The sequence below is a fragment of the Amblyomma americanum genome, chromosome 11, assembly GCF_052857255.1.
Source record: "Amblyomma americanum isolate KBUSLIRL-KWMA chromosome 11, ASM5285725v1, whole genome shotgun sequence".
Classification (NCBI taxonomy): Eukaryota; Metazoa; Arthropoda; class Arachnida; order Ixodida; family Ixodidae; genus Amblyomma; species Amblyomma americanum.
The window spans coordinates 17,315,467-17,387,136 of record NC_135507.1 but is presented as its reverse complement, the minus strand read 5'-3'; the positions used below and the strand labels follow the sequence as shown (position 1 = coordinate 17,387,136).

Here is a 71,670-nt window from a genome sequence, read left to right as displayed (position 1 = left end):
ACGCCTGCTGGACTGCGTTAAAGACCTCCGGCCTACTTCCCCACGTCCGTCCCGCCACCATACCATTTTAGTACACCCCTACCTGGCCACTTCGACCCACGTTTTTGTGCGCCGCGACGCTGTCCGAGCTCCACTCACACCGGCTTACGACGGACCTTTCCGCGTTCTCCGCCGCACCCAGGAAACCGCCACCATACTCCAAAACGGCCGCGAAGAGACCGTCAGTCTAGACCGCCTTAAACCGGCTTACATGGAGACCGCCCCGGAACGACTCCCAGCGCCGCCTGACCTAGTGCTCGAGTGCCATCGCCGGCCCTCCGTCCGTTTCGACTTCCAGTCAAGGCGGGGGGCCCTGTAGCACCCTCTCTTGGGCGGCGCCGACAACCCGGCTAGCGCGCGCCACCCTTCGAAGAGAATAAAGATGGCACCTGGTCGTGGCTCGTGCAGCCACGGCTGGCAGTTCTGTTCTGGTGTCGGCTCGTAGCTGTGGTCTCGTTTCCTTCGTTCCTGGGGCGTTAAGCCTACAAGCCTGTTAGCAAATGTGCTGCATATGTCTGACCGTGCGTACGCACATGCTTGCTTGCTTAATGCTGCAATGGGCCATCACGTGCTTGCTACAGTTCTATAGTTGGATACAACTTATGTCTGCACCGAGTCTCCGCCCACATTCAGGACTGCCACACACAATTCCTTCCTGACAAAAAAGTAGCTTATTGTCGAAACTTTACTTGTTACCTAAACAGGAAGCTAAACACAAGAAAAATAAGAGCTCTAGAATTTTGGTGCCTGGCTTGTTTAATAGGCAAACACTAAAAAGCTGACTTCGTTTAATGTTGCGATTCACCCCTAAAGCAATTCAGGACGCCATGGCGCATGAACCAGTGTTACAAATTGCTGTTGTTTTGAAGCTGTATCCATGGAGGAAGGAAAGTTTTCCTTCTTCTGTGCTTGTATCCTAATAAAGTGAAGTTTCCAGACTTACCTCTCAAAACCAGACATTAATTTAACTGCCACCTGGCATGGTGGGCAGTTTGCTTACAAACAGGTACAATCAGGTGTGCAGGCTATAATGACACCACAGGGTCATGTGACCTAGGTTGCTTCTCTGGCGTTTTTTCGTGGGTTTTTCGCTCATGGTCAAAGATGCCGTTAAATGCTTGTGACGCGGACCCCTGAACGACCACGCATTAATAACGATGACTTGGAGGTAAAACTCCACATTCTGTTGTATCAAGGCATGACATTAGAATACATTATCTGTCCGCAAAAATGTGACTGCAATCATAATCTGCAATGCAAGCAAAATCAAATTAGAGTATAGTTTAAAGCTGTGACAAAGCACACGCCATCCAAGAGGCTGTTAGAAAGGCGACAAAAGCAAGACAACCACGGCGATACCAAAAGAAATGAAACTGCTCTCGTTTTCAAAGGCAGCAATTTTATTTCGTCCTCCATAAGCTTTCCTTTTCCAGTTTCACTGTTTGTTGCTCATGTAAAGCAAAGCATTCGATGAAATCAACAACATTATATATATATATATATATATATATGCATATGCTTCAGGTTAGACAAATATCAGGCAACAACAAATGGTACATTTAAACAACACATTCATTCCAAAACAAAAAGGCAAGGCTAAACAAAACATGCTGAACAAGTGGCAATTTTTTTTAATTAAAAGGAGGTAATGAGCACGCAGCAACTTTTTTAATTCTGTTCTTGCGGCGATCTTCTTCCTTCTCTCTTTTCTCAAAAAGCAGTATATACAGTTCACGCGGGAAAATGCAAACTACGATGGCAGAAGTGGCAGCTGCCGCGGTAATCAGACCATATGCGATTGCGAGTCGTCTGCAACAGTAAATGGCAGACGAATAGCCAAGACTGAGAGCTAAGCATAAAGGGCACCGAGTCTCGTTAAAGAAATATCCTCTCTATGTACAGTGCTCAGTGAAAACACAGGACCAATATGACTGGTAGCAGGTGTCCGCCTCCAATGAGCCGACACAGAGAAGCACTTTCTGCATGGCTTGCCCACGTACCGCTGCTGAAAAAAAAAACTCGTTGCGGCGCGTGCGCGGCTGTTGCCGCTTGCCCCTCACCACAGTGTGCCACCTATCTTCCAGAGGTGTCCAGGGCACACAGGGTGGGGACAGGGCAACGCAGCGCAGTCTTAAGAATCGTAAGAACAAGACAATGAAACAAACACCAGAGTAGGTGCCACTGCAGCTTTCTGTCAATGAAAGTGTCTGCCAAAATTTGACCCTCTGCCCCTGCTTCAGTGAGAACAGGGGTTCAGGACACAGTTTGAGGAAAAGCAATGTGCTCCTAGGAGCTTAAAGTGTTTGGGGCGAGTCTAGCTGCTGCGTCGCCACAGGGCCACAAATTGGAGGGCGAGGACGCTCGCTGCGACGACGGTGACGGTCAGGGCCGAGATGTGGGCTGGAGCAAACATGGTGGGTGGGGAGGCTTGGTGCTGTTGCTGCTGCTGGTGCTGCTGCTGAGGGGGCAAGACCTCTTGGTTGCGGGCAGTCTCACTGGGGGCAGGCGGAGGCGGGGAGGAAGGTCTTCGAGGAGGCAAGAGAGGAGGAGGGTGAGAGGATGGTGGGGACAGGGCGGCAACGCACTCGCCAATCGGGCCAGCGACCAGCGCGGGTGCTGCGCTCAGCTGCGCACTGTCTTGTTCGTCGGGACTTGACGGCGGGGAGGCGGGAACAGGTGGCAGAGGACGGCCCGTCATCGCCGTCGCAGGCAAACGTCACAGAGGTATTTTCCTGCGAGCCAGGGGGAGCGTCCCGTCACAACCACCGGACAGGCTAGCAATGTCTCAGGAGAAGGCTGGGTGGAAGTTAGGGAAGTTGGCAATGGACACTGCAATCATGATCCCTTTATCCACTACAGTAGAATCTCAATGATACCAACTTCATGGTGTTGCAAAATATGTTTGTAGCATCCAAAGTGAATAAAATCCGTATGGAGAAGGCTCAAAGGTGTGCACCGTGTGTGGCACTTCCGTTGGTTTGGAGCTGGTAGTACGCCAACGGGGGAAAAGATTGCGACCAAATTTACATCTGTTGCTGCTCTTCCGCTAAACGTCGTCCTCCCGGTTCCCTTCTGTCCATTCTCTCTAACAGGTGGTCCGGGCAGGGTATTATCATTCCTCCTCCTTTTCTGGGCTCTCCTTATGCACATTCCTTTTCCCTGGTTCCCACTTACTGGCAATCACTAACACGTTCACTGTGGCAGCGATTTTCAGGCCCTAATCTCTGAGCATTATGACCCACCGGTGGGACACACTTAGATTTTCTTTGGTGCAGAGTGACCCACCAGTAAGCCTCATGAGAAGTCAACTTATTGGCACTGACAATAGATGGCAGTAGCAACCTAGCATGCGTGTTTTTCGCAGGCTGTTCGAGAAATTCGAGTTACTCCATGGCTTCACAGTGCCGCTTAGTATTCGTGCCACACAGCATTAATAAACAATGTGACCCACCGGTGACCCACGAAGCAGTGAACGTGTTAAAATGTACTCTCTGCCCATACACATATGGCACTGCGGGGACATCACGCTCGCAACTATGGAACAAAGGAATTGCACTCCTCCCAGGCACTACAACTGCGTTGGCCACTCACCGGACATGATCTGCCGCTTGACTAGGGACACCCGGTAGCCCTGGCCCACCAGCTCGAAGCTGGCTCCAGACAGGGTGGCGCCCTCACACAGGAAGCGTGCCTCCAGAGGGCGGGGAGTCGAGGGGCCCCGTGTCAGGGTAAAGCGCGCCAGCAGGGACCCGCTCTGCTGGCTGCCCGCGCAGCCGCCCAGCGGATCGCTCAGCCGCCGCAGGGCACGCTGGTTCTCCCCGCTCCACACGCATGGGGGCTTAGCCTGCAGTGGCCACACAAATGCCAACATTTAAATGTGCGCTTGACAAGGACTGCAACTGCTGGGCTCGTAGCCCCCATATCCGATAAGGAACCCAGCGATGCCATTAACAAACCCAGTAACAAATCCAACGTCCTGCAACCAGCTGGCTAGTCTTATGTTGCATTATTACGCAGCCAACAGATGTCAGGATGATTTAGCAACATGCGGTGAACACTTTCAAGAATGAACAGCACACGTGGAGCGTTCACTTCGCCAACTGGGAGCACTTGTGTGCCGCACAAAATGGCGGGCCTAAAAACCTTATATTGACGCTAGCAGTGCTATGAGCAAGTGAAGTGCGAAGGCCTAATGTCATCTGGCTGACATCTTCATGGGCCTCTATTTATTACTGCCATTTTTACAGGGTGTGGCCCTTACAAAGAAGCAGCATTGTTCAGTCCAATTATTTTACAGCAGAAACCCAATTATCCATTCAACATTTTATTCCACATCTCACATTTTACGCAGAATTAGCGTGGTCAGACTAGATCCTTCATGGAGCCAATGCATTCAAAGTCTCGATGATACAGTGCCAAGCCATACATGCCGCACATGGCCCATGGCAACTAGCATTTTTACACTTTTAAGCGAGGCTTGTCTACACTCCTTCTTCCTCCTTCCATATCCCCTCTTCCTTTCTCATTACGCCTAATGGTAAACATCTCGAATAAAAAAGAATTACCCGCAATAAAGCACTCACACGTTCACTGCGCGTTAGTGTTAGCTTGTTGGTTCATAGCTAACAAGGTACGATGGCAGTGGAACCAGAAAATGAATGAACACAATCGTTGGATAGTGTGTAATACAAACTGACGCATAGTGATGACTCGGGCTCATCAATGCCTGTGTTCATCCATTTTCTGGTTACGCTGCCATCGTTCCTTGAACCAAGTAGTCTGAATCGCGACTCTACATAAGTTTGCATCACATTATAGTCAAAGCTTTTGTTTGGCTACTTTCTGGTTGTCTTTGCCTAGAGCAATAAGGTGTTTGTCTGGGCTAGTCGGTACATGGTACTAAATGAAGGCACAGCGCACGAAAGGTGGGACTGAGAAAGAGACAAACACAGCGCTGGGTTTGTCTCTTTCTCAGTCCCGCCTTTCGTGCGCTGTGCCTTCATTTAGTACTTTGCCTAGAGTTGTTCCGAATTGGAATTAACATGACGTCATGCACATATGTACAATTTTACAAGTCAGCACCTGAGTTGTAATATTGTTGAGTAGTATGAGATACAAACTGATGCAGAGAGAGATCTCGCCCTACATTATGGGATTTCAGCCTTTAATGCGAGTCTAAGTGTCCATGTGATCGTCTTGTGAGACACCACTGTTTAACTTGTTGAAAAGCCGGATCATCGGTTGTCGTGCAGAACTGCCTTGTTCAACGAACCATATGTTGTAAGCGGACACTTTGGTGTGTGGTGGTTACATGGTGTGCAAGGTTCAATGTTCTCACTAGTTTCTTTTACTCAACGAATGTATGTGCCGCCCGGAACTTTCGTGTTCTTGCCTAGTGATGCAATATGAAGGTGTGTTAACGTACGATGGGACCGCTGAATGGGACCTTATTAAAACAAGGCATGCGTAGTGTCAGTGAGATTGATTTTCTTGTATGCAATAAAGATTTTTAAAAGCGGAGAGATGGGGAGGGGGGTTGGTTGCCTGAATTGCAAATGCAGAAAGATCGTAACGCTCTTTTTAAATCGTAATCTGGACGTGTCCCAAATGGGCAAAATTTCTAAAAGCTGGTCCCACCCGCCTAGAGCTCAACTTTTGTTGCTTTCCAAGTTGGAAAAGATGAAATCAGAGTGACTCATGATGTTTGTCATAGAAAGGCTGATTGTTGAGACAGGAGGAACGTGATCAAACAAGCTCTGCATTCTCATGAGGTTTCACTGTTGTTCAACGACGCAATTTCTGAAGTAAGAACTGCAACGAAGAGTACCAGTCTTATGTTGCGTTTTGAAAGGTTTCGCTGCTGTATGCACGGGGACAGAGGAAAACCTTGTGATGCATGGCGTCTTTCATGCTAAACTCTAAAATCATATTAAACACATACCAAGCATTTAGTGCTGTGGACAACCCTGCAAATAACTAGACACCTTTATGAGCATTTCTTGCAGCGAGAGAGCACTTTTTCTGTCATTTAGATTCGAAACAACGCTAATAATGCAGTGTATGACGTTATTCGTGATGATAATCATAAAATTCAGGAGGTATAATAACCGTCACCTAATCTCGCAAATCAAGAACATTTTGCTAGTGTGCGGGAGTGTGGCGCCTAGTTGTCAGAATTGAAAACCACTTTCACAGTCCGATGTATGACGTTTGTGACAATTTACAATGCATTGCAATTGCTATGAACAAAATGCGCTTGCAATTTGAGCGGCTCCTGGAGATGTGCAAGCTATGACGCACTGCGACTGCTTCTGCTCATGATGCTCTCCATAATTTCTGCTTGTGACCGAGCAGCTCTGTCATTAGAGCAGATGGCACAGAAGTCCCTCCGCCGTTTATCTTCGTCTATGGTGTCTTACTGCAGCAAGGATAATTTCACACTTCAATTTACAGAGCCGCCGCGGTGGCTAAGTGGTTATGGCGCTCGGCTGCTGGCCCGAAAGACGCGGGTTCGATTCCGGCCGCGCCGGTCGAATTTCGATGGAGGCGAAATTCTAGAGGCCCGTGTGCTGTGCGATGTCAATGCATGTTAAAGAACCCCAGGTGGTCGAAATTTCCGGAGCCCTTCACTGCGGCGTCTCTCATAGCCTGAGTCGCTTTGGGACGTTAAACCCCCATAAAGCATAAAGCAGCACTTCAATTTACAAAGAGTGAAGCAAAGTGTGCTATAAATGAAGTTGTCGCAAAGCTTGGACAAGGATCGAGAAGAAACACATAAGACGACTGCAAGCGCTGCTACCAACCGTTTAATGGCATGTGACACACGGAATACGAAGCAAAAATACGAGCATGCGCAAATACATTGGAGGCACACACGTCAAACAACCGCGGTTCCATTATGGCAAAAACAAATTGAGATAAACACATCCAGCGGTACAAATCTTTAAAGAAGCATAAACTCGCGCAGCGATCAGATAACCTTTTAATATGGAAGGCCTACAGCGCGAGCTGAGCTTTTACATTGGCGCTCCTGTCTAGAATCTTCGTGTTCTCAAATCTAGCTTTACTCGTTGCGACACAGGATCATCATGATCGACATGCTGAAACACCACGTTCAGCGAACTCTATATTTAGAGAACCGTTCAGCTTGGTGCTGTGGATATATTCTGCGCAAGGTCAACCTCTTGACTAGTTGAACTTACTTGACGCATGTGTTTCTCCATCGATTTTGGTGGTTAGATGGTGTGACTGCGTGATGATGCCATAAGAATGTATGACAGGTTCACAAAATGGGACTTGGTAGAATAAGATACGAAGAATATCAGTGAGGTTGCCCTGTTTCCAGGCAATAATTAGAAGAAAAAAAACAAAAAAAATCGAGTAGTCCAAGACATAGGGGAGCGAAGCTGAGATGCATTCCACCGCCGCTAGTTCAAATTCAGCTCAGGGTCAAGTTACAGTATATTTGTTCAGCTAGGCGCCACTCCGACAGAAACTCTCATTATTTTCAGGTAAATTCTCCTTCATGTTCGCCCTTGCGTTCGGGAGCATGTTCAGCTACACATTCGCAGAGGTTTTCCGACTATGTCCGTCCGGCTTAGTTTGCAAACCATGGCAGCTCGAATCATTTCATGCTTAAATGAGATGAGCATCTTGCGACCTTTCTTTGCGCGTCATACTTGACTCAGTCTGACGCTGTTTTAATTGCAGCGCTGATTTAATGTCAAACTCAGCATAATGCGATACAGCGCGAATAAAGACGGGGACGAAGCGAGACAAGACACCACAGCGCGTGTCTCGCTTCGTTCCCGTCTTTATTCGCGCTGTATCGCATTATGAAAAAATACCAACTAGCCCGATGTGCCACTCTTGCAAACTCAGCATGTCAAAACTCATATCTATGCCCTCGTTCTTGCATAAAAAATGTACTCGAAAAGGTTGTGCTGAATCTAAGTGCACGCAGACGTAGAAATATTTTATGTTAATGCAGCTGCAAGTGCCACGAATGATCTGAATTAGATCAGGACAGCAATTCACTTACAAAAGTTATGCTAAGCTAAAGCTTTAAACGTGGAAAACATGACTAGAATATCTATGGGATGTTGCTTCCATGATCTTGTATTTTGGCATTCTTGAAAAAATCAAATTATCCTAAAGAGTCTCAAAGTAAGAAGGAAGCTGCAAAATGGAACAGGAAAAAAGATAGAGCAAGAGAGCTTAAACTTTCATCGCTCTATGTATATGTCATGTTCTTATACCAATGTTTCAGAAAACTTTCCTAATTTCTTTTAATATATTGACTTTTCTTCAAAGAGATGGCACTTCATCGAAACGTTCCGTCATGATGCAAGAAAAAAGATGTTAAAACCCGACAAAGCTATTTAAAACATCCACAGAACAACCACTTTTTGGATATAAATTGCAAGGCCTTAGCCACGAACTGTTTATTGACAGACGCGTAGTGAGTTTCTGAGATTCAGATGAAGTGGAGAGTTGTGAGCCTGTGTGTTGTTCTAGCACTGATCGCAATTTCAAAGTAAGCATGAACTCTTTTGATTATATATTTAAAGTGCATTTCCATTCCAGAAACCAATAGACATTGAGTCGAGCAAAAAAATCGCCAAGCATTTTTTTTTTGTTAAATATACAGCTTAGCAATAGTCGCTCACTTGAATGCGTCATTTAGCCATTCTCTGCTACGAAGGCTGCAAACTGTAAAAAGAACTAATAATTAGTCATTCCCGATGATTCTCCAATTTTCCTCTACAAGTGAGCTATACTGGTATTGATGGAAAGCAAGTAGCTGCAGACTATCGCAAATGTTTGTGGTGTAAAAATTCCAGCACAATTTATAGAACAAGTTTAGCAAATTGATAGCATCCGATCACAAATGCCATCCCACCTGTCACGGTAGATCATTGGCTAAGACGCTCGTCTACTGAGCTGGACACCTGGGTTCGAACCAGACCGTGGCGGTCGCGTTTCGATGGAGGCGAAACGCAAAAGGCGCCCATATGCTGTGCGATGTCAGTGCACGTTAAAGATCCCCAGGTGGTAGAAATTATTCCGGAGCCCTCCAGTACGGCACCTCTTTCTTCCTTTCTTCTTTCACTCTCTCCTTTATCACTTCCCTTATGGCGCGGTCCGGGTGTCCACCGCGATATGTGAGACAGTTACTGCATCACTTCCTTTCATCAAAAGCCAATTTTCAATTAAAAAAATTTTGCATTCCCAAAGATAGATGAGTTCATACAAGTCTTCTGTATAGCAGTCATAACGGTCTATAGCTAGTGCACAACTCCTCTGCTCCGAGTAAGTAAAAACCAGTACACGAGATAGTTGACACTTTCAAGTTTGTAGGACGGACACATGGACGAGTTCTGCACAGCAGTGTGACAGACAGAGTGGAGACTTAGAGGGGGCGTGCTGAGGTAAACCTCCAAGTACCCTATCAAAAGGCTAAAAGGCAGGTCTGCCGCAAAGATATTGGGTAAGCTTCTTGAGCGTTCTTGTGTTCTGATAGCGATCATTTTATCCATCTTGGATCTGATGGCATGGCATCATATCCAGTCTTTAATACGAAAGCTTTATACAGGGTGTTTCATATAAGACTTTAAAAATGGGATTTTTAAAAACATGATTTTTGAGTTCGAAAATTTCTTTTTCGGCATAGCATTGTCAGCGGTGCAGTATATGAGAATATAGCTAAGCGGTACTAACAGGCTGGTTAGCTAATACTGAATAGTTAGCTTTTAACTGTAACTATTAGGCTCCTTAATTATCGAGAGGTGTGTTGCCCGCAGTAAGTCTTCTTCATATCAGGTTTTAGAATTTCGAAAGCTCAGTTGTCTTTGGTGCTGGTGAAAAAATACATTCTGTCTACATCGCGCCAAAATCGCTTTCTAGAAGCTTGCAAGCAAAAAATCTCTCCAGTGCAGGTAACTCGTCTAAATAGCTAAAATTTGTTGGGCCATTGCACAAAGAGCAACTGCGTTTTCGAAATTCTAGAAACTGGTATGTACATCAATTACGATGGGCTACACGACTCTCAATTAATAAGGAGCCTATTAGTAATAAATAAAAGTTAACTAATAAATATTAGTCAAACAGCCTGCTAGTTAGCAAGTCTTAGCTATGTTTTGATGAAAATGCTATGCCGAAAAAAAAGCCGATTTTTGAATATGTAAAGTATTAGGTGAAATACCCTGTATGTCCCATTAGCACATAAGACGGCGTCCGTCGCCATCCATGGCACAAAATTCCTCAGCGACGTCACCATAGTCTCGCATGACGTCAGAAGTAGACCATTAGATAGTGATGTCTACAACAAATAAGAAAATAAAATTTTTCTGTCCAGACTGCGAGGCGAGCATGGAACCCAATGGGACACAAAACCGTGTTATTTCTTGCGCAATAAAGGTGAACCTAGGGCATGCGTTTCCTTACGACTGCAATCTAATGAGTAGGTGTGTCATTAGAGAGGAAAGAATCTTTAATGAACCTGACAAAAGAGCTCAGGATGAGACAACTCTTTCGCATTCAAAGCACGTACGCAGTCCTAATTGGCCTCCGTAATTTTCTTTTGTCGTTTGAGATCCTCTGCTTTCTTCTCCTTATATTTGCTGTGCATAATTGTCATCACTTTCACATGTAAGTTCTGAACGGCAAGTCTGTGCCACTTCCTCTTGTGTGTCTGTTCTCCACTGCTTTGCTCATTAGCATATGAAAGGAGCGAGATATAGGAAAAAAATTGAATACTCTCTGGTCACAATGGATATCACAAACGTTCAGGGTCATTTACAAACCGGATAAATGAAAGCGGCAAATGCATCACTGATATGAACACCCTCAAGAATAGAGCATTTTTACACCGGGGAATAAGAAATTTAACAGCATGGAAAGCATAGCAGAAACGAAACAGCCCTACAAGTGTGTGTCTTAGGATTCATGGTAGCTCTTGCTGATCAGTTTCCATTGAGTCAATTTACTTTTTTTCTAATGCCAGTGACGGGAAGCCCATGCAGTAGTTTTCAGAAGCTTTTGAAATCGCAGAGTTTCCAAGAATCTCGGTTTCCTTTTTGCATTTAGAGGTAGCGGGAGTTTTTGTGCGCCATAAGTGGGCACCTACTGCACTTGGCGTAGTGAGCCCTTAGGTTTCTCAGATGCGCCACTTTATCACAGCCTCTTTACTGCTCCCGTGACCTTTGATTCAGGCACCGGCTTGTCTCTTCTGCCTACGGTCTTTTATAGTTGAGTGCAATGTCGTAAACGACGTTGTCCTCGCAATCTAATAGTTCATGTTCATGTATGACACCGCAGCCATTTTATGTTAATCTTTTGGAGCTCAGCCTGCTCGGTTACTGTTTTTCAGAACGCAACCAACTACATCGACGCCCAGACTAACATGGTAATGCATGCAACTTGCTTTAATATGTTTGACAGCTTGTGAATATAGTTTTATTTCATCTAATTGCTTCATTTTTCTCGCATCATTAGAGGGTTAAATTTTTCAGAGCATATTTTCGATTGCTGAAAGGAACTGTTCAGGTTGTGACTAGAAAATCTAACGGCGTCCGGACTTTCCCAGGGGCTTGTATATACCCTTGTTTTTTTTTTGGCGCTCTGTTTTAATTTGAGCAATTTCTGATGAAATTTGCCGTATGCACTCGGCTAAGGGCCGCAATTTTTTTTTTTCACAATATTCGCATGCTGCCTACCTTACACAAAAGCAGAATTTTCGAGTTCAGTTTTTTAGATATTTTATTTATATTTGATTTATCTATAGGGGGAACTACCTTATTCCAACACACAGTCTGCTGTTATATCCGGCATCTGGTTTCAGATACCTTTAAGATTTTTCGTCGATATCGCTATCACTGCTGGTCTGGCCCGGCCACTCCTCACCTTAAAAATGAGTTCATATTTGGTTCAATCAAAAGCAATCCAGATATTTGCAGTTTTATTAAATTTTATATCAATTTACGGGCGCGCCGCACGTCATGAATTCAAAATCCGCGAGCACAGGAATTTAATTCATGGTATACCTGGCTATTATGTCGGCGTCACATTGTGGGCAGCCGCTGCCCTTCACGCAAGCATATGATTTCTGTTTTAAAGAATGAATTGCACACAGCTGCCCTGTGGCGCACCCTGGAAGATCATAACAATGATATCATCAAGCAGCTGTCGAGATCTGACAGCTCCTCAGGAAGTGTGCCGCACCATTAAATGCATACAGATGTGAGCCGCCGCAAGTTGCTTTTCCCGGATTTATTTTCTTTTCTTTAATTATCGGATACGAAGTGATGGGCAGCTACCAATACGCACTCACGGCTCTTAGAGGCGTGTATACGGTACACTGTGCCCCCCCCCCCCCCCCCCCTGCTTTAAAAGCCTTCATACGCGTCAAATCTTGTGAAGTAAGCCACATATGCAATAGCGAAATTTCGTGCATTTTTTAATAACACATCTTGAAAATTTAACAAGGACAAGGCTTACTGGTAATGAGATGGCTGTGTGGCTGCTTCGTTTCGTAGCGTGTGCTTTCCGAAGAGGCAGGTTTCGCTCAAGACTTAAAGTAACAGGTTGAATGAGTTTGCATTTTGAAAGCACTCATAGAAATCATTGTTGTTGTTGTTTTTCAGGCACGATATTGCTTCCAGGAGATGGAATCCACAGCGGCACAAGCTTTTTTGTCGTCCCTGGGTATGACTCCTTTGTGACCACCTTCAAAACTTCAATGCCACGAAATCTGGACAAACGATTCTAGTTTGCACGGCTGCCATTGCGTGCAGCTTGGCGCTGAAATTCGAAATCAGCGCGGGAATTTAGAAATTTCGGTATATTCCACTTAACTTTTGTGGACTTCGGCAATAGTTGGAGTAAGGGCGGGAAGCATTTTAAAGGTGAGATTTTGCAGGGCGGAGGAATAGTCCGTCATAATAATCACCATGTGTGCACAGAACCTCTCGAGGCTTCCTATACTCCGTTTAATGCATCAGGTGCAACGCTGTCAAAGCTAGCGCTCTTGTTTGCGCTGCATACATCCGCGTTAAAGAAGTAATGCGTTCCTTGTGGTGAGCTAAAAATATTAAATGTGTTGTCTGCAGGCTTGTTACGTGACACTTTGGAATGAGCTTGATTAAACGCGCTGTTATTGCTGGCGGCACGATGTCGATTTCTCGTGCCTTTAGACTACTCGGCCACAGTACAGCGTGGAGTAACAATCCTTCCTTTTTTTTTTCATTCGGACAATTTCCGTAGCCTTCACAGCGTTGCAACTGATGTATGAAGAGGAGTGTAGTTTTCATAAATATAGCGGATTAAAAATTCTTTTTGAGTTACGCCGTCTTCGCTACTGACTGCCAATAAGTGACACCATTAGGTGATGTTCAGGAAAGCTGGGCATGTCAAGAGAATGGATAGACATTAAATTAATTCGACTTTGTTCTTGCCAGCCATATCTGGAAGCTGTGCACAAAAAATAACACGATTTTCAGTTAAGGCGGACGCTCGGCGAATACCCCGAGGTTGCATGAAATTCCAGGTCACAGTGAATTTCGTCATTGGTTCAGAACTAAATTCTTCGTCGGTCAATAGGACCTAGCGCTAGTGACTAAAACAACTCCACAACGATCAAAAAGTACAGCAGTAATGACGTTAATACACAATTTCTCGTTACGTCATTCCATTACCATTGCGTAGTGCCTGAAAGCAATCCGCTTGACTGCATGATAGCCAGTTACAACGTGGTGTTTTCCGAAAAGTTTATTGCCAGAAGAGGGCTTTTCTGGCGTGAAGGAACCAGAAATACACGTCCGGCCGCTGGCGCTTCTCGTACAAAGTACTTCTGGCATCAACGAGAGCAGCAGAGGGACACGAAGCAGTAAAACGGCAGCTGAGTACACATGGATGAAAGGTCTCCATCTAAGAGGCACACAGCAGGCATCTCCGAGACACAACGAGCCATAGCGTGTGGGAAACCAGTCTCATTTATTGCAGAAGTTTCAAATATGGGGGCCATGCTGCTATTGCCATTTTCCGCAGAAGTACTCCACACGACCAGAGATGTCTGACGAATGCCCGACTCACACCCTTACTTTCGTACTGAATGTGGACATCCACGGGAAGAACGAAATACGCCCTGAAACGGACGGCCGAATCTGGATGTCTGCGGGACTCTCAGAAGACTTCCCACCATAGACATTTTGAAATGCGGTTAAAAAGGCAGAATTCATTAAAAAATCAATTTTCCTGACGGCACTGACTCGGTAGATACTGTTCGATCGATTGGATGAGATCGTAAGGATCAGAGAGAGAGACAGGAGGAAAACCTTTTATGGAACCTGATGGTCTCAAAAGCAGCAGTAGAAGTATGCTTCTAGCGTCGTGTCCTATACCTTTTTTTCACTGTTCATACAACAATTACGTTCACAAACTTAAAATAATGTTTTATTTGAACCTCCTACATTGCGCCTCACGTAGCGTGCATACATGGCGAAAACATTTCATTAAAATCTTCACTTGCTAACCACCCACCACTTGCACATATTGGGCATACTTCACAATTTGGCATAGGAGGGTGAACCCATGGCTTCAAAGGTTAGATAATGGGTTGTGCGTTCTAGTTGTACTATGTTGTAATGCTCTATTGTCGCCCTTGTGCCTTAGTGTGATCTCGTCAAATTAATTAGAACTGTTAAAAATTAAAGGTACCTGGCTTTAAAATATTTGGGGCCTGCCTGCCTTCAGGACTGTATCACAGTTTTTGCGAAGGTACTATGCATGCTAAGTGTGCCTTGGGTGTTCAGATAATGCCAAGGAGTTATGAAACCTTATTTTCGTTTCAGTAGCTTGTACAGAATGGTTCAAGAAATGTTCGTTTCTGGGCGTCCGGTCGTCACAGGGTTAAAATCAGATTGACGAATGTGTGAACACCCGAACCATGGTGACTATCGTAACTCATTCGGACGTCAAATGCAATATGGGGCGCTCCATGGACGTCTCTGGGAAACACATAACCTAATTTTGGCATCCGAAAGACGTCGGAATGTCTGGCGTGCACTTACGTGGGAGGCTCACTATGGCGCTTTTTTTTTGCACAGAAAGGTCAATGTCCGCAGTTCTTAGTGAGAATCTAACTCGACGTCCAAAGGAAACCCGAAGATCTAGTAGCGGACGTATTTCGTGAATTAACTGGGCGCCTGTGGTTCATTGTGGCAGTGCTGGCTGCCGCGGCCAGCGCACAAAGCCATGGCAGTTCGGTATAGAGCACTTTATTTGAAAACTATATTTGACGGTTACGTATGCAGCCGTCAGTGACGTAGCACTGAAAGCTGCGCATCAAAATGTCAACAGTAATTGTCAACTGCTGCGCTTAGTAACGATTTCTTTTTCCTTTGTTTAGTGCATACTGAGACAAAAAGTTGGAAGCTCGTGCGGCCATGACTGTGCCTGCATTCAACCGCCACCCGGATTTCCTGAAAGGCCGCTTGCGTGCATATGGTCACCAGCACGCGGATAGCCTCGACAAAGACGCACTAAGTGGTCATCTCAGACGCCAATAAAGTTAGAGTTCTGACAAATGACATATTGTTGTGTAATTTTTTATGACCATGACCATCAAAACACACGTCAGAAATGAAAATAGAACCGTCAATCGTGCAGTAAAAAAAAACTGACGCTCAGTTGCCCAGTGTTGCACATTAATGCTCAGAACTCCTTTTTTAAACCCATTGGCGTATTCCTGCTTAGAGTACACCCACCAGAAACCCATGTTGTGCCAAAGGAAAAAATTACAGTGAAATGAAATTCAACCGCAATTGGAAGGCGATCAAAGTAACAGCGAAGTGTAGAACCTCCAAATTCTGTCGTGTAAAAATCTTGAAATCATCAAACGCTGATTTGTACACATCGTACACAGATTCGTCGCAGATTTCTAACGCATCATATCGCACGATGTGATGCAATGTGCTGCATCATATCGTATGATCGCCAGCCAGTTTATTTTTCTGCGGCACTAAAGAAGGCGCCAGGCGAGACATTGGTTCTCGAGATAAAGCTGTAGTATAGGAAGCATAATATATCTCCGAACCGGAAGAGGCTATAGTATGATGAGTATGTGGCATTATTGCTTCTCGTGTGACAGCATCCTATCTTATCAAGTGCGCGTGTACTTATGTAATGCTCGACGCATGCGCGACATGCTCAGTGTCTGTATATATACTGAGCATGTGGTACTAAAGGAGGCTTTTTCCGTTGGGAGTTTGCCTGGGCGGCCTACGCACAAGTCTACATCGAGGTGTCGTCCTGCGAACACCGCATGGTGTCAGAAGTCGGATGTCCAGGTTATACTGGATGTTATAGGCAGATGTAAGGCCGCTTCCTATTGTCGACCGCCAGCATCATCGTATACCATCCGGATAACACCAACGGAAAATGTCGCAAGAAACGAAAGTTTCGTGCCAGCCTTTTCTGGTGCAGCCGTCAACTTTGACCCGACGTACGAGTGGCCTTTGTGGATACAAGAATTCGATGACTACCGACTCACCTCGGGGCTTAATGAGCTAACTCAAGACGCTCAAGTGCGTACGTTCCTGTACACGATGGGGCGACTGGCACGAAACATTTTGAAAACTTACAGCGTGTCCGAAGAATACTCGAATAGACTCGACGATGTGAAGAAACGGTTCGATACCCATTTTGTCGCCCCACGGAACCTAGTCTACGAAAATGCACGTTTCCATTGCCCCCACCAAGAACCGGAAGAGTCTGTATATCAGTATGTTACTGATTTACATAAGCTGGCAGATAGATGCGACTACGGCGAGATCAGATCAAAGAGCGACTACGGGTCGATTCTCGACCGTTGTGTAGTTGTGTGTTGTGTAGGACTAAATAGTCCTCTCACCAAGGCACGCCTGAAGAAAGCTGTGCAGCGACAACATTAAGATCTTCGCAACATCGTTGACAGGAAGAGCATGATTCCCTGACGAGAGTTGAAGTCGGCACTGTTTCATTGAAGGACGCCAAATCAGAGACGTCCGGAGCGCCAGACGTGTGCCGCTTGCGGTAGGGGCTCTCATTCGAAGTCGGCGTGGCCTTTCAGAGGAGCACTTTGCTAAGGGTGCCAGCGCCGGGGACATGTCGCGGCTTTCTGCTCACGGACACACAGGACTGCGGAACCCGAAGCATGGCCTTCTGAGGTGGCCGTCAACAGTCCTCTGGGTGAGCAAGCGAACAGCAACTGTGAGACATTTTCTGTGGGAGATTTGGCTGGGATATCTGCAAAGGCTCGCTTTGTTGAGATTGCTAATAATGGTGCTGCTGTTTCGGCCAAAGGTGACACGGGAGCCGAGGTAAATGTTCCATGGTCTTTTCCAGCGCTGTCGAAGGTGCTACAGCCTACTAATATTATTCTGATGGGGACCAGGTGGTGAGAGGCTGGACTTAAATGGAAAGTTTACTGCCGACATTTTGTAAAAACTTGCTTGGGCTAGACAGGCTGTTTTCGTTGTCGATTCGGGGAGCAACACAATTATTGGCTTACCCGCAATAAAAGCTGTGGGAATAGTTTGTGGATGAGACGTCATTTCACCAGGTAGCACAAACTATTTAGTTCCTTGTTCCGAGATCTCGGGACCATGGAAGGCAAGTACTGTATTCGTCTTAAGCCAGACGCTGTGCCCTATGCCATTCACACTGTTCGTCGCATGCTCATCTCGCTGCGAGATCGCGTAAACAAGTGTCTACCGAGTTGTGTGCAGGTATAGTGTACGTGTTGAAGCCATCAGGACAAGTGCGAATATGCGTTGACCTAGCTCAATTTAACTAATCTGTGCAACGCGAACGGTTTGTGCTCCTCACTCTGGTTTCTACCAAGTGAGGTTAGCAAGAGAATGCCATCTGCTCACAACAATATTCATTACTGCGTTTGCCTGTTATTGCTTTGAGCGGATACCATTTGGCATAACTTCGGCTCCGGAGTATTTTCAAAAACAAATGTGCGAGGTTCTTGAGGGAATTTCCGGGGTTGCAAACTTAATAGACGATCTCCTTATCTTTGGCTCTACTCAAAAGGAACACGACGAGCGGTTGTTTCGCACCTTGAAACGCTTGGCCGAAAATGGTGTGACCTTAACACAGAAAAGTGCCCGTTCAGTGTAAAAGAGCTTTGTTTTCTAGGGTGCCGTGTGGGCCAAGATGGCATACCCCGAATCTAGAGAAAGTTCGCGCAATTGCAGATTTAAAGCCACCATCAAACTTTGCAGAAATACGCAGATTTTTAGGTCTTGCTAATCACTGTTCATGATTCATTAGAGTTGGCTGAACAAAGGACGCCTTTGCGTCAACTACTGCAAAAGAACATGCAGTGGTTCGGGGGGCAGCCCCTCAGCAGATAGCTTTTGATAGTGTGAAGAGTGCTATCTGCTCAGATAGGTGGACGGCTGTCCGATGCACAACGTCCAACGATTATTTCTGCAGATGCTTCGTCGCATGGCTTCGGAGCAATTTTACTTCAAGTACAACTTGTAAACAGGAAGGTGATCGGCAGCTGCAGCGGCAGGGTTGACACCCGCCGCAAGGTTATAGCGCCAACTGTTTTGGGCCGGGACCTGTCCTTGCCTGCTCCACCCGCCCTTCGCACAAGATCTTCGCCTACGAATCAATCCAGTTAAATCTTGATGGAGTTTGCGGAATTCCGTTCTGGAGCTGCGCACCATTACCCTCGCTACCACCAAGCCAAGGCCAGCCAGCCCGCCAGCTCTTCGTCACCATTTCTTACCGAATAAAGCCTGTTTCGGACCGAATAAAGAAAAGCGACCAGTTTTCTGTAGCAATAGCTACATTACGGTAGCATTTCGAGCTTCCAGCCTGGCAGCGCTGCCACTCTGTGGCTGCGCCGCCACGCTGTCACGTGGTGCGGAGCAGCTGGCGGTGGCGCCGTGGCTGATCACGTGGCTCGTCACGTGGTTGGTCACGTCACCAAGTTCCTCTGGGCCAAATGTAGCTATCGCGTCACTGCAGGTTTAACCAAAGCTAAACCACCACCAATTTTTTTTTGTCTCAAAGTCACTGACACCAAATGAGATGCGTTATGCGCAAATTGAAAAGAAGACTAGCTATAACATGGGCCGCAGGACGTCTCCAAGGCTATGTGCGTGGACTGCACATTGTAGAAACGGATCAAAAACCGTTGGTTGCTTCGCTAGGAAAGACGCCACTTGATCTGGTTTCACCTCACATTCAAAGGTTCAGAATGCGCCTAATGCGGTTAAATTTTGAGGTGCGATACGTCTAGACCAAAAATCTGCAAATAGCTTATGCACTCTCCAGAGTGCCAATGCCAGGAGAAATCAGGAGCTTTCCTTCGGTCGATGAAGTCAACTGTTGCGTTGCCGCCACGTTATCTGAGTTGAGCGAGTCTGAACACTTCGGGATAGTAGCCGAAAGACGAGACTTGTCGCACGCTGTACCGCTACGTCCGCAAGGCTTCCCCTAGTCTACCTTCATTATCGGCCGTTTTAAGGCCCCATTGTCAGGATCCTGCCTCTTTGAGCGTATGTAAAGGCGTCCTCATTCACAGCAATCGCCTTGTGGTGTCACACATCCTTGGAAGCAGAATAAAGCTGTTTCATTAGGGCCACCAGGGTGTTGTAAGGTGTAGAGCGGCATTCATTGCGAACTGCCGCACGTGATCACAATTTCGCGTCCAGCCGTACGAGCCGATGATCCCGATAGAGACTTCTTTTCGGCCATGGCAAAGGGTTCCGGCGGATATCTGGCACGTGAATAACTACTTGCTCATGGTGAATTACTTGCCTCTATTTCCAGAATTGTGTCCGCTGACCTCTTAACAGCAGTGAAGTCATTTATCATATCAAGGTGTTTTCTACATACCTCTCGTAACAGATCTGGTTATCTGGTAACAGTTAACTGTGCTCAACTTGCTAGCCAGGAGTTCAAACAGTTCCTGAACGATTATGGATTCAGAATTGTGACTTGTAGCCCTAGGTACCCTCAGACAAACGGGAAGGTAGAAATAATGGCGAAAACAGTGACAGAGCTATTACTAAAATCTGGTGACTTACATATGACTTTGTTAGCGTACAGGGACACGCCGGGACCCCAAGGAAAAACGCCTGCAGAGCTACTCATGGGGTGGCGGCTCCGTACTACCTTGCCTCACCACCCAAAGAAGTTGGCACCCAAGACGCCCAATCTCAAAGAAGCACGGGAGAATGACGCAGCTTTCAGAGAGAGTCAGCGGCAACTTTATGATCACCAGCATGCTGCTCTTCACATTTTTCCGTTGGTACCAGGTGATTCTGTTTTGGTGAAGGACTACAGACGAAAAGGTGTGTTTCAACGTGCAAAGCGGCCACGCTCGTATATTGTAGCTTTAGAGAACGGGGTCCAGATTTAATTAAACAGGCGAGTTCCAATCAAGCTAGCGCCACACAAATGCCCCGATTCCAGGAATGGGGAGTATGAATTTGTCTAGGCTGAACGGTCTCGATTAAAGCGGAAAATTCGTTTCTAAGGCACAAACTGCTCCAAATGATTCGTTCCAGCCGCCGTAAGAAACTTATTCGCCTGCGGCTCGGGAGGAATATGTAGCACGCTTTGATGAGCTGTAAGAAAGCCGGAAGGATACGATATTTCTGAACGACATTCATCGAGCCGCTTCCTTTGAACAGTTGTGCTTTGTTTTGTACATTGCTGCTTAAGCTCTCTCAACGGGAAAGGAATGATATGGCATTACCGCTCCTCGTGTGACCGCATCATCGTGTGACCGCGTGTGCACGTGTACTCTTCTGATGCTCGGCACATGCGTGACGTACTGAGTGTCGGAATATATATACTTCCGATCTGGCAATAAAGCGGGGGCTTTTTCTCTTTGGCGTGGTCCTGGGGGGCCAACACGCGAGCCTTCATTGTGGTGTCGTCCTGCGAACACCACAGAGCATTGAAGCATTAACGATATGGTGCGGCTACCAATGCCGCACTATAGAGAGCCTACGGGCCTAAACCAATTCGTACATTGACTCACGGGGAACTGCTCAAGGCCATCAGGAAACGACAGAATAGGAGTCAGTGCAGTAGCGCATTTTCCCTGTATCTGGCACAAACTGCGATAAGCTGAAATCCATGTCGACCCAGGTACTATACTAGACTCTCTTAATTTAGGCTCTCTTAATTACACCTGATTTATTCGTTTACTCGGCCAGTTTCGCATCGTCATCATTACGTACATGAATGCACCCCCTCCCCCAACCCCGTAAATTCAAACTAGATCCAATTTGAGCGAATTTTGGTGGCTAAAGGTTCATATTATCGAGAATATGAGGAATGGGACAAAAACACACTGGTTTCGGAATTCGCTCCACAGGACCCTACTATGAGACCCATCAGCTCAAGTAGATTTATCTCAGATAAAAACGCATGAAAGCACATCGCTTTATTGGTTCTATTAAAAATAGAACAAACAGGTCCACAGATGAGAGGGCGAAATTCAGCACATGGGCATTTTCGGTTATTATTATCGCAATGTTACATATTGCCAAATTTTCCCATTAAATGAACGTTTTCTACTTGCACGGACGCACCTAGTATGATTCGTACTAATCCCAATTACACGACTCGGTCCAACTCATGTCCCGAGTTGAAATCCCACGACACAAGCGGCAACCAGCAGTTTGCGTTCTTTGTAAACGTAAACTCTGTGAAAGAAAACTGGTTTTCAAAGTCCGTTCATAAAATACACGAAAAGCGGAAGTGGATCGAAACTTGAAAAACGCTGCTTTCATGGCTACGACGGCTCGGCAAGTTGAGCCTGGGCAGAAGGCGCAGCTTCAAGATTGGTCTCGACGTCGCTGGGTACCGCCACGGCCACAACGTTAGAGTTAGCGGTGGGAGCGGCTGCTCTGGCTCTGACCCTAGTGTCGAAGTTCATGCCTGCGAACAGCGCGAGTGCCGTGAAGGCACTGACGACCTCCAGGAGGAAGAAGACCGCCGGCCAGCCGTAATGTTCCGCCACCAGGCTGAGTGGAAGGCCGGACATCACTCCTCCCACTGCGTATGAAGTGGAGAGAGTTCTGGGGCCCTGTTCTGTGATTTCTTTTTGGTAGTTAACGGCACCAGTTGATAGCGGCATCGATTGAAGGAGGACCGTCGATCTGGCAGCGGCGTCGCCTTTGCCATCGCATCTAGTCCATCCGCGCAACAATGACCACCATCATGACTATCATCAGCCTAACGGCGCCCTTTGCAGAAAAAAAATACATTTCCCATATCTGTCTAATTAACCTTGTGGTGTGCAAGCCGCGGCCCCTTATCCCCGAAAACCTCGCCCTCCAATGTGGCCTTCTGCCGCACCCCCCCCCCCCCCCCCTCCGTCTACGCTTGCCTTCTCTTGGAACCCATTCTTTCACCGTAAACAACTTCGGCCATAATACCTTCGCATTACATGCGCTGTCCATGTCTATTTCTTCTATCATTCGACTAGGACGTCATTAACTGGGGTTTGTTAGCTGACTGCATCTGCTCACTCCCGGTCCCTTAACGATACACCTATCATTTTCCTTTCCATGGCTCGCTCCGCTGTGATCAGTTTAAGTTGACCCTTTTCGTTAGCTTCCGCGTTTCTGCTCCAAAGGTGATAATCGGTAAGATACAGGTGTTCTATAGTTTGCTTTTAAGGGATACTGACAAAATGCTATTGATGATATTTCTCTAATGCGCTCCATCCTATTCTTGTGTATTACTACAGTTATTTCAATTTTGTGACCCGCATCTGCACTCTCAACATGCCCCAAAGAGAACTATTTTCTTATCACTTCCAGCGCTTCGCTAACAGTCATTAGCTGCTGTTTGTGTTTGTACTTCATGCTTTATGCTAAATAAGTACACTTTCTTTCCTCCTTTCTTCCACTCCAAGGCCATTTAATATTAGTTTTGTTTTCAGTATATTGATTTTTAGATGCACCGTTGTACTTTGCTTGTCTGGGTAATTGATCGTGCTTTTCGATCAGTCCCTTGAATTACTTTATGCTATAAGCGAATAGCAAACTACAAAGGTATTCTATATCCAGATTTATTCCCAATTCTTTACAATCTAGACCTCGGAACACCCTCTGTAAAGAAGCGGTGAATATAATACTAGAGATCGTGTCTGCCTGACTAACACCCTTCTTTAATGATTTTTTTTTGTTCTCCCTGTTGTAGACTTGATTTGCTGTGCAGTCGCAGTACATTTGCATATGCCTCTGCACCAATCAGTCGCACAGTCACTGTGGACTTTCTGTCCCGAGACAGAAATATGTCAAAAAGCTCAGTTCAGGCATTTCAACCACGTCGTCGTGCTCCAATATTAGTCACCGTCGGCGCCGGTCCTTTAATGTCACGCCAAAACTAAATGTACTGTAGTATTTCTGACACTGTCCTGTCGTTTTCCTTTTTTTTACTGGGTGACGTCACAACAAGCGTGACATCCCCAATGGCCTGCGGCATCGAAAGGAGCAGCGACCAACAGCATGTTATGAAATCAAACCAAACGAAATGAATCGTTATAAAATATATATAAGTTCGCCAGTTTGAAGGTAAGCACCGCTTACAAACAGGCTTTTGTTTAGAGTGGCATTGTGAACAGGTTCAGTTCCCGCTTCACTCAGAAGAAGCAGCGATCTAGAAAGCACTGTAATGCTACGGGACCCCTACTCCTGATCTTGATCTACGCTGTTGTGTATATTTGTTTAGTGTAGACAAGAGTCCGCAAACTCAAACGAACGGGCGACACTGGACAGGTGGTGGCTGGCGCGAAGAACCGGCCCAGACCAAACAAGACGTTTGATGCAGGGCTGCCCTCCTTCAATTGTGAATACCCTTTGATGTATGAAAATTTGGGGTATAAGGCCTCTGTTCCATACCTCCTCAAAGAAAAAAATGTTAAAAGAGAACTAAATGCAGTAATGGCAGCGTTCGTGCTCATTTATCTTCTGCACTGTAATGTACGGACTAAAAACGTTTGGGGTCTTTCTGGGCGAAGAGTTGAAACGGTGAATTTTTGGGTTGGCGTCCACCATTCCTTGTCCCCTCTTGACGTACTGACTCTTGACGTGCTAACTCTGGCAGATAAAAACAAACCGAAGTTTTGAACTTCTGACACCCTAGTTAAAATATTTCGCATTGTACGCGTAACCAACCTGAAATCATTTTGTCTTCTTATTTCTACCCAAACTGACCGTAGAAGATCCGGTAACTGTTTGTTTCACATTGCCAGTTTAGGTACAACTGCAAACATTTATGACATGCGCTTAGCTGTAACGTGGCATGCACCCAACCGACGCACGAAATGCAACCTCACATAAAGTACACATTACCATCACTTTTAAATAGTGAATAATAGAATGGTCTTTTGTATTATCGACCATTCTATTATTCACTATTTAAAAGTGAAGGTAAATAGTGAATAATAGAATGGTCTTTTGTATTATCGACCGCCGATTGATACTGTTGTCAAATTAATGCGTTAACATTAGAAGGGTGTGTGCAAGCGGAAATAGTGAGTGCGGTCACGCTTGACCTTGTGACGTCATCACAACCTGCCCGCCGGATTGTGAGCAGCTACTTACCATGACAAGTGGCGGTTAAAGTAATGATTGCTCGCCAGAGGTTGCTCGAGAATAGTAACCTCGGTCCCAAAAACCTAACCGGTGGCTCTGAGCCACATTGCAGTGCAGTGGCTCCTCGCTTAAACGCTGAACCATTGTGCAAGGAGTGGTATGAACACTCCCACTGATCTATGAATGTAAAATAGAGAATGACCAATTCTGCACATATTGGCGTTAGCTATAACAAAACCAACCGCAATAGAAATTCTAACACATTCAAACGGTATCTACCGAGGATCGCCTAAGAGTTTTATTTTCCTTAAAGTCCTCAGCGTTTTTTTTTTTTTGCCTGCTCGTATTTCTTCTTTTGTGTACGTTGATGAGTGTTAGTCTCAAACCAACACCCCAACTGTACACAGCTTCTTTGTTTGCAACGCTATGACATGTTTTTCGAGTGAGAGGTATGCTCACGACACTAATTACTTGTGCGATATGACAATCGCAGCCCTTTCTGCTTGTTTATTTTAACGTGTATATCTGGTACGTTTTGCATAATGGACGCCCGCTGACGACTACCAATAGGGTGTTCAAACACTATCAAGCGGCGATTCGTGCAGCTTTGTGCTCAATTGTCACCTCGTTTCTTGTGAGGAAAGCAAATAAACTTCGACTTCGAATTGCGCTATCCTGGAATAAGAGCACCCTTGTTGGCAATGCCAACTTGTTACGTAACTAACTTATATCTAACGGTCCTTCGTAACGCAAGCCACATTCTAAGCTTGGCCGTCTCCAGAAAGCGGAAGGATCAGTATTCCATTCGGCGAACTGGAGTAGCTCTCCAAATCAGGGAAGGAGCAAAGCTCTAAGGACCCTACCACTGCGGTCCAATCAGAACTCAGTTCCTGAACCCGAATCGCCCACTGAAACGCGCTCATTCGTTTCGCACAGCGAAGTTGCTCCGGATCTCCGATTGCAATACGCTGTAAGGCGTAACTTATCTTAACCAACAATTTTTCTTTACGGCGAAAGCTGTTATAGCATTGGTCAAGCCCATATAGCCCTGAATTCTACCATGGAATCTAGAGTGTCATCTGCAAGAAATTTAATTATTAGTGAAATGATATAATCTAATTTAATTTATTATTCATCAGCGGCGAACCATGGCCACTGGAAAATTGGAAAGATGGAAATTTCTCCCTCCACGTTTAGGGGAAGGAGGGAGAGAGTAAACGTGGGAGGAAAAAGATAGAGGGTGGGGTACAGTGGCCTGGGAGGTTATGACATAGCGGAAGAATGCGCAGCCGGAATGCGGCTGTCATGGTAAGAACCCTGAGAGTGGCTACCGTGGAAGAAGGACGGTTATGACGAGGCGCAGGAATGCGCATCCTGAGGGCAGAATTCGAGATATATGGCTAAACCAAAGCTACAGTAGATTTCGCTGATTAATAATAATAATAATAATTGCTTCTTGGGGAAGGGGATTGGCGCAGTATCTAATATATTGTTGGATACCTGAACCGCGCCGTAAGGGAAGGGATAAAGGAGGGAGTGAAAGAAGAAAGGAAAAGAGAGGTGCCGTAGTGGAGGGTTCCGGAATAATTTCGACCACCTGGGGATCTTTAACGTGCACTGACATCGCACAGCATACGGGCGCCTTAGAGTTTTGCCTCCATAAAAACGCCGCCGACGCGGTCGGATTCTTGCACTAAGTGGGTAAGCTTAACTGAACAGACGTTTTTCTTTTCATTTCCCATAGCCTGCACTCACGGCTTCCGCCAAAGGCGACGATGGCGTGCGAGGTTCCCGACAGGTGCACGGGCACGCACTCCGAGGCCACCACTCCGAAGATGGCCATGGACCCGTACAGGCAGGCACCCAGGGCCAGACCGATGATGCTGATCAGCAGCTGCGCGCATTGCATATTACAATAAAGTTACGCAGGGATTAACTACGGTTATAGCTAAGGCCGAGAGATAGTATTTTGGCAATAGCCTGGGCCAAATTTGTCGTGTGGGTTACGCTCATTTACGGTTGGACATCGAGTTTGGTTGAAGTCGGCCAAGTCAGATTTCGGGGCAGGGCGAACAAATTTCTGGAAACTGCTCAGGTTAAATTTGGAGGTGGCCATCGTGTCGGGCATGGTTAAATATGGTTGGACATCGATTTTGTTTTAAATCGGTAAAGATTTATTCACCAGCTCAGAGAAATCTACTGCGCTTCTTTCATAAACAACAACATCCTCGAGGCTGGGGAAGCAGTTATCGCACCCGCCATCACCCGCCATGGCGAGGAGCCCCATCCACACACAATTACAGACTCGCAAGAGGCGTGCAGAAGGTGCGGCAGTGGACGCATAGCCACTGCGGTCATCCGCATACTCAAGGCGAGAACAATCCCCTTTACGACATGCTTCATCACGTGGACACCAGGCCGTGAGGCTGTCAAAGGGAACCAACGTGCGAACGCCAATGCCCCAGCATACGCCCACCGGGTGGCACACACGGAAGGAGAACTGTACGCAGTCACTAGGTAGTATGGAGCCATCTTAGAACACCAACGAGCCCTCAGGAGGACCTCCCCCTCCACAAAAATCCTTGGTAGAGAGCAGTCGGTTGCCTGGAGACAACTGCAGACGAATACATACCCCAATCTAAGTTTACTCAGTAAATTCTATCCTTCAACATGTGACAGCAAATACCCGCTCTGCGGGGAACACTCAAGGCTTTTTCACGTCAGATGGCCATGTCAAAAAACGCAGGCAGCGCCAATAAACAGCACACCAACACAGGAGCAGTGGGAAGCTGTGCTGTACTAGTCGAAGCCTGAAGAACAGCTCAAGCTGATCAACATGGCTGGCAAGATTGCAAAGGCCACTGGGGCCCTGGACTGTGGGACCCACCTACGCCGCGAGAATCCTCCCTAACAGTAAAGTTTTTCATTCATACAAGGTTAAACGAAGATAAAATCAGGCACGGAATGGCTAGCGACGTTTGCGTTGAGTACAACCACCACTCTAAAGGGTCGGTGGATAATTCTAGAGGCATCTCTGGGTTTCTAACATTCAACTATACAATGATTTACGTAAGGTAGACCAGAAGTCTCAAAGACGCTGGCCGCGGGCAACGCAAGAGCCTAGTGGCCTCGTCTTGTGGCCCGCTGGCCCCAAGGATTGCAGTAGTGGAGTTCTCCGCAATACTTTCGACCACCTGGGAATATTTGACGTGCACTGTCTTCGCACAGCACACGGGGAAATGAAAAATGAAATTGGCTTTTGAGGACAGAAAATGGCGCAGTAATTGTCTCACACATCTCGGTGGACACCCCAACCCCGCCATAACGGAAGGCAGAAAGGTGGGAGTGAGAGAACAAAGAGAGAAGGAGGTGCAGTAGTGGAGGGCTCCGGAATAATTTCGACCACCTTGGGATCTTTAACGTGCACTGGCATCGAACAGTACGCGGGAAAATGAAAAATGAATATTGGTTTACCCGCCGCGGTGGCTCATTGGTTAGTGCGCACGGCTACTGATCCGGTGTACCCGGTTTCGAACCCGACCGCGGCGGCCGTGTTTCGATGCAGCGGATGCAGCGGCTGCAGGGACGCAGCGTGACAAGACGGGGCAATGACCCCGCAGTGGAGAGCCCCGGACGAAAGCCTGCTGGAATCTACTCCTGTTAGCCCTGATGCAGCTAGCGAGCCGAGCGTGGAAGAACCACAGCCCTCTTCCCCCATTCCTTTACGAAGAAGCTTAATAGTCAGACGGCAACTAGAACGCTGGGGCTACAATATAAAAAAATGAAAAGAGTGTTCTACTCATATCAATATGAAGCTATTCCCTGCCGACAGCGTACCATTATGCCGTAATAAACAAGCAAAACCTGCGTAGCACTCGTACATCTGTCAAACGGTGCTTGGCATCAGCGTACAGTTTCGATAGCTTGCGGAAGGAAACAGAAGAGCGCACTGCGCGAGCACCTACCTCCGAAGAATGCTCCGTGATGCTGTAACCGAAGATGTGGAAGGCCACAGTTGCTCCTGAAACTAACACCACCGATACGGGAACACGCGGACTTGCTCCGCTGGTGTCGCCCTGCATTCATTCATTCATTTACTATCGACAGGTCTATAGAAGCAGGGTGGGGTGGCGAGGAGTGAACATTACAAACCCGCCTACAAAAATCGAGGCTGTGTCCTATGCAAGCTCCCACAAGCAGGAACACTGTCACACGTGTGGGTAAGCTTCGATTATCTGTAACTGCGAGACCAGTGATAGCGTCACTATCCGCTTTCCCCGGAATAAAACGTCTCTTGAAGTGAATCGCCCAGCGCAAGAGCGGAGCTCCACCGTTACCCTCTAAAAGCATCACCCAGCAGCCACCTAACCACCGCAGCTAACTTTGCAGATATGCAGTTTAGGCCTTTGCTCAGACGATCACTTTGAGATAGAAAACAATTTAATTTTATGTCGACTTCACTATAACAAAACCGACGATGTCTGTTTTATAGTGAAGCCCACTATACGTAAGGGACTTTAGGCGTTATTGGCTCCAGTAGCAATTGTCGCTGATTTTTGGGTTTTCTGTGATGATATCAGCTTGTATGCACAAAAATGTCAAAAAGAACAGCAATAACAGTGGTTTTAGCGCCGTTCTAAAACACCGATCTGCTCAATAATATAGTATTTCGACGAAGGCGAAATGCAAATACACCCACGTGCTGTGCGATGTCAGTCCCAGTTAAAAGACTAGAGGAGATTTAGCTTAATACCGAGCCCTTCATGAACTACAATGTTCCTCAAGTCTGTGTATAGCTTTGGGACAATTAGTATCCCAATTTTCAAGTTAGATATTTGTGAATGTTTTTCTTTTCCATTCCGGTAGGTGTAAAGCCTCACTTTTCAGTGGACACCTCAACCGCGCCAACAGGGAAGGGACGAAAGAGGTAAGCATTGAAAAAAGAGAAAAACTAAGAGAGGCCAGTGGAGGGTTCCAGATGAATTTCAACCCCTTCTTTAATGCACACTGACATCGCACAGCACACACGTAGTTTGCATCGCGAATAATTTGCCTAAAAGTACGTGTAAGACGCAAAAACTGAAAATGTTAGGAGTGGTCGCAGGGTGGCTACAGGGTAGGCGTGCCCAAGCCAGCAGCTTTGTACTTGTTCATATAGTTGTGTACATTTCTGCTGCTGATTGTAGCACAGGGACGGTAGAGACGACGCCAACGACAACGCAAAAACGGGAGAACTAGGCTTGTACAGCCAGTGCTACAAAAATTTTCATGACGTCACCAGAGATTGCTTGCGAAGCGGCCGATGATGACATCTCTGTTTTATATCTTATGCCTTTCCATCATATTGAAGCTTTGTTTTTAAGTGATATTTGCATTTTTATTACGGCACAGTAATGTGTCGATACAAACAACATTCAGTTTGTCTTCAGCAAGTGAACCTTAATCCGTATCAAAACTTGACCGCCACACTCCTAAGCGAGAAAACGACACCAGCCTTGTCATCAACGACTAGCATGGATTAACAACAATCGTTAAACCATGCTTCAACATTTTCGCACCGCTTTACTATGAGTATTTGACGTTATAATGGCAATGTCACTTTTTGACCAGTATTTGCGTTGAACACCATAAGACTTTATCTCCATGACACTATAAAAAGTCTTCGAAGATTCCCCTCTTTTTCAGTAATTCGGGAGTCAAAACGACCAACCTTTTTTGCGTACCAGACTATAAGCCAGTCAGTTATGTAGCCGGCTACGATGCCACCCAGGAATCCGCCACATTCGATGCAGCTCATGAAGGCACTGGCTGCGAGCATGAAAAAAAAATGTTTAATTACTTTTTATTTATTTCACAGTATTGAAGGCCAGGACTGAATCAAACAAAAGGGGCAAGAATGGAAAAATAAAAATACTGTATGCAAAACAAACAATAACACCGCACATGCTAAAAAAGAAAATAGACTGGTCTATGAAGACAGAGGAAAAAAAAAATATCACAGGGACGCCTCATTCCATTTTGTGTTGGGAGTGCGATACCATAAGATGCCTTTAGTGGTAGTGACGTCACTACGTGGCTGGTGACGTCACTCTCCTCCCAAGAGAGCGATTACAGGGGATAGTTGGTGGTTCATTCTGTGGGTACCGCGTTGGACTGAGACAAGAGATACTGCAAGGATGAGGACTGACGAAGAGCTTCGTCTGTCGTCGTCCTTGCAGTGTCTCATGTCTTAGTACAGCGCGATGTCCACACGACTCTTGTCCCGCCAATGGAAAGGATTCCATCTGGTGACATCACTTCCCTCCAGCCAACCAGCCAGTGGGAATGCTCTGGTCTGGTGGCGTCACTCGACTGCAGCCAATAAGAGAATTTATCTTCCGACGACACAATTTCTTCCAATACGTCTTTTAATCCTATCGCATTAATAAAGAATACTTAATGAAGATTACGCCCCTGTCAGTAATTAGGGCAAGAGAATGTTGCATATGACCACCGCCCTTTCAAATATTCCTAGTTTCCGTCTTCGATTCCCGATTGCGAAGACTACTGCGTATGAGTGCGTGAAACACGTTTATTTGTCCAAATTCTCGAGTGATCAGCGCTGTTGCGGAAGGGACAGGATGGTGAATCAGAGGCGAACGGGTGAGAAAGAGGGCAAACGTCTGTATCAGCTTTACTGTGAATGAAACTGCACGGCATTACTGCAGGCTGGACGGGAAATACATGCAGAGACTTAGTCGGATACAGCTCACGAAGAAAGCGCCAAATATCACTCTACGAAGACCTTCCAACCAACTGCATCGACCGGTTGTCATGACGTCGTGGTAAACAACTTTGCACCTGCTAGTGTGGCGTCGCAAGTGGCTAAGAGGCTCTTGACGGGAAAGGCACCGAAGATCACGCCACAACAAAAGGTGACACCACTCGTGCAGCTCGCTGGCAGGCGCAATTATTACTGATTGCGGTGTCATTCCAATAGCTCGAAAGTCCCTCCGACTCGTTGAAAGGCCTCCTTGGAGACGCAGCTATACTTTTCTCATTGAATTGCATCCGGCAACAACCTTTCCAACCTGGCTGGGAGTTGCTTCATTGCTAGCTGGACTGCAATCTAGTACGAATATGAAGAGTAAAGTCATGGATCGAGGACGAATTTCTTCAGCACTTGTGGTTATGCGTTACTAGCCGTGAGTTCAGTTGCAGGATGACGTGTGCCCACCCACAGAAGGTTTCAAGCAATCCACGTACCGGTAAACTGCGACTGCTTGAGGTCCTCGATGAGGTACAGCTGTCCCCAGTCAACGGCCCCCGCACGTGCGAAGAACACGGTCAGGTACGCGGCCGACAGGAGCCAGATGAACGGGCTGGCCAGCAGGTTCACGGTGTTCGCTCCTTCCTCCGTCGGCCCTTGGCCACAGCCTGGAGTCCCTAGGGGGGCCTCTGCCATAGGGAGCAGGTGGGGAAAATAAAAGGGAAGATTGGAACGCGACACAACTGCGCCTAGTCATTGTCGTTCACTGCCTCCTGCCGGCGCGGGCGCCCTAGCACTCCGTTGTAAGGAGACGGTGGCCAGGAAAAGAGGAAGATGGAACTGTGACCGCCGTCATCATCATTTAGTCACCTTCAAAGGTCCTTCGGTTGGGGCATTATATAAGAGGCGGAGGGAGGGAAGGAGGGAGGGAGATTGCCGACGGTTAATATGCATAAAATGAATTACAGGAATTGAGCAAACTCAAGCAATCAAGAGAAAAAAGAAATAATGTGGAATTGAAATTAAAGAGGCAATGGAAACCCAACATTTGTAAACGTGCAAAAGAATAAGAGGGTACCTAAAAAAAGAAACGAAAGTAGGAAAAATACGCTTGACAACACATAACGAATACCTGCGTTGAGCCCTTGTCGAGTCTTGACGACGCTTAGTCGCGGAAACTTCAGGGAACATTTCCGTGGTATATTGCTGGGGTCAGAAATACTGTTTCCTTTCAATATAAACATTGGTCAGATACAGAGCCCAAAATTACTTATGGCAATCACTGCGCTAACTGCGCTGTGCTCACGAAGGTTTGGCCGAAACGCTGTCATGCAACTACGCTCCAACGTATTCCCACGCATGCAGCATTTATATCATTTAGAGCTGGCAATCAAGAAACAATTTAAACAAACAACACTTAAGGTTGAATCCATTATCAAATGGCTATATCTTACAAAAATTGTGATGCATGAGTAAATTATACCTTTTTCTGGATGCGAGTCGGCGTCCCGATGACTCGGGCTGAGCTGCCTGTTTTCGCTCAAGACCAGGCCCACATCGGTCGGCTTGTTGACCATGGTGAACAAAGATATGCAGCCCATGAGCAAGCACAGTACCCCTGCAGGAACGGTAAACAATAGTACGGGGTAAGGCAAGCAGGGGGAAGTGAACAGTCTTCATTCCCGAGATGTAATTTGCGGCGAACCATTTGTGAATCATCCTTAGCACACTTCTTTTTTTAGTTCTTTATTTCTGCGTCAAATAGGTTTGAATCTTGCAACAGAAAGAGGGGAACTACAGAATTGGTGCAGGAGCAACGGCGTTTGCTAGTTCACTATTTTCGGAAAAACCCGAGGCCACAAACACAGAAGTCAGGCAAGAGAATACTAGCTGAAATAATTTCAGGTGTATACTGAGATGTTCGTGCTCCTTTTATCCTTAAAACTACATGTCAACATTAATGCCTAGTGGAACATGACGATACAATTCATGCCTGGCTTTAATGCAATGCCACAATTGTGACGTCACCTTAAATAACTTGTCACTGTAAAACAAAAGCGGGATCCACTGATACGAAAGTTCAAGATAGGAGAATCTATAAGGTATTCGGCAATTTTAAATCGAATTTTTATGGCTATGCCATTCCTATGATTTCACACACAAACAATTTTTTCAGTGTCAATAGCCCTAGGGAAGACGCAATGAGTTGATGTAAATGACCACTGCCAGTAATCAAGACAGTGTCCGTTCGGATGTCACAGAAAACGAAAGGAGAGTCTGTTATAATGAGTTGAGAGGTACAAAACAAAAAGATGGGCAGCGCTGTAAATGCATGCTGTTACCAGTGGCAATGACACTTGCTCTCCAGCTGTAGGTGAGCATCAGGTACGACGACAGGAATGGAGCTATGGTCAAGGCAATGTTGCATGAAGACGCCAGCACGCCGTACAGTGTCCCGAACTGGGCTTGTGAAAACCACTAGAATACGAAAAAGTATATAAAGTGGGTTCGATTACTGCATGCTATGCGACAATTAATACGTACGTGTCAGCGAAGCATATAATGAAATATTTTGACGTAAACGAGTTGCACGGAATGTTATATGGGCGCCAGGATTTTGGTCCACGCATAGCTCTTGTCGAGCTTTCCTGAACATCCGCAACTAGCGCCATCTGTTAGCCCCCAGTATCGAACACACCGTAACTGTTAGGTTATTTTAAAATTAATAATTTTGAGATAACTAGAGAGTCTCGAGAAATGCTAAGTGAACATGATGATTACTACGGTCGATTCTTCTTCACCGTTGCAAAATTTGATCTATGAATTTCTTCCTGCACTCGCACCAACTATTTCCGACAGCCATACAATCTCAGTGGTCTGTATCGAACATTAAAAATTCTCACGGTAATTTTGAATGTTCAGCGCCACTTGGTACGTGGTGGCAGCCGTGCGAGCTGTAAGCGTTTGTCCAGATTTCATGTGCTTGTTGAACAGTACAAGTCGGCGCCTGTTACGGTAAGCGCATTAGGCATAACAGCGTGTGGCGCCACTACAGCTTATCTGTAATTGAACGAACAGTTAATTCGAAAGAATACAGATGTGTAGGTTGAATGTCTTCTTTAGGATTTGTTTGGCGTATCGCTTTTCAGCAGCGGTCATGCATCCTTCAAGGTTTCGTTGTGCGAACGGCCTTGTTTGCATGCATTCATCAGTGTTGTGACGATTTGGAGCGCTTATCAAGGCGCGGTACGAGTGTGCTTGAAATCGGCTGCTACTTCGACGTCCGAGATTCAGTGTTGACGGCGAGATAGGATTTCATAGGCAGTGCTCAGAGTAACTCGGTGACGTGCTCGGCGGCGACGCAGAATTTTCAAGATCCGTCGGCATCTCTGACATCATTAGGTTTCCACATCATAATGTGTATTTTCAACAAATTCAGTTACACGGCAATACTCTGTATAGTTATCCACAAAATAGGCGTTCTAGAACTCTCCCATGCCGTTTTATAACCGGCTCAGGTAACTTTTTATCTCTGTAGTAACGGACTAACGTTTCTCCAAGTTCTGACGGAACTGCGCAATTTTCCAGGGTCAGGTATAAAGGCGCAAACGATAAGAGCTGGGAGCGTTACGGGACTCTTACATATTTAAAGAAAGAACAGAAGAAGCGTGATAAGAAGGTAGCCATTGAAAAGTGTGGCCAAATATAAAGGGCTCAGGTAATGTTTCAGCTGTGGCCAAAATCAATCATCCTGGTAGTTGGTCGAAGTCATTAAAGAAGTATGGGTGCCAAGTTAACAGGTGTTTTTGTTTTCAATAATAGTACTCTCGTCCTCAGGAAAACCGCAGTGAAATGGTCAAACTATGACCCAGTGTTCTTTAGGAAGTTAATTAAAGCATTGATTTCCGCCAGAAGTTTTAGTCTCGGTTCTGGCGGGCTTTGGTGGGCGAAAGAACACAAAAAGGCCAGCAGTCACGTACATACGCTACTAGTACACCGATGCAGTCTCTACAACCCCGTCAGGTGTGATTTACGGCAAATGTTGCGAATCGATGTCGCCTGGTTTGAACAACAACAGGCGACAGAACAGCACCTTATATGGTTCGGTGCCGTCTGCTTTGAATAACAGGCGACGGAGCAGCAACTTCTTTGAATCAGTGTCGTCTGCTCGGGGCAGCGAATGTGAGCGCAGCTGACTGGCGGTTTAATTTGAGCCATCGTGCTTCCACAAATACATTCGAAGCTCACTAGTGCATACCTTTTTCAGTTCAACAGTTCCTCAAGCCATGCGCATCGTTTTGAGCAAGGAACAGAACCTAATGATTTGGCATCTCTGCTTTGCTTTTTAAATTGCGACAAGGGATGGTGGATGAAATATTCAGTAGGCTATGCCGCAGGCTAGCAAAACGATATACTTCAAATCGGCAGTCCAGCCATGAGAATACCTTCCAGCCTATTAATAGTGACAGTAGTGAAATGAACGAATTATGGGAAGAAGCAAGCAAATCAGATATTAGTCTTACACGTCCGGCTATGTCTGCGAAATAACTCGCAAAATGACAACAGCGCAGCGAGCAATAGAAAAGAAAATGACAGGGCAACATTAAGGGTATCTGCCATGTCACCAAGGCAACAACAACAACAAGCCGATGACAGCTGCTCGAGCTAATGTGATGTATTGGTGCACATAAAGAGGAGGAAAATGGGCATGGGGCAAAGCATGTTACTGGGAAGACCGCTAACCGATAGTCTTTTATGACAAATCAGTCGATCCTAAGAAGGGAAAACGCTGATAGGGGTAGCGGAGGGTCAGGTAGACAGATATCCTTATAGGAGGTTCGCGGTAATACGGTGTCGCAGCTGCTACATGACCGAGCTACTTGAAGTTTGACGGAACCAGGACTGATGCTGATGGCGATGATGATTTTACTGACCTGCTGCAGCACTTTGACGATGGCGGGCCATCCGCAGCCCTGCGAGCAGCCGTCGAGAAACCAGAGCGCAGCGAACGGGTAAGCCGACACGGACGAGGCGGCGAGCGTGAAGGTGAAGCCGGCGGCCGAGAATAGACCGGTGACGAACAGGAGTCGAGAGCTGACGCTGTCTGAGAGCACGCCGCACAAGAACTTGCTGCCAGCGAAAGCCAGGTTATGGCTGCTCAGGATCATCCCTGCGCGTCATCACAATCGTTAGAGAACACTCTGGAACATGAGCTGTACACGGGAGGAGCACACTGACGCTGCTGCAGTTACTATATCTTAATTACTATCCTGAACAACTAAACAGCACAAAATCCATTGACAAGATGTTTTTTCTTGGAGCTACTGAGTTACTCATTTTGTTTCTTGCCTATAGGGCTTCTGCACTTATGATTATTGTTGCGGGTTGGATCCGTTTCACTATCTTAGTGCGCGATTACTTATAGTGGCTATCCCGCGCATTTAACGAGTCTGCCTGCCTGCCTGCCTGCCCTGCCCTGCCCTGCCCTGCCCTGCCTGCCTGCCGGCCTGCCCTGCCCTGCCCTGCCCTGCCCTGCCCTGCCTTGCCTTGCCTTGCCTTGCCTGCCTTGCCTGCCTTGCCTGCCCTGCCCTGCCCTGCCCTGCCTGCCTGCCTGCCTGCCTGCCCTGCCCTGCCCTGCCCTGCCCTGCCCTGCCGTGCCCTGCCTGCCTGCCTGCCCTGCCTTGCCTGCCCTGCCCTGCCCTGCCTGCCTGCCTGCCTGCCTGCCTGCCTGCCTTGCCCCGCCCTGCCCTGCCCTGCCCTGCCCTGCCCTGCCCTGCCCTGCCTGCCCTGCCCTGCCCTGCCCTGCCCTGCCCTGCCCTGCCTGCCTGCCTGCCTGCCTGCCTGCCTGCCTGCCTGCCTGCCTGCCTGCCTGCCTGCCCTGCCTGCCTGAAGGCTGTTTTGTGGCAGGCTGCTCACTTGCCCACAGTGTCAGGCGGAAGCTGAATTAATCGTGAGAGGTTGCTCCGGAAGATCAACCTAGATCGCAACCCAACCCAAGTCCCACCGATGGCAGCACCTGCCTTAGAAGGGCATTGGCGCATCGCTTCACCACTGCGTCAGGAGCAGTAGGAAGACTCCCAGGGATCTGAGTGTCAAAGAATGCCCAATTCTGTATAAGATGTTACGTGGTCTAAGGCGGGAACGACGCAAGAACGCCCCGGGCACAGCACACGGCCTGAGAGCACAGGGCCCGCACAGAGCACCCAAGCCCAAAACACGCGCACCTCCGAGACACTTCGCTCATCTCTTCACCAAGAATATCCGTTGCAATATGAAAAATAAACCATTATCGATATACGAACAACTGTCATCCGTGAACACTGGATCTAAACGCCGGAACCGAAGTGAAAACCGAACTGCTAGTGCTGATAATTCACATTTGGCCTAACTAAGCAAATCGACCATCATTTCTTTTTCCTCCAAAAAATACGGATATCTTGGAGTGCTTCAATGCATGGGGTGAAATATGCAGAAATATGAAGCGGTGGGAACGTAACAAAACGCAGTATGGCGGAATAATTACTTTATACGGTACGCATCGCCTTCTGAATAAAATAAGTCTTCTCTAGCACAACACACAGCATTTAGAGCGCAGCTGAACAGCAGAGGGTTTGTATAGTCCTGACATGTCAAATCAAACGAGAATCTTTTTTTGACCAGGTGTTGGTTCTTGTTACTTCACGGATTCCTCGCAGAACCTTATTTTTGGCTGGACATCTCATGCGGTGACGTAAAGCAGTTTTTGCTTTCGACAGATGGTGCTACTGCGTAGCCGTTTAGCGTTAAAAACCAGCTAGCAGTCTCTGTCGCTATCAGTACAATGCGCGCCAGAAGAAGCGGGTGTGTCAATTACACGAGGGAGAAAAAAAATGTACTCTTTCACAGCCGAAGCAGGCGCTGCGTTGATTATGCGAGTAAATACGATATACTGCGGCCAAATTATGAGAAGCTTCGCTGACATCATGATCATCCTGACTACGCCCAGTTCAGGACGAAGGCCTCTCCAATATCTCTCCAATTAATCTTGTCCTGTGCCTGCTGCGGTCACCCTATCCGCGCAAACTGCTTAACCTCATCCGCCCACATAACTTTCTGCACCCCCTGATACACTTGCCCTTTCATGGAATCCAGTCAGCTATGCTTAAGGATGATTGGTTATCTTGCCCTTGCATTACATGCCCTGCCCAAGCCCATATCTTCCTCTTGATTTTGACTACGATATCATTAGCCCGTGTTTGGTCCCTCACTTGCTCGGCCCTTTTCCGGTCTCTTATTTGCTTTCCATAGCTCGTTGCAGTGTCCTGAAGTTGAACCGTTTTCGTAAGCCTCCATGTTTCTGCCCCACAGGTGAGTGCCGGTAAGGTACAGCTGTTATTTACTTTTCTCTAGAGGGATATTGGTAGACTGCCATTCATAATTTGAGAGAACCTGAGAAATGCGTTCCACCCCAAACTTATTCTTCTATTTATTTAGCTCTAGTGATTCGGATCGGCGGTCACTACCTGCTTTAAGTAGACGTGTTCCATTACCACTTCCAGCACTTCGCTACCAGTTGTAAGCTGCTGTTCCCTTGCTAGACTGTTGAACATTACTTTAGGTTTTATGCATGTTAATTTTTAAAACCACAGTAATTTTCTGCCTGTCTAGCTTATTGATCATGTCTTACAGTTCGGCTCCTGAGTGACTTTGCAAGGCAATGTCATCAGTGACTCACAGATTACTTACGTATTCCCCATTACCTCTTAAATCCAACTGTTCCCAATCCAGTACTCTTAGGTGCCTCCTGTAAACAGGCGGTGATTAGATTTGACGATATGGTGTCTCTCTTTCTAACACGCTTTTTTATTGGAATTTTATTGCTGACTTTGTTGAGGACTATAGTAGATGTGCAGTTGCTATAAATATCTTCCAGTGTTTTGACATAAGGCTCTTCAACATCCTCACTCCGCAATGCCTGCATGACTGGTGAGGCTTCAACTTAGTGAAATGCTTTCTGGTAATCTTAAAAGGCTATATATAGGGGTTGGTTATACTCTGCGAGTTTCTCTATCACCTGATTGTTTGCGTGAATATGTTCGGTTTCAAAGTACCCTCTACAAAGGCCTGCCGGACCCTTTGGCTGATTGAGGTCTAAGGTTCTTTTGACTCTATTACTGGTTACCTTAGTAAATACCTTATAGGCAATGGACAGCAAGCTGATAGTTCTGTAATTTTTCCTGTCCTTGATTTCTCCTTTCGTACAAATTAACAAGATGTTAGAGTTCTTCAAGCTTCTGGTACGGTCGAGGTCATAAGGCAATGCGTAAACATAGTGGCCAGTTTTTCTAGCACAACCTCCCCTCTGTCCTTAAATAGATCTGCTGTTACAAGATCGTCACCAGCTGTTTTCCCCCTTTGCATTGCTCCAGAGGCTTTGTTTACTTCATCTTTTGTTACTTGCGGGATGTCACAGTGCTGTGCGCTACTGCCTCCTTCATTAACCTCCTGAGTTTTTTGGCTGCTGCATATATTTCTGCAGAACACTTCAGCTACTTTAACTGGCTTATCCATATTGCTATTGGGATTACCTTCTTTGTCTTTTAATGATATTTATGGTTTATGAGGGTTTAATGTCAGAAATAGAATACATCTGGTTTTTGCCTATGCCTAGTTTCCTCTCTATGATTAGTTCTGCTGACAATATACACGCTGTCATCTGAGGAGAATCTGGGGACTTTATAAGCATTGATAGCCGACACAGTGGATCCTGAGAACTGTGTCTGAGAGATGTTACACGCACGAGAGAACTTGCACAGAAGGCTCGCCAAGAATTGAAACGCCTGCTTTCCGACGAGCTACCCGAAATTTCAGAGCAGCATTAACAGCTACAAAGAGGCGCGGTTCTTACAGGCAATGCATACAACCAACTAAATGTTTTAAAGCCTCGTGACATATATGCACTGGAGTACAGTTGAACCACAGTTGTGAGCGAGGTGCTTGAAGTGGTAAGGGAATGCGTCTACATAGGGCAGGTAGGGGTGGCTGATTCGGATAATGAGAGGGAAATAACTAGAAGAGTAAGAATGGGGAGGGGCGCACATGGCATGCTGCCTCAGATCATGAATGGCAGTTTATCAATATCCCTCAAGATAAAAGTATACAACAGCTGTATCTTACCGGTTCTCACCTATGGGACAGAAACATGGAGGCTAACGAAAAGGGTTCAGCTTAAGCTAAGGACAACGCAGCGAGCCATAGAAAAGAAAAATGATAGGTGTAAGGTCAGAGACCAGAAGCGGACAGAGTGGGTAAGGGAACAAACGCAGGAAGTTTTGACCTAGCCGAAATCGAGGAAGAAATGGGCTTGGATATGTAAATCGAAGGCAAGATACCCGCTGGTCCTTAAGGGTAACGGAGTGGATTCCAAGATAAGGCACTGTAGCAGGAGGCGGCAGAAAATTAGGTGGGCGGATGAGATTAAGTTGTTTGCTGGGACACGGTTGGCGCAGCTGGCAAATGACAGGGTTACTTGGATAGACATGGGAGAGGCCTTTGCCCTGCTGGCTGATGATGATGACAGTTTAACCTCGTTATAACGAAGCTGGAGGGGCCCAGCGATTACTTCGTTACAGCCGTGGCTTCGTTATAGCCCGTGTTGTCCGAGCTTCCAAGAGGAATAGTCATTTCTTCGTTATATTTAATATTTTATTATAAATCGTTTCGTTATAACGAAGTGCAGCTGCACACTGTCGGCAGCACAGAGTTTCTCGAAATTACGTAGGGAAAAAAGGTGGCGCCAGCGTCTATGCGACTTTCTTAAAGAGAACTTTATCCCTCAACGCACGCCGGTAATATGACGTTTCGTAGTTGCTTGGCTAGTGCTGAGCCGAAAAAGTGGATTATGGCTACCAATCAGTACGTGCTTTTTAGGAAGAAGAGCGCAAAATGATCACGGATGCAGGAAGAACAGACACCACAAACGAATCAGCGCTTGACACGTCTGTTTCTTCTGCGTCCATCGAATTTTTGCGCTGCTTTTTTACAAGATGCTACACTAACCAACAAAGTATTTACTAAGGTAATCGCTAATAGAGTCAGGGCCACGTTAGACTTTAATCAACCAAATGATCAGGCAGGCTTTCGAAAAGGATATTCCACAATAGATCATATTCACACTATCAATCAGGTGATAGGGAAATGCGCAGAATATAACCAACCTCTATATACAGCTTTCATTGATTACGAGAAAGCATTCGACTCAGTGGAAACCTCAGCAGTCATACAGGCATTGCGTAATCAGGGGGTAGAAGAGCCTTATGTCAAAATACTGGAAGATATATATATATATATAGCAACTGCACAGCTACTCTAGTCCTCCATAAAGTTAGCAATAAAATTCCAATAAGGTAGTTCATCAGGAAAGGAGACACGATCTCGCCAATGCTGTTCACCGCATGTTTACAGGAGGCATTTCGAGGCCTGAATTGGGAACAGTTGGGAATAAGAATAAATGAAGAATACCTAAATAATCTGCGATTTGCTGATGGCATTGCCTTGCTGAGTCACTCAGGAGGTGAACTGCAAATCATGATCAATGAGTTAGACAGGCAGAGCAGATCGATGGGTCTAAAAATTAACATGCAGAAAACCAAGGCCCAACCAAGGTTCAACAGCCTAGCAAGGGAACAACAGTTCACAATTGGCAGCGAGAGCCTAGAAATTGTGACGGAATACGTCTACTTAGGGCAGGTAGTGACAGCTGATCCGGATCATGAGAGGGAGATAACTAGAAGGATAAGAATGGGGTGGAGCGCATATGGCAAATTCTCACAGATCATGAGTGGCAGTTTACCAATTTCCCTCAAGAGGAAAGTGTACAACAGCATAATCTTACCGGTACTCACCTACGGGGCAGAAACGTGGAGGCTAACGAAAAGAGTTCAGCTTAAGTTAAGGACAACGCAGCGAGCCATGGAAAGAAAAATGATAGGTGTAACGTTAAGAGATCGGAAGCGGGCAGAGTGGGTGAGGGAACAAACACGGGTTAATGACATCCTAGTCGAAATCAAGAGAAAGAAATGGGCTTGGGCAGGGCATGTAATGCGAAGGCAAGATAACCGCTGGTCCTTAAGGGTAACGGAGTGGATTCCAAGAGAAAGTAAGCGTAACAGGTGGCGGCAGAAGGTTAGGTGCGCGGATGAGGTTAAGAAGTTTGCAGTCAAAGGGTGGATGCAGCTGGCAAAGGATAGGGTTAATTGGAGAGACATGGGAGAGGCCTTTGCGCTGCAGTGGGTGTAGTAAGGCTGATGATGATGATGATGATGATGACACTAACCAAGGACCTATAGCTGCAAACGGAAGAAGCTGGCACACGAGTTTCCCATGATTCTATGTACTGTCCCCGGAAACGCACACCACCTATAAAGTCCCCCTCCCCGTGATGTGCCCAGGTACGAAAGCACAGCTTCTTCTGCATCTAATCATCTAACCTTATTCATGAAAGCACTAAAAAGCCCGGCACAGGTTACCGCTACTGACAGTTATTCCCCCTCCCAACAATGAAAGCAATTTCTTGTCAAAACCCTACAGAAGGGAACTACAGTAAGTGAAATTCTGCCTTCCATGTGACGTTACTTCTGTCTCTGTGACGAGCGAAGAAAATTGATGTCTGCTTTTTTATTAGGTGCTTTATGTTTTTGCGCTGTTTAACGTCCCAAAGCAACTCAGGCTATGGTGGACGCCATAGTGTTGGGCTCCGGAAATTTCTGCCACCTGGGTTCTTTAACGTGCACTAACATTTGCACAGTTTACGGGTGTCTAGAATTTCGCCTGCATGAAAATTCGACCGCCGCGGCGGGGATCGAACCCAAGTCTTTCGGGTCAACAGCCGAGCGCCATAACTACTGAGCCACCGCGGCGGTTGTTCTTTTATTCAAAATGCGCGCTTTGGTGATACTTCATCTACCTATATCGCTATGTTGCACTGAGCAGTGATAAACCATCTCGCGTCTCCAACGCAGTGAGTTTTCTCATTCATCAATGTAGCAGCGGCGTCCTCGCGTGCGGTTACGTGTGTATTCGTCAGCAGTAACCAGGAATGGAAGAGAGTTTAGTACCGGCTTCATCTCTGCGCAGTCCGCTGGCGACGAGTGCGGGCAATACAAACGGGACACACTTGCGGTTATAGCCGTAGATGCCGTAGCCGAAGAACAACGTTGCGAATATCATCTTCTGGTACCCCCTGAGCTGCATACTGCCATTTGCAATGCTCCGGATAAGCGGCCCGGTACTGCCGGCAATAAATGGGGACAAAATACTTGCTCGGTGGGTTAGCCTTCCTGTTGTTATGATGCGTTCGACTGTGCACACGCATACCCCAGGCGCTCGCGCTTGTAGTTGCATGGTGATGATGGCGAATCAAGCAAAGCATTTAGTGGCGATGGAGATGCAATCTTTTCGTTTTGTTAAACTGGACCTCGAATTTAAAGGTTTTAACGTTGCTGCTGGCTTCGACGACATGAAACCTGTACCTATAAAATATGTCTCAGATATATCTCCAATTTCTTCCCATATTATCAACAGAATGTTTGAAGTTGTAGTTTTTCCTGAATATTTATAAATAGCACACGTTTGTCCGATTTTTAAAGATGGCAATAAACAAGCAGTCAATAACTACAGACTCATATCGGTATTGCTGGTCATTTTCAAAGTTTTTGAAAATGCTTTGAACAATAGGCTGGCCAAGGTTTTCAATAAATATAATGTAATAAATGGCATGCAATTCGGGTTTCGAAAAAAAACGATCGTCGGAACTAGCATTACTAGACATCAAACATAACATAATAATTTCGAGCGTAGGCTTTATACACTTCGCTTATTTCTTTACTTGAAGAAAGCAGTTCGATTCTGTGTCACACACCATTCTCTTATCGAAAATAAATACGCAAGGGGGGCGCGCAATTGCTCTAGATTTAATACACAGCTACTTATCCGACCGGTATCAATACGTCAGCGTTAATTAAGAATCTTCTTCATATGTCAAAGTAAAGAATGGTGTTCTCCAAGGGTCTATTCTCGAGCCGCTGTTGTTTTTAATCTATGTAAATAACCTTTGCAGCATACTAAACTCCGAAAATAATTCTGTACACAGACGACACTAACCTTTTGTTTTTTGCGAGTGACTCAGTTATTCAACTTCAATATGATGTTAATTATGACTTGAAACTCCATTCGGGCTGGCTTAACAAGTATAACTTGGAGCTGAATACCACCAAGACAAAGTATATGATATTCACACCCACAAATAAACTAATGACCTCTAATATTGAGCTTAATTTTCATGGTGTCAGTCTAGAGCGGGTTAAGTTTCAAAAATTTTTGGGCGTGTGGTTTCAGGACACCTTGTCATAGAATGTTCACGTGTCGATAATGGCGGGCGAGTTAAGTAAGGCAGTAGGCTGTCTTTATAAACTAAGCCCATTTGGACCACAATGGCTTAGAACCTTACTATATTACACACTTTTCTACTCCAGAATGTCTTATTGCTCGCTAATCTGGGAAAAACCACGCAGGGCAATTTTCATAAGCTGATTAAACTACAGAAGTTAGGCTTATTCCAAAACTACAACGGGCGTCCGCAAGTTGAAGGCACTGGAGGCATCGAGGAGACTTCACGACCCGGTATCCGTGAACCACATGGTGGAGACCAGCTTCCTCCTAAAGGGGCGCGTAACTTATCACGCAATGAAGAACTCTGTTGTTCTTCCCCCCGCCATGCGCCGAATGCCTATAACCTATCCTCAAAGTGTTCCCGTGGAGTATGACTTGGGAACAACGGGAGTTTTAATTGCGATAGAACTGTACCGAGCTGCTACGCAGTCTGCGTCCATAGACGACGCCTCGTGGGCCAAATGGTACCAGAAAAGGTTCAGAAACATCCAGGATTGCTTCGATGACGCCACCGTCACTTCGGCGAACTTCTCCCAAAAGGTTGTAACTAGCGAAAGCGCCTTTGAAACGTACGTTTGGAAGCATGCGTTTCGAGTCGTCCTGGACGCGCTCAGGGATATCTACTCGCCGAGAGGCGGCCTCGGCTTTTCCGCCGAGGCCCGCTGGGTGTCGGCGCAGCGTACTTTCTTCAAACGTTTCTGTCTTCTTTCTTGCGGTGGCGGAGGCCTCGGCTCGGATTTTGACAGAAAACTTCGCTGCGTTCTTCCAGTATTAACTACCAGCGAATTTCAGGACGTATTCAGCTGCAAGAAGCCGCAAAAGAAGAAACTGAACGGCATCTGCTCGAACTTGTGAGCGCTTCTCCACTACTAATGTTTGCTTTGAAACTGCGAAAAAAAGGTTTTTTTCATTTTCTCCGGAATTCTGGCAACCAATGAGAACATTTTTCAGCTGCGCTGCAAGAAATGCCGCGACATAAGAGTAACGATCATTTTTACGCTAATATGTTTTTGTCCGGACTATTATTAAAACCCTCTTTGAAGAACCACGTTGCGCATTCAAAAGAGACAAACACAGGAAAAAGCCAAGAAGACGGAAAGAGCGCAAACTATCAACTGAGTTTATTTGAATGAAGGTGCCTTATATATGCCGAATCACAAAAAAAAGAACAAGGGGAATGCGAGAGCGGGGATGGGGGGTACAGCCAGTCATCTCCTGATTAACAACATGTGCGCGGAACATTCTTCTTCTTGTACAATTTGACAGAAGTGTCGCTTATACATTTATCGCCATTTTCTTTTATGTGGTAGGCTTCCAAAAGCTCACGCGCTGTTTTGTTTTTACTTTTCCCCAGAATTTTTATCTTAAGCAGAGGCTCGCATCCAGTGCAGGCAAGGCAATGAGCGGGCAGATTCGCTCTTCTTTATTTCGAACTGATCGGGCATGTTCCCCTGCGCGTTCATTCTCGCAACGGCCTGCTTGTCCCACGTAGGCACCTCCACACTTGAGCGGGATTTCATAAACCACGCCTATGGCACATTTGACAGCCGTTTCAGCATGCTTTATGCCGCATCCAGTGCCTCTAGCTTCTTGGTTACTGATTCTCGGGCACAAGCCTGCGAGTTTCTGTGGGCCAGAAAATACGACAGGGACACCATGCCACTTGGCCACTTTTTTTACATTGTGCGCCACTTTGTGTAGATATGGCACCACCACGAGCTTCTTTTTTGACAGCGGCTCATTCGCGCTACCTTGATATCTTCTTTTTATCTTCCTAAGAAGATTCTCGGCCACAGCTGTTATGACGTCGCAGGGGAAGCCGGCTGAAAGCAGCCTTTCAATTTGGTTATTAAAGCTGATATGCATTGCATGCGGGCATGAATTGGTAAGAGCAGATTCCAGGCACGAGCTTGCAATTGCTCTCTTGACTATCTTCGAATGCGCGGAATCATACGGCAGTAGCTCTTTCTTTGCTCGTGGCGCGCAGTGCCAGCAGGCATGTTGTAAGCCGACGTTCAGGTTAATATCTAAAAACTGCAACGACCTATTAGAAGGAAGTTCATGCGTAAAGGTCAAGCCTTGCCCATACTGTCTAAAGACAGTTAAAATTCTACTCACTGAGTCAGTGTGGGTAAACGTTACTTGCTTGGATAAAACAATAAAAAAATCGTCAACACATCTAAAAACTTCAGTACTCCCAAATTAGCAAACTCGTCATTTAGGGAGTGGTCAATGGCGGCTAAAAATATGTTACTAAGAACAGGGGCGACGCAAGAACCAATACAAATTCCTTGTCGTTGAATGTAAAAGTTGTCTTTAAAAGATATGAAGGTGGCCCCTCGACATTGTCGCTATGCCATCGCTTTAGTTGACTATTTTTCTGAATGGCCTTAGGTGAATATGACAGATCGTGTAACAACTACAGATTTTATAGATTTCTTAATTGACGTTTTTGCCCATGAAGCCTATCCAGAAGAGATATCTGATCAAGGCCCTCAGTTCATGTCAAAATAATTTAAGTAAGTTCTGAGTAATAGGGCTATCAAGTTAACTCACTCTTCAATATATCACCTGCAGGCGAACGGAGAAGTTGAAAGATTTAACAGAACTATCAAGTCTTTTGTCAAACTTACATAGTTGGAACGTGGGCCTTTGAAAACTACTATTGCACAGTATTTGGCAATAAATAGATCTACACCTCTTGCCACAACAGGGGTGGCACCGGCAGGTCTTCTTCATAGCAGATGCCATCGTACAAAGCTAGATATTGTTGGGCTTCCTTCATTTCCGTCATTGTTTGCTCAGAATCCATATCTAGCGATGTAAAATTTGAGGAAAAGAATCAAGAAACAGACGACAATGAAAGAATATACGGATAACAAGCGTGGAGCACGACCACCCAGAATTCAACCAGGAGATTTGTTCAAAATTCGTAAACCCCTCTTTAAGTTCAAAGGAGACAGACGTTTCTCCGCACCACTGGAGTTCATTCAACAACATGGTCCAGCATCATACCGCCTAGAAGATGGCAGACTATAGAATGCGTCTAAGCTGGCAAAAGTACCGAGACAAATTAATCGGGAAGAGGATGAACATTTTGATTTATTTCAATTACCTTTCCCCTAAGATTCTAAAAGTTATGCATAGGATCAAGGCTCGGCGGGCCCAGTGTTGGCTCGGCAGCCTCCTGATGCATCATCAATACCAAAGCCTTCAGAAGCTAGAACCCGCTTTCCCATTTTTTTCACGGCCACTGGCCGGACAATTCACGTCGTCCCACCTCTAGAGTGATGTGAGTGATGCACCTGTGAATGGGTGTGATGTGCCTTCTGAAACGAGCGCTCAGTGTTCAAGTGATCTTCCTGTGGGCAGGCAAGGTGTGCATCCTACCTTGCCTGCCCAGTGTTCAGTGCTGCCTGATGAAAGTGGACCAGCCCCAGCTGTTCCGCCTATGAACAAACGCCGACGGCAGCCTTCGGAACCTGGACTGAGGACGTCTCCTCAGGAATCCAGTTTGGTACCGGAGCGACCGAGAAGGAATGCTCGCAAGCCAGACTGGTTCAAGGACTATGTATCTCAGTAACTTGTTTTGGTAAAATGAGCTCTTGGGCGAGTTGGTTACTTGTCTTCGGCATAGTAGCAGCGCAAAAAAAAAAATATAAGCGTGACGCAGCCTATATATTCCATTTTGATAGCTTGGAATAAAATCAGTCGTGAGTGCAGCGTCTGTGCGTGTCTCTCGGTGTCTATTCTTCTCTTGTGTGTTTGTGTGTGTTTTTTGCGCTGCTACTATGCAGAAAACCTGTTTTGCACTCTCCCTTGCTTAAGAACGGGAGTTGCAGTGAGATTTCAATTCTTGGGTAATATAATTGAAACTTTCATTATGAAATGCAACAGGGTATTTTACATGCCTTTCAATGTCATTTCTCTCGTGTGTAGTTTTACTTCCCAGTAGCTATTGTACTGGAAGTGAATGATATTTCTGTGGTATTTTTCTGTGCATATTAGATTGATATTACGATGTGATATGAATGTTTGAATATTTATGATATTTATCTCACTGTGTTGTGAAGATTATTCAGTATAATATTATGAAATAGCATGTCTCAACAAGAGCATTCTTCTAAATTACATTCTAATACGATAAAAAAACAGCGCTCATGTGTTCAGAAATGTGTACTATTTTTCAGGCTACTATACATATATTTCCGTTTCTTCGTGCAGACTGATGCACTTAGTAGTGTTTCATGTCAGACATACAATGAAACAACGTATGATTATTTGAGTCCGAGCCGTGCGACTTCTTTCGAAAGTAACTTGCTGTTCTTTTGTATGTTTATCCGGTCTACTAGTATTGTCCGATGTTCATGTATGTGTACTGCGGTTGAGTAACGCTCGCCGATGTTCTATGGTCGTATTGTCCTTTAGTTTTCATTGAGTAGGATGTTTTTTTCCGGCCGATTAAAACTATCCGATGTTCTAAGGTAACTTCACAAAAACAGCAAGAATGTGCATTTTACAAGATATCATTTTGTTTGGTTGAAGGATTCACTGCTCATGGGGACGCCCATCGGCAGATTCCCTGGGGACGCTCACGGAATAGGCAATTCATCCAAACCTTAATGATATCACGTGAGCTCCTGTGTCTGACGTTACTATTAGCCTTCAGTGATGCTGCCATAGCAGCATTTGTTGAGCAGTCTTGAGAATTTAAGCTTGCCATGCATTTAGGACTCCTCATTATTTTCAAAACATAAGGGAGAAGATATATTTCGGATGATTGAATTCTCTATGAAATATTCATTATCCTGTTAGGATGTTTCAGAAATTCATTGCTTTGATGAAGTGCATTGTTTTTGTTGATCTGTTAAATATTCATTGTTTTTTTGTGGAGTGAAGTGTTCATTCATTGTTCTTATGGGACGAAGTATGAAATTGTTTTCCGATTCAAAGCTTACATAAAAGTAAGCTCATTTCTGTGTTCAGATATTTGTTCATGCTGTATATGTATAACTTCGTATTCAAATTTTTCCCCAATGTTTGCTTTTCCCCGAAGGGAGGGAGTATGTTGGGTCCTGGGTTTCAGTTTTGGTTTGGTTTGATTGGATCAGATTTCCTCTTGATAATGCTCATCTGTGCGTCGTTGTTGGCTTGGACTATCACGTGGTTGTTATCTATAAAAAGCCATCCCAGCATGAATAAAACGTCATTCGTCATGTTGTGCTGGGTCTCGACTGACTTCTTGCGGCCGTCCAGGACGACACCACAACTTCTATTAGAGCTTCCAATGGAAATAGCTATCCTTTCTTTTTATCTGTTATTTCGTTATCAATTTTCTTTCCACTGTGTGCACGTTTGGCAGTATGCAAAGACAGTTATTAGAAAATTATAAACAATAAAAATGCTGAACTGCAGTCTTTGTAGGTCGTGACGGGATCGTGTGACGATGTTATACCCGCAGCCTCAACGCTGTATAGCACTATTCTTGTGATAAAGCACATTTGCGTCCGGCTCCCGGCATAATGAAGGCAAAGGCAGACACTGCGTGCTAATTGAGAAAAAAAATCGAAAAGTACAGCAAATAAATATTAATTGCGCTGCAAGCTTTCAGACCTATTCGGTCAGAACTGGCAGCGGCAGATTTCGCTGGCAAAGGTTACTCTCCATTATGCATTAATTCATGCATGCGAATACAAATCTGCGCGTCGCGCCTACCGCATTCGTGCATTGTGTTGTCCCTTAAAGCACAAATGATTTTTAAAGAGAATTACATTACTAAGGATGCTGCGAAACAGGATAACCAAAATCATAGTGATGCCAAGAATTTTTCGAAAAAAAACAAATTAGGAAGCGGAAACCTGTCCTATCACAAGTGACAAAATTACGAACCACAATGCGACACGCACACAAGCATGCGGCACAAATAGGCGTTAAGCACGTTACAGGAAACTCGGCTGCAGGCCTTGCAGCCACTCACGACAAAAAAACGCTCCCATTCGCGACTCGCTGCGGGTTCGATGTCGCTTCTTCCACAGTGAACATATTGGAAATATCAGCGCACAAGGACATAGGACCTGAAGAAAGAGACACTGGACGAGCGCTGGTCTGAACTTTATCTATAAACTAAGCGACATACCGGACAACAACGAGAGAGTGGAGATTCTTTAATATCAATTCGCTTCCCTCGTGTGTTCCTATTATCTCGCCGTACAAGTTTGCTTTACTGTTCTCGAAGATGACAGCTGATAATTTTTTACCGCAAAGGACGCCCATTGACGTTCCTGATCTCCGCAGCCTCCTGCAGTACTGGTTTCATTGGTTGTTTTAATGGGATGTAACAGCCCAAAGCAACTCAGGCTATGAGGGACGCCGTAGAGGAGTGCTCCAGATAATTTCGACCGCCTGGGAATTCTTAACGTGCCCTGACATCGCACAGTGTCTGGATGACAGGCACGTATTCCGTCTTCCGAAGCTGCCTTCACAAGGAACTTGAAGAACTGTAGACACTTAACTTTTGGGTGCGTGTTTTCATCTTTGTAATGATGCGCAAAATCTTATTATACATAGATTACCATGCGGCATGCTCATAGGACCGCTGAATAATATACAATTAAATTTCTTTCTCACGCTATTTGCTATTGCCGTTTGCTAAGGTTCGTTTTGTTTTGTTTTTTATATCTTGGCCTGCTTGAGCCATCTTGACAATGGCATCCAATGTGGATTAATGCTCATGAAATCCTCTCATGAACACCGAGAACAATGCTGTAATGAGACAGCACCACTGAAGCCTGGCATCAGTCACCGTTTCCACAGCTTTGCTTGACCAGCTTGAAATGCTCACGGGGCAAGGGGAGCGGAGAAGCAGGGTGGGTTTGTAGGGACTTAAAACACAAATGAAGCGAGCCACTTTCCATGACCTGGCAAAAGATTCCGACTCGTAAGTCCATAAATAATTCCAATAGTAGTACAGCGATGCTGTTTCAACCAAGATTTTGAAATATATTGTATGTAAAACGGTTAGAAGCCGTCGCAGACTTTATACGATCCGACGCCCGATACAAGTGCACACTTCAGCACCCGATTCAAAATTTGCATTTTAAATGTTTTTTTTTTTTGCCCATACGAGCAAGCGCTGACATTTTGTTAGCTGATTTCGCATATTATTTTCTGTCTACCAAGAAGCTAGGACGAAGAATAAGCTGACAAAACCAGAAAGCAAGCGCTGGTTTTAGAGCGCCACGTTGGATTTCAAGAGCTCTCAATGGGTCATTCTGAGTAACAGCCCCACTTAAGGCACGAATTACCATCAAGACCCAGAGGGCTGGTGCCTGAGGGGTCAACGTGTGACAAACATTCGTATTTCTACGTACCGCGTCATAACGAGATAAGCGCGCGACCAGAAAGCAAGAGTGAAAACCCGCTCCATAAAGTTGGACTCCAACCTTTCATTGTAGACTAAATCAGCATCTGTGGTTCTAAAATCACGCGTACTAATGAACGAGGTGATTTTAATTTTCATTGGCCATGAACCCATTGCCTGATGAACCAACGTACTTTTCCTCAGAAAGGGCATTTATAGTTTCGTTTGGCGGCGCTACAGGCTTGTAGTTAAAGGCAGTGTGGAGCTTGTGGGTCCCCTTTTAAATCTCTTCACCCTATTCTGATAAATTTTTAATGGACGGTGCGCACTTATGCTCTGAGAACATAATCGAAATTGTAGTGTTTTATCCTGAGTCTGGACAGAAGTTGTTCACTTAACAATGACCTAATGTGTGTCAGTTTAATAATAATAATAATTGGCTTTTGGGGAAAGGAAATGGCGCAGTATCTGTCTCATATATCGTTGGACACCTGAACCATGCCGTATGGGAAGAGATAAGGGAGGGAGTGAAAGAAGAAAGGAGGAAATAGGTGCCGTAGTGGAGGGCTCCGGAATAATTTCGACCACCTGGGCAGTTTAGGAAAACTATCAATTTAAAAACACTCGCAATTTCTTCACTTTGTCGGCATGACTGACCGCAGAAAATCGCCCTGTACAATATATGGGAAAAGATTGCTGTTTTATGCCACCTTTTGGGAAATCACACCAAGCAAGTGCTTTTTTTCTGCTTTCACTGATGTTTAAAAACTTGACTTCTTGCTATAGCTGCCTAACAACTAACTAAGCATGATAAGTTTCTTAACAGGTTCCTCACAAAATTTCTATATCGAAAGAAGCTTTAAAATAATTTTTCTATGCAGTATAAAAATTATTAAAATAATTGATAGTTTCCCTAAATGTAAACTTCGCCCTAAAAATACCAATTTATAAAAACTTCAAATATTTGGGCAGCGGCAATTTTGTTTGACAGGCTTTTTTTCTCCGTTAAAGGATCTTTCAGCATACACAGGAATGTATTCTGCGATACGGCGCTTCTGGATACGAATTTCTTGCAGTTTTTCTCTAATTTTCTGCTCTTGTAATCTGTAGCTACTTATTTTTCCTCTCCAAAATTTGCAGAAATATGCTTAAAAGTAAAGTTAGCGGCGTATGCAGCAATAAAAGCAGTTTATCATGGATAATAAAGGCCGAAAATTCGTCTTAAAAGCTCGCGCGATGTGTACACGCTAATCAAGCTCTTATAGTTTCGTTTGGCCTGCCAGTTACTACGCTCCGTGCGAGGATTCTATCATTTTTCCTTCCAGTTTCAATTCGCCTCAGCTGCAACCCAAACAAAACTCCCCAACAGGTCAAAAAAGGCATAACCAAAACAGCGATATGTCCGGCTTCCACTGTGTCCCGCTTTGGAAGCGGCGTTTGTGGGCACTGCCGCCGGCCCCTTGCGCGCCAACTACAGGGGAAAAATCATTTCCTACATTTCTATTGCTGATATCGACTTGGAACTTAAGAAATACGTCCTTTATTAGTTTAAACACTTTGTATTGTCGGGGCTTTTTTTTTATCAAATTCATAGTTTTCTCTCCAATCATCCCTAAAGTGAAATATTCCTGTTCTTGCACTGTTGTAACAAAGTAGTTGTAACAAAGACTTGGCCCGCGGATTATATGACGTCACGCATGCACTCGTTTAGCAAAACGTTTAGTGCCAGTTTGGGATGGCATTCATGAATCGAAGTGTATTACGTCATATCACGTGCTTCACCTCTTTGCGTCTCATCCTGGCTTTATCCTTCAGACTAGTGTGACGAGACATATATCGGGTGCTCTGCAAGCATTTTCAAAAATGCTGAAAAACTGACTTTTTTTATAAATAACTAAAACTACAGGCTCATGCGGGTTTAACGTCCCATAGCGACACAGGATATGAGGAACGCTGTAGTGGAGGTCTCCGGAATAATTTCGACCCCCCGGGGTTCTTTAAAGTGCACTGAGATCGCAGAGTACACGGACCTCTAAGCATTTCGTCTCCATCAGAACGCGACCGCCGCAGCAGGGGTCGAACCCGCGTCTTTCGGGTCAGCAGCCGAGCGCCATAACCAATGAGACACCTTGGCGGCAAGAGAACTTTAACTGGAGGAAGATGTTAGTTGCGGAGGACGGCAGTAATTGTGAGAAGCATAATTAGCTGAAACAATAACTAACATTGAAATTACCGAACCTTATAGTCAATGGCGAATTTGTAGCCACAGAATACAGGATGCCGTATTCGTTTTTAATACTAAGAAAAAGGTTTCTATTGCATCTTAAAGCTAATAATAATTGGTTTTTTTGGGGGGAAATGAAATGGCGCAGTATCTGTCTCATATATCGGTGGACACCTGAACCGCGCCGTAAGGGAAGGAATAAAGGAGGGAGTGAAAGAACAAAGCAAGAGAGAGGTGCCGCAGTGGAGGGCTCCGGAATAATTTCGACCACCTGGGGATCTTTAGCGTGCACTGGCATCGCATAGCACACGGGCGCCTTAGCGTTTTTCCTCCATAAAAACGCAGCCGCCGCGGTCGGGTTCGAACCCGGGAACTCCGGATCAGTAGCTCGAGTTTTTCTTTTTCACACCAAACCGAAACTCAACGCATGTGAGCTTCGGAAGTCTAGTGACAACGCACTGTCCTTAGTGGCATAATGCAGTGATCTCTATGGCCAATTTGAAGTGCTCTATTTCTCCTGTGCAGGAAGCATCGACCCTCAGTTTAGACCGCGACCAGCGTTATGTTTTGCCTGTTCGCTCGGCGTAAGAAAAACGCTGTAGTCATCGCCGAATACGCGGCCGTCGATTACGAGAGCCCTCATGGCCGCTTGCGTAGCGCTCTGCTTCTGCAATTACCCACAGAAGCAGACTTTTTGCTTTCTTTCGCAACGCTCTAGATTGGTAAATGAATAAAATCTTCCATCTGCGACAGCGTGCGAATTTCTGTTTAGCGTTTCCGCGGTTTCTTTACATAAATTATGTAGTTTCTCTGAAGCGTTTACTTCTATAGGGCAGCATAGAGTGTGGATGTCAGCTTCGCATCCATTTTCAAGCCCACATAAGCAAGCATAAGGTCTATTTCCTCATCAACGAAGTACTGGAGCTGCGCAAGCGCAGTCATACAATATTCACGCTGAGGCGTTGAAGTTTTGGTTCCTGCATTGGCGAGGCGTGACATTTGCGTACACTTAAGTGATTTGACGCTGCAATGGCCGGGTCGCACGACCAAAAGAAGCGCCTCAAAAGCAACCATCAACACTTTTGTAAAAGTAGCGCTATAAACCACAAAAACAGCTGCCTAATAGCCTAATAGCCCTCCTTGCTTCGGAGACGAACCTTGGTTGCTTTATGCTCTTCCTAACACGCAAGACTATACATGAACAGCCACTAAATCCGGTGACTAGAACAACGCACGACGAAGCCTCCGATCTAGCCCGTCTGATAGCTGCATCAAAAAAAAAAGGGGGGGGGGGTAGAAGGAAAGAAAACTGCATATAGCTGCTATCAGGGCTCTCAGAATCGGCGGCCACTCAGTTGGCAATGACTAGCCTTTTCTTGGGCCGAGCGACGAATCAAAAGATAACGCCGCGATAAAGTATAGGCTGAGCGTCGACGCTCTATAGTCGGGGAAATAACAGCACATGTTTCAAATTGGCCGCCGCAGTCGTTGAAACACCTCAGGAGCAGATGTTGCGTTTCCAACAGACTTCCAGCGCTCCTCGTGCTCTGAATTTAGATTTGGTGCGGAAAAAAATTACGTGATTTTCTCGCTTTACGGGGTTTAAAAAAAACTTTTTCTGTTTTAAAAACGAGTACGGCATCGTCATTTCCATGGCTACAAATTTACCATGGGAAATAGCCGTCAAACTTAGTGAATTTAAAGTTACTTAGTAAATTTTAGTTATTATTTAGCTTATTAGCACGTTTTTCACAATTACTAACGTCCGCCGCAGCGGAGAGTTTCCTCTTGTACAGGTTTTCTTTTTTTCTCAAAAAGTCTATTTTCCTTATTTTTTTTAAGTGTTCGCTGAAACAACCGCTCTACGAACTAGATACTGGCACTGCTCAAGGGCAGTTTCAGATATTGGTTGCAAAACTAACACGAGACTTTTGAACATTTCCCACAAGTCAATCGCCATCGCGAGCACCAAACCTTCAATAGATGTCCAGCGCACTATGGAAGTGAAGTCCCTGGGCAGTGCACCATCTATATTAGTGGCCATTGACGGAACATCAGTAGGGTGATTTACTTACTTCATGCACTTCTCGCACCTGACATTCTAGAGACACGTCGGATACGCACCAGGGATATGGCTATTTTTTCTTGGAAATCACTGACAATGCTCATCTTAACATATACATTTTACAAGCTTTCATTGGCCTTCAAGAGCCACACTTTAGCCGCTAATCAAGAAACGATGATAACAATGTTATGTGGGTTTTTTTTTTCAATTCCAATGTCAAGGCTCATTGAAACACTGCTACTGGCAGCATCTACGGCCAGTTGTAGAATGCGGGGCGAGTTCGATATGAAGAGCGCATTTTCAAAGGTGTTGTAAACGATTTCCTTGCAGAGCATCCTATACGTATCACGTAGACAGCTGCCTTTTTTTTCTTGATCACTTATTTCCTTTCAATATGGCGACCCATCCGAGCATTTATTATATTCAATGCTGAAAAATGCGCGCCAGTCTGGAAGAATATTTCCTGTTCCGAACGCAATCATAGAAAATCACGTCAAGCGCTTCTCCGGAAAACTTCCCAAGTACTGACGAAACTGGTTTTAGGTTGCGTTTTATGCTAATCTGAAAGAATAATTTAGTGAGGACAGCTGTGTATTCGGAGAATAAAAACGAGAGTAGGGGCAGAGCCTTGCTTGTCATCGATCACAGGGTATACATAATAATTAGGGTATCGTAAAATTCGTTCGAAACGTGTTGCTTCTTTCGTTTATTATTGTGTTTTCTTGCTAAAAACATGCGCATTAGCCCAGAACATTAAGTCATTACCCAATGACAGAATAGCTACATCGCAACAGAACGGTGGTAAGTGAGGACTTCTGTATAAATATCGTGGTCATAACCACAGCCATGAAACGTTCTCTCTCCTAATCAGAACTTTTCATAGCCAGTAGAGGGGCGACCTCTTGAGATGAAGTCGACAGTTCTGTTCCTGTGTGTTCTTATAGCATTGACTGCGGTATCAAAGTAAGTCTCAACTGTTTTCATTTCGCATCCAAGGTGTACTTCGAATACCAACCTATAGAATTAGCTTTAACGCAGAGTAGACTTTCAATAGAAATAATACCATTCTTTATTTATTTCCAACATTGCAGGTGTTTCTATATCATTATTGCGTGTTAGAAATTTCCCGAATGCAGCATACCTTGCAATATCAAGCCACTTATAGCTATGGGCGCAGGTAAAGAGTGAACGCATGAGTGTTTATTTATTTTTGTTGACGCGTTCAGTTTTCCATAGTCCATCATATAGGTATGGCTTTACTCTAACACAAACAGCTCCAGAATATGAGACATTGCTGCGCAATACCTTATTACACCCGCATCTCATCTTGGTGGGTTTAAACTTTGACTTCAAGGCTTTGAGACATATCTAGCAGTATACCGATTCGTCCAACAACGCTTTAAGACGACTGTCGTATGCACAACCCTCGAGGAGCGGTTTCACCCCACTTTGTACCAGTCATGAATCTCCATTCCTTGAACACAACTAGCTGTTTACCATTATATGAAACCCAGTAGATTGGAAATTTGTGCACATTGAACGAATCAATGAACGAAAGCTTCCTCCCCTCCCCCACGCATTTCGCATCACACCTTTCGTTCCTTTGACCCCCTCCTCCCCTCCATACTTAAAGACGCTAGCTACTGCCCTCAGTCACCCCCGATGAAGGAGCCGAGTGGGCTTCGAAACGTTGGGTTAAAATTAGTTTTTTGGTTGGAGATGTGCAGTTTATTTTAAGTCTTCAAACCCAACCAGCCGGGCAAATCTGTCAAAATGTCTAGTTTTCAGAACGGAGGGAGAACACAGACACGAATCTAAACGAAGTTTTGCGAAACTTTCAGCCACCCCCCGGTGCATACGTGCTATCCTACCGCCGCAGCGGCGCATGCATCAATAACAGCCCCTATAGAACGCGCTATCCCGGTTACTGCGCATTCGCGGGCCGCGCGGCTCACCGCAGCAACCACGTTAGCCGAGAGAGTGCGGCAGCCAAAGTAACTCTTCCCTCCTTTACCACGATGTTATCTGGTATTCAGTGCATAGAAGTGCACAGAAAACGTAACTTGTTCATTTACCAGTTAGCGTCCAAAGCGTGTGTCAGTAACAACAGAATTACTGAAAACAGGTATAAGTTCGTACGCAGCTAAGCCTAAGGCGGAAAGCAAAAAAATTTCAAAAAGACACCGCACGCTTAGGAAAGGCAAACAACTTTCGCTGATTAATTTTCGTTCTGTTTTTGTTACCTTGCATTCGTTCATTGTGCGTGGTGAATAATAATAATAATTGGTTTTCGGGGAAAGGAAATGGCGCAGTGTCTGTCTCATATATCGTTGGACACCTGAACCGCGCCGTAAGGGTAGGGATAAAGGAAGGAGTGAAAGAAGAAAGGAAGAAAGAGGTGCCGTAGTGGAGGGCTCCGGAATAATTTCGACCACCTGGGGATCTTTAACGTGCACACGGGCGTCTTAGCGTTTTGCCTCCATAAAACGCCGCTGCCGCGGAACCCGACCGCGGCGGCTGCGTTTTTATGGAGGAAAAACGCTAAGGCGCCCGCGTGAAAATCGGTTTTCAGAAAAATAAAAGCGCTGTATGCGCCGGGAGAGAAAAGAGCCGCGTATTCCAAAGAAAAGAGCGTCAGCACGCGCTTCTCGGCCGAGCCGTAGGCCCTAGAGACCGGTATACTGGAGTTCGGGCCCTACACACCTAGAAATGCAGAGAAAGCAGAGTGCGGTCAACTAAGAAATGCGGCTCCAGAGCAGCTACCACCATCTAAGATGCGCTCTATAATGCGGTACGCCTTTCCCACAACGCTTTTTCTGCCTATATCTACTCTCTACGACGGTACCGACTGTCAGTATTATAATCAGGTTAAAGGAAGGAACGCGCGCATTTTTTTTCTTTTAATTTCGACGCAGTTATAACGCGGCCGCCGAATGGCGCACCCACTAAGCCATCGCAGCGGGCTGGGGGGAACTAAGGGCAAAATATAAACATTAAGTAAAAGAAATTCGCAGTGGTTTAGCTCTGATTAAACCTGGAGTGACGCGATAGCTACATCTGCCTGGTTACGCTTAGGTTCGGCTTGAAAGTGAAGACACATTGTTTTTGCACACGTAGTAGTCACGTAAAGGCTTGAACTTTATGTCAACGTTCATCCTCTGGTTAAATTCACTCTCTCCCCCTCTCCTCCTCTCCACTCCCCCGTTCTTCAACTTAATAATAATTGGATTTTGGGGAAAGGAAATGGCGCAGTATCTGTCTCGTATATCGTTGGACACCTGAACCGCGCCGTATGGGAAGGGATAAAGGAGGGCGTGAAAGAAGAAAGGAGGAATAGGTGCCGTAGTGGAGGGCTCCGGAATAATTTCGACCACCTGGGGATCTTTAACGTGCACTGACATCGCACAGCACACGGGCGCCTTAGCGTTTTTCCTCCATAAAGACGCAGCCGCCGCGGTTGGGTTCGAACCCAGGAACTCCGGATCAGTAGTCGAGCGTCCTAACCACTGAGCCACCGCGGCGGGGCCCCGTTCTTCAACTTCGTTCTTCCTCTGGTTAAATTCACTCTCTCCTCCTCCGAACCCCGTGACCATCCACGGCGCCGCCACGGAGCTCAAGGGCGGCCACGCTGAAGGCTCGCATAATGCAGCTCTCGCTACAAAAACATGTGGCTACAACTCACAATGAAGAACGTTTAACCCTGCTTTGGAAAACAAAACACGCACAAGGGGGAAAAAATCTAGGCAGAAGTGCACAGGAGTAAAGGCTACTAAGAACTGATATAGAGCCTGTATCCGTAAGGATCGCGTATCTTCAAGGAACGGAATTTAGACGAAGCGGAGCAGCACGAGGAGAAGCAGAAAAATGAACCAAGATCTAGAACCAGAAAATCGAAAACTCGTTCTGTGTTAGGATCCAGTGCTGCACGCGCTGATCTATTTTCAAAGAGTGTTTGAGATCGAGACTCGGGGTACAAATGCCAATTTCGACGTGTATGACACAATGATCTTCAATGCCTCACAAGGTCAAACCGAACTTGTTGTATGCATAAAACTTACATTAGATCGATGCTTGAATATGGATGTACTTTATGGGTCCCACCTGCGAATCCTGATAGAAACAAGCTGGAAACAGTCCAAAACTTAGCGGCCCGTTATTTGTCTGGCAAGTACGACTGAGAAGTCAGCATAAAGAACGCAAAACACGAACTTAAACTGGAGCCTCTAGTGAAGTGCATTAAAAAATTTAGATTGAAACTGTTCCATAATATTTATCCAAATGAAGTTGGTATTCAATGCGAAAATTTATTTTGCCGCCATTTTATAGGTCTGAACGCGCCGACCACGAACGGAAATTTAGAGATTACAAATGTAAAAATGAGATGTTTGAAACTTCATTCTTTCCGAAGACCGCGCGATTGGAATGATATCTCATCGCTGGAAATATTACAACTAATGAAACCTTTGCTTCAAATTTGTGATGATTCTTGCTTTCATTGTTACTCATGGGCATTGTATTTTATTTTCTTGCTGTACTTTTTAATCCCCCCACCCCCGCTCTAACGCGAGACAATGGCGCTGTGGGTAAATAAACTTCGTGATGGTATGGTCAAGCTATGCGGAGGAGGAGGCGGAGGACAAGAACTTTAAAACTTTAATGAAACAGGAGAGGTCCAAGCTATGGGGGTATGACCACGTGATGATATGACTATAACCCCTGGATACCTTACCTTGACCTTTTACCTTGACCATGACATTTGATTTGAGACAGTGGAGACCATGTTTAACAGAGCTTCCGCTCGAACAGCTAGCTGCAAGACACATTAAACCCCAGCCATTTTTATTTTCTCTTTTTTCTTAAGGCCACTGACGGGCCGTTGGCGCTATTGTTTTCGGAAGCTTCTATACTCGCATACATTTCAATAATTTCTCGTTCTTTCTTGGTTCTGTGCCTGCAAATGGTCTTATGGTGCCCAAGAAGTTTGTCGCTTGGGCGACTTGGCGCAGAGAGTTGCAACATTTTTTATAGAATTCAATGCCACCATTGATTGAAGCACCTGCTTATTCGTCCGACGTAAGCTTTTTTTTTTAGCTCTACGGAATCTCGTAAGCGACGTTGCGGTAGCAGTCCACAAACTTATGTGCGTGTTTCATGGCGGAGCCAGGTATCTTCGTTCTCTTTTTTTATTTTCGAACTCACGCCTCCCGTTCACTATTTTTCAGAGCCCAGCCAGGTCGATTTACGACGAAATCACCATGGTAATGTTCTATTTTATGGAAGTTTATTCAGTGCGACCGATTGTGCATGTACTGCAGAAATACTGGACTTCTTATTGCCTCAGTTGGTCCTGATTTGCCCCATAAGTATCTGCTCTGAATTATGTGAGCATTTTTTTTTCTGCGCTTGATTCATAAATTTCAGCAATTCTAGTCTTAGCATTGCCTTTATTGTTTTATTGCAGCTTTATATCCTGATACATCAGGTGGTGCTCTATCCAGAAAGCTTCTTTGCCGTGCGAACTTGCGAAGTCAGTCACACACAGGAAGAGTGAAAGCACAGAATAGTATTACTTAGAACATTTTTATATTTAACACAGACGCAGCTGGGTGAAAGTTAAGGGGCACTGCAGCCTGTTTAGCTTAGTTGCAAGATTCTAAAATATATTTTGTTACAATGATAAAAAACATTGCGTGCCACATGAGAAATTTAAGAGTGACTCTCACTGAAGCCTTTTATTTTCAGGTTACAGCCTGAAAATTGGCAATGGCGTAACGGGCGACGCCATCCCTTTTGTCGTCCTGAGGTGAACACCGTCCGTAGACGTTTCTTTGGTGAAGGGATGCACGAAGCAGTAGTGCAAACTGCTAGCCACAGTGAAATCACGACCAGGAGAGAAAATATGCAGTAAAGATGGTTTAAGTAAAAGAGGCCGAAGCTTCGAAATGTTGGCGGGAGGCCATAATAACAAATTTTAAGGGAAGCGTTGAATGTTTCAGAGTGTTTGTCGGAGAAATTGGAACACTTGCGCGAGGTGACACCGCGGATTGGTATCGATCTGAGCACAGTGCCGGAAGCATATTGACAGCGCATCGGTTTCAAGAAATCAGTGTCCAATGCGCATAAAAAAAATTGGCTGACGATTACGCCTTTAGGTAACGCGATTTTTGAGCGCAGCTGCTGCTGTATTTGAAACATATGCGACAACGTACAAAACACGCAGTGCCAAACGGACGCGGCTCCGAGTTTCGGTTTGGGCAGTATACCACGGACCGTCACACCTGAGACGTTGAACGGACGACAGCATGCTACACTGGCGACATCTTGGGGCGCCGCATAGTCCGTCTTCTGGCTGCCGCCGTACCCTCCTCCTCCACTTCCTCCTCGTGAACTCTTCGCAACCGCCATACTTATACTTTCCGGAGCGCACGGCGTTAATTCTCTTTCATCCTCCGCTGTACAATACGCACGTAGCCGTTATAAGTCAGCCAACTAGGGAGGGCTGGGAGTCGTCCATGTCCAAATCGGACCTGGAGGCCCAGCGGGCCCTGGACCAGAGAGCACGCCCTGCAGCGGCGGCCAATGGCGTCCCGGAATAGGGACTGCCACCCATCGCAACTACCATACCCACCTCCCATTCAGCGAGGGGGACAGAGGAGGGGGAAGGTACGGAGACAGCGTGAGGGAAGGTTACAAGGCGGCGACCCACGGCGCCAGAGAAGCGTGCGCCGTCGTCTTCTCGCTGATGGCGTCATCGGTAAGTAATGCGTCGCTTGCCAGATATGGTACCAGGGTAGCGCAGGCTGTAAGTGCGCTGGCCGTTCGCTCGAGGCATGGTGTTAGAATACGTTGGCTTGAGGCAAGGCTCATAGGCGGCGGAGCGCTGTGCGTGCGGCCCAAGTCGAAAGCCAGAACCGCCTTCGTTCGGCAATGCGTGTTCTACGCGGTTGCCTACGGTCAGAGCACCGCAGATGCTGCTGTCAAAAGTTGCACTACCGAGAATATTAATCGGCTCCTAACTTTTTCGACAAGAAATAAATCATTTCAATACGTTATATGGACACTGGAAGGTGTAGCTGCAACTCCTTGAGGTTGTTTAAATAACCACTGACAAAGGGATCAACGCGCATACACGAATCCCCGCGAGGGCCTCCGTGCATGCATTTTAGATGGAGAGCCTGAGCAGGAGCACCGAGAGAAAGGAAAGGAAAGGAAATAGGCGTTAAATGTAAAAGAAAGTGCAATAACGGAAATAGTGAAGTCCTCAACAAGGTCCACGTAAGTACACAATGATGAAACACCTCCAATAAAGTGTTTGAATATAACTACGGTTGCACACAAAGCATGAAGAAATTATACGTTAAACTCTAAACCTGGCCTCTTTCAGGAACAGATGATTCACTGGTATAGTTATGAATGATGGATATAGCTAACTAGACGCTCTAAAGACGGGGGCGTTGAATGACTGATAGGTGGTGGTAGTGGTTTTATTAAAAATAATAGTAAAAAGGAAGGAAAAGATTTTTGCTAGCCCCGGCATCTGCCATCGATACTGAAGCACATGAGCTGGGGCAGCGGAAATAAAGGATAGCAGGCAGAATGGAGAAATGAAAGAGGTGAGGGGACAGGAAGAGAGGACAGGAAGGACAGGAGCAGAGGACAGGAGAGACAGGAAGTGAGGGCCCTGCATCCGTAAAGTGCAATATTGCCGGCGAAGAATTAAACTTAGAGCTAGAGCAGTTTTGGACGGGAAGCAACTCTTTTTGGACGGGAAGCAACTCTAAAAGGGTAAATGGACCTATGTGTGAAAAATAAGCCTTATTTTTCTTACTTGCACGCTTTGTCATTTGTCTATTCCTTGAGCTCCCCCGCGACGATGACGCGCTGGTTTTTGGCTTTCTTTCAGAAATTAATCCTTAAAAATGATAATATTATTCCATCAGAGGAAGGCAGTTTGCGCGAGTGAAAGAAAATTTGACTCGGCTCGTATGACAGCGCTTCCAAGAAGTGATTTTTTTACCCTTACATTAACGCACACATCCTTACATCGCCGACTAATAGCAGAACGAAAGCATGACTTGGAAGCCACAAAACAGATGTTTCAAATAATAATCTTTTTCATGACTTCCTCAACAGAAACCTGTAGAGAAAAATATTATTTTTACATTTTTATACGCTAGTGGTACGTACATATATATTTGAATCGTTTTTTTATTTCGTTTAGTGCCGTCTTGGGAGGCAACCAGGTGACCCTTGTGGTCCAGACTGTGCGTGCGTGCTGCCCGTCCGTGGGCAAGCTTCAGGCCGGCTTGCCTGCATATGGTCCCCAGCCCGCGGATAGCTACTCACCCAACGGCGCGGTACTAAACATAGCCAATAAAGTCAATGTTCAACCATGTATTTGTGCACAGTTGTATTGAACTTTTCACAAACGAAAACTCTTAATCAATCCTGCCTTAGAAATGTGCCCAAATATGGAAATAAACATCTATTCTATTCTATTCTGTTCTACTTCACAAGTGTGTATTCATGGTCACTTAATGAGAAAAAGCACATAAAACCATTTCTTTTATTGAAACTTTCGCTGAGTAGTAGTAGTATTATTAGTAGTAGTAATATTAGTAGTAGTAATATTAGTAGTAGTATTATTATTAGTAGTATTATTAGTATTAGTTGTAGCTTTATTATTAGTATTAGTGTTAGTAGTATTAGTATTAGCAGTATTAGTATTAGTAGTAGTAGTAGTAGTATTAGTAGTATTAGTATTAGTAGTAGTAGTAGTAGTAGTAGTAGTAGTATTATTAGTAGCATTATTAGTAATATTATTAGTATTAGTATTAGTAGTAGTAGTAGTATTAATAATATTAGTAGTATTATTAGTAGTAGTATTATTATTAGTAGTTGTAGTAGTATTAGTAGTAGTATTAATAATATTAGTAGTATTATTAGTAGTATTATTATTATTAGTAGTAGTAGTATTAGTAGTAGTATTAGTAATAATAGCAGTAGTAGTAGTAGTAGTAGTAGTAGTAGTAATAGTAGTAATAGTAGTAGTAGTAGTAGCAGTAGTAGTAGTTAAAATAGTAGTGAAAAGTAGACAATAAAGTGGAATTTGTGATCAGAGACATGTTTTTGAACGATTTTCGAGTAAAAATGATCATGAACACGTAAATGTGAAAGAGCCCGACAGAACTGTGAACAAATACACAAGCTCTTTCGGACTGTCCTCTTGTCAGCGAGATTGGTCACGTATAAGGTGTCAACACAGACTGTTAAGGCTGTCGAGCAGATGCCTTCCTTGATCAGCTAGATACGTTGGCCCGTAGACGGAATGCTCGCTTGCCAGATTACCCGCGTGCATTGAACTTCGTCCTGAATTATCACCTTCAACGTGCAGTGCTTCGTGCTCCATGGTGGACAAGTTTAAGCGTGTCTGTGGCAAACTTCTCTCCTTAGTCCGGGCTTATGCACATGCCTGAGGCCACCAGAAAGAAAAGTAGTGATTATGCGCTGCCTATGAGCGCAGTGCGCTTCATAAGCCAAATGCCCGGTCCTTTGTGCGCCGTGATGAAACTGAAATGGGAATGGCGTGTTGTCTCATAGCAGTACGTGCGTATTGCCGCCTCCAGGATGCATCGACTGGCGTGTACTGGCATGAATGGCCCTCCTCCCTGAACGAGATAGCGATCCTCCATCCCCAATGACATTGTGATTTTCATGCCCTGTTAATGTTGCTGAGAGGAAGAAGGAACAGGAAAGTGCACGGGCCTGCCTACTGGCTCAAGCCGAGCCACGCTCGCTGCCGCGTGCATATAGTAAGAGGGGGTAAAGGATGGGAGAGTAAAGAGTGAAAGAAAAGACACGCCCCAAACCTTGCACGGACATCAGCAAGGTGTATACCTTCCAAAATTACAGAGAATTACGTTTGCTGGTACTCACAACGGGCTCTAGAGTGCTTCCGTTCTGCTGCTGAGGCCGGCACTATTTTAACGCAAAAGCATTAAGAGTCCCTTTCAGAGATGAACCGGGCGTAGTCGGTGTCACTGGTGTGTGCGGACAAGTGGAATAAAAACTTATTAAAACTTTAGAGAACTGGCGATTAAAAGGCCGCAGCATGACTCATGTGTAATTAGGGTATGGAAACATATAAAGTAAGGAAACTACGCTGAAAGCAAGATCAGGATAAGCAGCCAAAAGTCGAACGCCTGAAGCGTGAATTGGGAGTCAAAGACGCTACCACTAGGCTACGCAGGCAATTTTTTAAACAATTCTTTAAACAAATTTTTTAAACAATCAATATTCTGTGTACATCATGTAAAAACCATGAAGAAAGCAATCGCAAATCAACACAATGCATAATACGACACATCTAAACAAGCCACTATAAAAGATGCAACAAAGGGCGCATCCCTACATCATAACACATCCTAATACGACCCACCTAAGCAGCGATGCACTAGAAGAGCGCAGCACTAGGAGTGGCTCCCACTCCTAATCAAACTGGGTACGAGCATAATTTTGCTTGAGATCAATCATTCTGCTGAAGTGTATGTTTGAAGAAACAACAGATTTACAACGTCAATCCTTCATGCGCGTTTTCCAAAGGCTTTGTAGTCCAATACCCGCCGCGGTGGCTCAGTCGTTAGGGTGCTCGGCTACTGATCCGGAGTTCCCGGGTTCGAACCCGACCACGGCGGCTGTGTTTTTATGGAGGCAAAACGCTAAGGCGCCCGTGTGCTGTGCGATGTCAGTGCACGTTAAAAATCCCCAGGTGGTCGAAGTTATTCCGGAGCCCTCCACTACGGCACCGCTTTCTTCCTTTCTTCTTTCACTCCCTCCTTTATTCCTTCCCTTACGGCGCGGTTCAGGTGTCCAACGATATATGAGACAGATACTGCGCCATTTCCTTCCCCAAAAACCAATTATTATTATTATTATTATTATTATTATTATTATTATTATTATTATTATTATTATTATTATTATTATTATTATTATTATTATTATTATTATAGTCCAATCACAAAGAACATGTCTAAGGATTACGAGGAGGATAAAGAAGAGTGAAGGCAGAGAGAGCATGTCTAAGGTCAATCCCCGGTCGGGGGCATGTGCCATGTCACCAAGGCAACAACAACAACAAGAATGTCTAAGGGTTCATCAACAAATTTACTGCTAACATGTCTAAGGGTTCTTCAACAAATGGCTGTGCAGTGAGATACCATACAGAATGCGGTGTCAAACTAAAAAAAAAGCCTTTATTTAGGCCACGCAGGCACATTTGTACTGTTTTGCTAAAGCGGGGCTTTATATGTAAGTCATGTGGTATTTCACATAATGTAGAAACAGTATCCGTGTCTGCGTGGCCAAGAGCAGCCGCAGAAGGGATCCATTAACGCTATTGCGTCATAAACTTAAAGTTGGTGCTTGAATGTCCCGCACATGTTTTGCTGTGGGAGAGCATTTGCGCTACAGGCTTCGAACCGGCGCGCCATGTTAATGCATGTTTATATTCTGTATATGACATCAATTCTCAAAGACACACGCTGAAGAGCTCAACGCCACCGCGATACTGCTGTGATAAAATTGCGCTCTAAGAACTACTCATCAAAGGAGATATCATCAAATATCGCTTCAAAGGTGTCAGGCCAAGCTTATTCATGACTTGAGTTCTGCAGATCCACCCAAACATTTCGTATGATATCTCCCCCTCCTCTCCACCTCCAAGCTAGTGGTGACTTGCCTTTCATAGCCCGTAAATTATACGGTCATCATCATCATCAAGCCAGCTATTGCACCGCAGGGTGATATCATTATGGGAAAAAAGGTATACTGGAGCAGAGGAACGAGATTTATGGTCTCGTACTCATGCACCCGCTCCTGTTCTAGAATAAAGGGCAATATTTTTCTTCACACGATCTCCCCACCGGATGTAGTAAAGACTCGAGATATGTTTTATGTGAGCTCGTGAAAAGTGCTGGTTTAGATTACAGTACTGTCGTTTCGTTGCAATCATGTGTCTGCGTGTACCGCGTGAGTCATTTCATTCCACATCAGCCTCGTCCTATCTGCACGTCTGACTGCCTTCACATGATTTAAATACTCGAATAATTATAGCTGGTGCTCGAAAAAACGCCGATTTCTTTGGCATATTCGATGAAAAGCTTGTGACAAAAAGTCTCACATTTTTCCGTCAAGAATCCAGCCATTGCCGCCCATAAATATTCCACACATGCCGCGCCCGCACATTGAAGCGGCGTTTGTGGCGAATGCGTTATGCATAGACACGTTAAATGGTATGGCGCCGAGGAAATCGTTTTCAAAATTCTCACGATCCTGCGATTGTCTATCACAGATACACGTGGTACGCGCCAAGAGTGTAACATATTGGCTTCAAAACTGCCGGAACATTTGCCCTATAAAGTGACCTTTCCAAGATTTTGATGCTATCCGAAACTGCTGCGTTTGCAGCTATTAGAATTTAAAACTACAATAACAATGTGGTGTGCCCAACGTACAATGCAATTTTCAACATGAGATTTAGAAACAGCAATAACAGCGCGACATTTTCTTTATTTCCAAGCACCTGCAATTTCTGCCGATGTTGTAAGTATAGAGCGTGAACTTTATACTACAGGACCGCCTGCAACCGACTGAAAATGCAGCTTTTTCTGCTGTCGTAGTTTGCATAGGGCGTAAACAGCCTCACATAAGTTTTTTTTTTTCTAATGAATGCTAGACATTCAGAAATGCGGAAAATCAAACCGCTCTGACACCTCTAGCCGCGTTTATGGCTTCTTGCAAAGCAAGTGTGCGTGTACCCCAGAAGAGTTATAAGCCCACTGTGCGCATGTACCGTCTGACGCATTCATGGCAAATAAGGCTCCTCAGATTGTGCTCTTCCGACGCAACAAAGTGCTTCTGAGAAAGACAGTCACATCTATCTCCTATGTGTCGTTGGTGTCCGTCGCAGACGATTAGTTTTTGGGGAAAGGAAATGGTACAGTATCTGTCTCACATAACGACGGACACCTGGACCGCGCCGTAAGGGAAGGGATAAAAAGGGAGTGAAAGATGAATGGAAGAAAGCGCCACCATCATTTGTTGTGGTTGGCCGTCCGTTGCAGGAGCTGCTTACAGTCGACCGTCAGACGGCGGAAGCAACTGAGTACTGAGGACACATGCACGGTGGAGAGGGCGCCACATGGTCCCCTGGGAGAACTGCTGCCCGCGGGCACCTGCCTTCGGAGGCCGTCAGGCTTCTTGGTGCAGCACACCGCTAACGTTACCCACAAGAGTCCGCGGCGAATGTTGCGCGCGTCATCTGCGAGGCTCTGAGGTGAGCCACACATCACATACTAAAACACTTCACCTTTTGGCATTTCTATCATAGATCGAAAGAGGCGAAAAATACCGACTTCAAGATGTCTTCGTCGATTTCGTACCAAACGCTTCTTGCGAGTTCGCTCGGTAGGCACGTAGACTTCACTGCATTCGTTCAAACTTTTCTGCGCAATTAGGTCAACCGCACAGTAGCTGGACTTCAGACGCCGCGCAACAAACAATAAACACGGCGTAGAATCGGTTGCTTTCGTGCAAAGAGGCTCGACGTTTTACCGCCGTCAGCGCATCCCCACGTCAGCAAAAGTTACCCACCAGCAAATTTATTAGCACAACTTCGAACGCTTTTTGTTTTGCTTAATATTTCGGAACTTTAAACACAACGTTTTGGCAAAATAAAAGATTAGTTATTTTCATCGTTGCTAATTTCTTATTTCTTTTTACAAAAAATAAGCTGACGGCCCCTCGAATTCTCTCGGGGCGCCGACCTGCTGTAAATGGCTGATTCCTCGTTGCGTCACGTGATGACGTCTCATCGTGTCATCATTTTGACGTCACTGTCAATACCTTGTGACAGAATTTGTCACAGTTGCGTAACCTGGCCCCTGGTTGGAAAATTGGTTGGGGGAAAGAAAATGGCGCAGTATCTGTTTCACATACCGCACAAAACCGGAACCGCGCCGTAAAGGAAGGGATAAAGAAGGGAGAGGGAGTGAAAGATGAAAGGAAGAAAGAGATGCCGTAGTGGCGGGCTCCGGAATAATTTCGACCACCAAGGGATCTTGACGTGCACTGACATCGCACAGCACACGGGTGTCATAGCGTTTCGCCTCCATCGCAACGAAGATGCTGCGGTCGGGTTCCATCCCGAGCACTTCGAATCAGTAGCCGAGCGCTCTAACCACTGAGCCACCGCGGCGGGTCTAAACCTGATTAGAGAGCCAAAGCTGCGCTGTATTGGGCAACTACACGCGGCTTGGCGTCTCTAACGGTGAGTGCGTTCCGCACAATGGATAGGCAGTGCGCCCACCCCGCCACCCTGGCCGGCGGCAGTTAATGGTTGATCGCGAGAGGTTAGTCACCAAATGAACACCGCGGTCTATTGCCGCAATGCCGCGCGTCTTCCACGTTTCTAAGCGCTAATGCATGCAGCCCACATCTCTCTCTCACCACTGCCACGTACCTTAATGCGCGTTTGAGGTGTCCACTGTCCCAGAGAGCCAGTTTGCGCCTTCCTTTCCTCAAAATCATCGGAATCTAGAACATTCTCAACGCCAGCGGAATTGAACACAATGAACGCCGACGGCCTATAGCTTCAGTGCTGCGTTCCTGCTACAACGTTGTGAATGTCAACACATGCAGCCCACATCTGTCACTGCCGCCACGTACGTTAAAGCGCGACCGAGGTGTCCACTGTCCCAGAGAGCCATTTATGCGTCTTTCCATTGCTTTCGAATGGACTGCGTTTTTATGGAGGAAAAACGCTAAGGCGCCCGTGTGCTGTGCGATGTCAGTGCACGTTAAAGATCCCCAGGTGGTCGAAATTATTCCGGAGCCCTCCACTACGGACCTATTCGTTCCTATCTTCTTTCACTCCCTCCTTTATCCCTTCCCTTACGGCGCGGTTCAGGTGTCCAACGATATATGAGACAGATAATGCGCCATTTCCATTCCACCAAAAACCAATTATTATCATTATTAAAACATGTGTTGCTGTTGTTGCTGATAGGAAGAAAAGGAAAGTACACGGGTCTGCCTATTGTTTCAGGCCGAGCCACGTTCGCTGCCGTGTGCTGAAAGTTGGAAAGTTAAAGGATAGGATAGGAAAGATAAAAAGCAAAGGCG

The 71,670-nt window shown here is 45.6% G+C and overlaps 2 protein-coding genes, 2 long non-coding RNA genes and 1 pseudogene across 4 annotated transcripts; 3 read left to right on the top strand and 2 right to left on the bottom strand.

Moving 5' to 3' along the window:
- Nucleotides 1-1,565: 1,565 nt before the first annotated feature.
- On the bottom strand, nt 1,566-7,337 carry LOC144109503 (SH3-containing GRB2-like protein 3-interacting protein 1). The gene is made up of 3 exons (XM_077642330.1): nt 7,242-7,337; nt 3,631-3,883; nt 1,566-2,771 (listed from the first exon to the last, which is right to left on the bottom strand). Exons 1-3 carry the CDS (start codon nt 7,260-7,262, stop codon nt 2,734-2,736), a joined length of 312 nt encoding a protein of 103 aa, XP_077498456.1. The 5' UTR covers nt 7,263-7,337; the 3' UTR covers nt 1,566-2,733.
- Nucleotides 7,338-8,416: 1,079 nt separating this feature from the next.
- Nucleotides 8,417-15,626, top strand: LOC144109504 (uncharacterized). Its single transcript, XR_013309610.1, has 4 exons — nt 8,417-8,575; nt 11,411-11,446; nt 12,684-12,744; nt 15,446-15,626. It is a non-coding gene; the product is annotated as an uncharacterized LOC144109504 (long non-coding RNA).
- Nucleotides 15,627-21,628: 6,002 nt separating this feature from the next.
- LOC144109499 (glucose-6-phosphate exchanger SLC37A4-like) lies at nt 21,629-43,735 on the bottom strand. The gene is made up of 9 exons (XM_077642324.1): nt 43,506-43,735; nt 36,345-36,580; nt 33,753-33,888; nt 32,894-33,028; nt 31,908-32,099; nt 30,373-30,470; nt 28,628-28,738; nt 26,418-26,556; nt 21,629-22,113 (listed from the first exon to the last, which is right to left on the bottom strand). The coding sequence occupies exons 1-9, from the start codon at nt 43,639-43,641 to the stop codon at nt 21,851-21,853; spliced, it is 1,446 nt and encodes a 481-aa protein (XP_077498450.1). The 5' UTR covers nt 43,642-43,735; the 3' UTR covers nt 21,629-21,850.
- LOC144110779 (uncharacterized) lies at nt 26,842-27,573 on the top strand (annotated as a pseudogene).
- Nucleotides 43,736-57,249: 13,514 nt separating the features above from the next.
- LOC144109505 (uncharacterized) lies at nt 57,250-64,881 on the top strand. The gene is made up of 4 exons (XR_013309611.1): nt 57,250-57,450; nt 61,710-61,745; nt 62,230-62,290; nt 64,709-64,881. It is a non-coding gene; the product is annotated as an uncharacterized LOC144109505 (long non-coding RNA).
- The last annotated feature ends 6,789 nt before the right edge of the window (nt 64,882-71,670 follow it).

Bases quoted from the DNA above. Each gene is read 5' to 3' on its own strand.
- LOC144109503 (XM_077642330.1), bottom strand. From the start codon at position 7,262: ATGGAGAAACACATGCGTCAA. The intron at 3,884-7,241 runs GTAAGTTCAACT...TGGCCACTGCAG, and splicing joins TGGAGAAACACATGCGTCAA to GCTAAGCCCCCATGCGTGTG. The intron at 2,772-3,630 runs GTGAGTGGCCAA...CCTGGCTCGCAG, and splicing joins CAAGCGGCAGATCATGTCCG to GAAAATACCTCTGTGACGTT.
- LOC144109499 (XM_077642324.1), bottom strand. From the start codon at position 43,641: ATGCAGCTCAGGGGGTACCAGAAGATGATATTCGCAACGTTGTTCTTC. The intron at 33,889-36,344 runs GTCAGTAAAATC...TTCGTATTCTAG, and splicing joins TCGTCAAAGTGCTGCAGCAG to TGGTTTTCACAAGCCCAGTT. The intron at 22,114-26,417 runs GTGAGTGCAGGC...CTTCATACGCAG, and splicing joins CGTCGCCTTTGGCGGAAGCC to TGGGAGGAGTGATGTCCGGC.